General features: G+C 42.4%; 1 protein-coding gene across 1 annotated transcript; it reads left to right on the top strand.

Moving 5' to 3' along the window:
- Nucleotides 1–37,057: 37,057 nt before the first annotated feature.
- LOC124702265 (jasmonate-induced oxygenase 1-like) lies at nt 37,058–39,918 on the top strand. Its single transcript, XM_047234389.1, has 3 exons — nt 37,058–37,575; nt 37,659–37,992; nt 39,318–39,918. The coding sequence occupies exons 1-3, from the start codon at nt 37,064–37,066 to the stop codon at nt 39,579–39,581; spliced, it is 1,110 nt and encodes a 369-aa protein (XP_047090345.1). The 5' UTR covers nt 37,058–37,063; the 3' UTR covers nt 39,582–39,918.
- Nucleotides 39,919–72,089: the final 32,171 nt, after the last annotated feature.

Here is a 72,089-nt window from a genome sequence, read left to right as displayed (position 1 = left end):
AATTTCATCAAAGCCAACAAGAAAAAGAAATATATCATTACTCAGTTGAGTTCAAAACAAAGCTAGGGTCCATAAGGGATTACTCATCACTTGGTAGTAACCAAGTGATGTTGGCAAGAGAGAGGCCAAGCCTGAGCTAGTCAATCCGAGTAGAGATGGATATGCATAAGTAAGCAAGAACACATAGCCTATCCAAGTTAACCAGATAAAACCAACCTTGACAGACCAACTGAATCACCTAGCACCACCTAGCATTTTAAAACCATCGAAACAGTCCTTTTTCTTCAAAGGATACCACAGTGGCATTCATTTACATGATCCCCTACGAGTGGATATCTCTATTTTAGCATACCATAAGCTCACAAGAATCCATCAAGTAAATATGTACAGATACATAGCAACAGCCATGTCAAACACAAGCACATAGGGTGGAATAACAATGTTTGGTCATCATTTAATCATAGACCAAGTGAAGCACTGGTACAAATGGCAAGGACCAGGAATTTGACCAACTCAAGTCACCATGGTTATGCCAACCAATTGAATAGTAGCATCTTCCAAATGGAACTAGGAAGGAAACCATCCCGGATGATTTACCAAGCCAGCAGTTCATGACTCGCAAAGGCCAATTCAACCACCAAACCATCCAAACCACCAAGCCTACACACTTATCATTACCCAACAGGATTCAAAATGAAGCTAGGGTCCCCAACAATAGTTGGCATCCATCTAGCTTAAGTAAATACAGTAATAGAATCATTACGCAAAGTAGTTCATCTCAATTATCTACATTAACAAGATAAAGTTTCACGAGATAAATGAATTAGTCAATCTGCTAGGCAACAGGGATGCTTGGCAAGCATCATGCATCCATTCATATGCTTTTCAAAGCATAAGCAACCACCAGTACATGGTGAGAAGCTATACAAATCAAGCAACAACACAGTATATCAAGCAACATGCATAGATAGAGAAAGTAGTAAGTAATTATCAACCAATTGGTGATCAAATGATCACCAGAGCTTGCAAACACAAGCCATAGGGGAAGCGGAGGAGGAATTAAGAGGGAGAGGAGGGGAGGGAGAGAGAGCACCGATGCCGGGGGTGGAGGACGAGCTTGAAGATGAAGGCAGGGGTGGAGGAGGAGGAGGAGGCGGCGGATCCTCCACCTTGCCGCGACGGCGGCCCCTCCTCGCGGCGGCCCCTCCTCGCCGTAGGGGCAGCTTGTGCTGCGGGTGGCGGGGATGGGAGGACCGCGGCGGCATGCGCCCCTCGCGGAGGAAGGCGGCGGCGACGGCGGCGGCGACGACCATGGAGGATCCAGGCGACCACGGAGGAAGGCGGCGGCGGCGGATCCGGGCGACCACGGAGGAGAGGGGAGATGGGAGAGGGGGTAATCCTCCGGGCGACCACGGAGGAAGGCGGCGGCGGCGGATCCGGGCGACCACGGAGGAGAGGGGAGGGGGGGGGGGGGGGGGGCTCGGGAGGGGAGAGGTGAACGGGGGGGGGGGGGCACGGGCGAGATGATATAAGTCCCTTAATTCTGTGGCGCACCGGAGAAGGTGCGCCACAGAATCAACTACTTCTGTGGCGCACCAAGGCCGGTGCGCCACGAAAGAGTTATTTACGTGGCGCAGCACGACATGTGCGCCACGAAATACCTACAGATAATAAATGGTGGTGGCGAGGATGTGGGCCCCACACAGTTTACGTGGCGCACTACCCGACCGTGCGCCACAAAATTAAGCTATTTCTGTGGCGCACCGTGCCTGGTGCGCCACAAAATAAGTTTCTGTGGCGCATTCAAAACGGTGCGCCACAGAACTAAGCTTCACCTATAAGGGTTTTCCTACTAGTGGGGGGGCGCCGGCCATCTAGTGGTGCGGCCACCTTGTGGTTATTGGGGTGGCCGGCCCCCTCCCCTTGGCCCTCATTATATAGGTGGAACACCCAAGAGTTGGTCTACAAGTCTTCGAATAAGACCCCAAACCAAAACCTTCCATAACACATGAAACCTACCCAAGCTAGGACTCCCACTAGAGGTGGGATTCCCACCCTTCCTTGGGAGGGGGTGGCCGGCCCCCCTTGGGGAGTCCACTTGGGACTCCTTTCCCTTTAGGGTTGGCCGGCCATGGAGGTGGAGTCCCTCCGGGTCTCCGCCTTCCTTAGTGGTTTCTTCCGGACTTTTCTAGAACCTTCTAGAACCTTCCATAGAACCTTCCGGATCATTTTAAATCTTATAAAATGACTTCCTATATATGAATCTTATTCTCCGGACCATTCCGGGACTCCTCGTGATGTCCGGGATCTCTTCCAGGACTCCGAACAAATATTCGAACTCCATTCCATATTCAAGTTCTACCATTTCAACATCCAACTTTAAGTGTGTCACCCTACGGTTCGCGAACTATGCGGACATGGTTGAGTACTCACTCCGACCAATAACTAATAGCGGGATCTGGAGATCCATAATAGCTCCCACATATTCAACGATGACTTTAGTGATCGAATGAACCATTCACATACGATACCAATTCCCTTTGTCACGCGATATTTTACTTGTCCGAGGTTTGATCATCGGTATCACTCTATACCTTGTTCAACCTCGTCTCCCGACAAGTACTCTTTACTCGTACCGTGGTATGTGGTCTCTTATGAACTTATTCATATGCTTGCAAGACATTAGACGACATTCCACCGAGAGGGCCCGAGTATATCTATCCGTCATCGGGATGGACAAATCCCACTCGTTGATCCATATGCCTCAACTCATACTTTCCGGATACTTAATCCCACCTTTATAACCACCCATTTACGCAGGTGGCGTTTGATGTAATCAAAGTACCTTTCCGGTATAAGTGATTTACATGATCTCATGGTCATAAGGACTAGGTAACTATGTATCGAAAGCTTATAGCAAATAACTTAATGACGTGATCTTATGCTACGCTTAATTGGGTGTGTCCATTACATCATTCATACAATGATATAACCTTGTTATTAATAACATCCAATGTTCATGATTATGAAACTAATCATCCATTAATCAACAAGCTAGATAAGAGGCATACTAGGGACTCTTTGTTGTTTACATATCACACATGTATCAATGTTTCGGTTAATACAATTATAGCATGGTATATAAACATTTATCATAAACATAAAGATATATAATAACCACTTTTATTATTGCCTCTTAGGCATATCTCCAACAATGGTGTCATCCATTATTCTTTTGTGTGGAGATTTATGGGTAACACTCATTCAGATGTGTTCCTCATATTTAGACATTTCGATCACATCTTATCTTGAACTTAATTAACTTGAGCATGTTGGACAAGCATAGAATTTTGTAAGTATGGCTTGCAACAAACGAAAGATCCAGCAAGCAATACTAAGCATTATAAGAAAATAATTTTGTAAATATGGCCCCCTTTTTATAATAGAAGCTCCTTTTCGCCTAAAAACTTAAGCCATATTTTTTCCGAAATTTATTGAGGCAGTGGCGGAGGCGAAAGTCCTCTCCTACTCCGGGGGAGGGCAGATCCAGCTGCACCGGTGCCTCCGATGAAGGGGAAATCGACGCCATCGACATCCCCACTCCTCCTTGGCTTGGGAGGAGGCATCTCCATCAACATTTTCAGCACCACCATCTCCATCTACGAGATCGATGTCATCCCCCTCATAGTTTGTGTGTTTAATTGAACCCGGATATTTTTTTCTAGTGCTATTGCATGTTTGTGATCGGTACTTTGTCATTATTTGGTGGGGAGATTATATATTCATATTGTGTTTTAATCATTATGCCTCTGTTCCATATCATGTTTGACATTTGTGAGTAGTTCCCCATGTTCATGGGGGCATAAAATGATCTGGCTATTATTCTATATGATGTGCAATGAGTATTTGGTCAAGTTTTCTATCTTTTATGGCGTTCTATGATGTTTTTATGCAAACATCGACTGCATATTACTTCACCTATATGGGCTCATGGGGCTTCAATTTAATGTAATGCATTAGTGTTGGAAGGGTCGGAATGACAGAAACCGTCTTCCGGTACTATGGGTTGCATTAGAGAGGTTTATGTCAGGGACCAATGATCTTATTGCTATGATGGGACATTTGTGTCTTAACGATTCCTATAATTTCTCATGAAAATAGCTATAGGACCCATTATAAGGGGTGTGTTTACACATAGTAATGGCTGCACCTAACTTAGGCTCCACCCCTAATTGAATAAAGCTTGACAAAATATTTACCGTGTTATTTAAAACTTAGATGCTAGTGAATCCATGCCGTCCTCGGGAAATTTAGTCTCATATAAGCACACACACTTGAGCTTTTCCTCTTGCTACATATAAGATTGGGATTTTCTCTCATCGAGAGCTTTTTATTATTTGGTATTTACTTTCCGCACTTTATTTTTACTGCAAACTATACACCCAAAAACACCAAAACTTTTACTTTATTATTACTTTTTTTATTATCGATTTTGCTAACCAATACCTTCAGCTCGGTGGGTTCGACAACCTTTCTTATTGAAAATTACTACAGGCTTATGCTCCTTTATCTAAAAAGAACGGACTAACAGGGTCAGCTACTTAGCCAACTTTCATAATTAAATACCGTCACTGTATGGATAACTCTTATTGTGAAAAGAGTGATTTACTCTATAATGGATAGGTAGAGCCAAAGAATGTGGACTATACAAGTTCACAATACCTTTTAATGAAAGAAAGAGCTCCGGTGTATAGAGAGGGGATCTCCTGCACTTGGGATCAATCATCTATGCATGGATTCTACCGATAATTTACCACTCTCGTGTAGATTCCATTAAAATGCATTTGTTTCATGCATCAATTGACCAAAGCCTAACGATGTAGTAAAGCATTCCACGATGCAATCTTATTACCAACAATATCTTTTCTCAACCTCACATTTGATAGGGAAGTCCGTGACACCTTGGGCGATTATGTCACCCTTGTGACGAACAATATTTTACATAGTTGAATATTGTTCTCGGAGTGTACCATAACCTAGCCACTTATCCTCCCAAAACATAGTTTGGGAGCCATCCTTAATTACAAATGAACAATATGGAGACAAGTATTTTTTTCATCACTATTAGGCCATCCCAAAAATACGAGTCTCCATATTTCAAATAAACTTGGGACTTTGCAAGTGAGCCTATAGTATTTTCATTTTAGAATGTTTTGTCATACCCTTCTCCGAGAATAAGCTTTTGAAAGCCATTTACCTACAAGAGCTCTATTCTTGACCCCAAGGTCATAAATTCCAGGCCCTCCTTGATCTCTGGGTCTGCAAACGACACCCTATTTACCCAATCAAAATTTATTTTATCATTATTTCCTTGCCAAAAGAATCTTGAACGGAAATAACCTAATAGTAGTAAAACTCCTTTGGTTAGCTGATGGCTGCAAAAATGCACGCGTCTACCAAGTGTTGGGACTTGAATCTTAAAGTTATGTAGTTCCTTCAATCCTCTTTAAACAATCCGTCAAGTAACAGAAATAGTTTTGGGTCCCCAACTCCTCCAATGTATTTGCCAAGCACAACGGGTGTAAGTATTACAAAACTTAATTAAATAAAGTAAGTAAAATGAATAATGTATTTCGTATTTTCTAAATAATAAATTGCCGAAATTAAAAGCGCAAGTAGAGCAAGTCTAAAAGTGTTTCTTATGGTTTAAAATGGACCAAGATCAGGGTCGGTTCTCCATTTTTTGGGGGCTCTAGGGCGAAGTAGATAAAAGGGCCCTCTAAGTCCTAATATATATGTACACATAAATAATTATGTAGTCATATATCTGTCTAATTTCACTTGCAAAAGTTTATAGAGTTAAAATCTAAGCACACTTTATTAGTGTCAGATGCCTATAAATAATTGCACTAAAACAATATCATATTACAATAGAAACAATAAAAAAAGGTAAAAAATAATATAATAAGCATTCCGTACGAGTTTGAGTACCTCAAATAAAACCATATTACAATGACTTCATCGAGAAAATTTTGCTCCATGTCCTCATTTATTTAAAGCATCTCTTTTCGATTCAAAATACAGATTCTCTCGCTTTCTTTTATTCCTTTCCGCAGCACCAGACAATTGTTTTGGCACTGCAGCACCTATAATTGTGAAGTAATTTACGTAATATTAGAACCCTAATTGAGGGATTAAATCATGGATTACATGAGAAACTATGGACTTATAAGGGAAGGACGTGTGTCAGCTAATCGACATGATTGTGTGTAGTCCTAACTCTAGAAGCAACCAAGCAGTCTGTTGATCCGCGATTGTTGATAGAGGAGCACCGCCTGTTTGAACGAGGCATCCACCAGCAAGCTAAACAATTATTGTCAGCAGATCGCCTGTGTTTCTAGGATTTGTGTCTCGACTTTTTTGCGAATAGGACCTAACATTAAAAGAAATAATGAGTAGTACAAATCACGTTAAAAAATAAAAATTATAACGAGATCCTTGAGAAGCCCTTCATCTTCAACCTCCAGACTGTGTCGATGGTGCGCCGCCGCTAGGACGCCTCCCAGGGCCGGCCTGATGTTGTTGGTGCGGAATCTACGTCGTCGAACGCATCTAGAATACCACATCTATACCAGAGACGAAGAAGAATGATGAACTGCCGATAAAAGCTCCTTGACAATTCGAAGATCCTCTCAACGAGAAGAAGCCTTGAAGGCCACACCACTCCTACATGCTTCTTGACGTCGCTGTCGAGATGGGGCTAAAGCCGTGTAGAACTTATTGGAAGAGACGCCACCGCCACCACCTAACTCCACCCCACAAAACAGGAACCCTAAAAGGAGGAAAAAACAGAGCCCTCCCGCCGGCGGGGGCCTAGCTAGATCCACACTGCCTCCATGGCCTAGAGGCCACAGATCGAGGCGAGGCAGAACGGCGACGACACCAATGGGAGGTGACAAAACCTAGTCTCTTGTGCGTGGAAGGAGAGGAGAGGAATGAACGGTTCGGCTGCGTATCCCCTAATAGACCGATCAGACATCATAGGATGTGCCCATGTCTAAAAACTCCCAATCCAACGCTGCATCTATGCGGTATGCACTGCCGCGCACTGCAAAATTCCAGCGTTTGTCCCACCGAACCGCCCCCTGAAATTTACCCACCTACTACCCGCCGGCTGCGACCGCGCCGAGCCGCCACCGCCCCTCACCACCGTCCTATGTGCAAATAAGGTCTCTCCTTGCTGCCCGCGAGCCCCAGAATGTTTATTTCCCCCTTGATTTTCCCCGCATCCACCAAACCCTAGCCGCCATCGTTAGGATGCATCCACACTATGGACCCCTATGCTCCACTGGATTTCATAGGGTGCGAGCGCGGTCATCCGGCAACTTTGCGAACAAAATCACGGATGTCGGGATGGGTGTGCGGATCGGTATGTTCGACACCGCACACGAGGCCGCACATGCATTTGACGTAGCACACGAGGCCATGGAGCAGTGTAATGTGAATCATCCAGAATATGTACAAGTGGAACTGGACTTCTACGCTGCGAATGCCTATAGGAAGGAGGAGATGACATGAAAGAGGAGGAAGAAGCCTGAGAAAGAGGTGTTGCCCATCGGTTCATCGATGATTGACGACAATGACGAAAGGTGGCTGAACCTCTTCCTCACTAGTGATGAGGGTAGTGCCAATGAGGAGTAGTCGATGAACAGGTGATGTTTTATCTTGTTCATGGTTGATCTAGTATTGAAGTGTTGTGTACATGGACTAGAGTCGAATTGTTTGTTTGTGTTGAGGGAATGTAGTCAAAATGTTTTTTTTATCTAGGGCATCAATCTAGTATTGAATTATATGTTTAGTGAGTGTGTTTTGTTTGTTTCCAATTTATTTGTATGTGTTTGATCTAGCTTGATGCACATAGGTAATCTTATTCTAGTGCGTCCGAAAAATGCGCTACCGCCGGTTGCGTGCCTATTTTATATTCGTGTCCAAAAAAAGGTATGCCCTATTATTAGGCATTTGTTGGAGATGCTCTTAAGGACCGCTTGCGTGAATTTGTTTGTCACGGTTTCGTGGAAGTTCTTTCGCTGCTTTATCTGCCTATGCTACTTTTTTTTGACACTTTTCAGCCGAGGATGATATGATATTAGGCTCTCCCCATGGCCTGCCCTAGGCGGTCGGCCATGCTGGCCATGGGTCAGCGCCCACCTGACCGAGATTCATGGTTTCACTTGGTCTCCCTCTCATAAACATGTAAGTGTGAAAATAACACTTAACAACAAGCAACATGTGATAGAAAAAAGCATTCATATGGACATCTCCTAGTATAGTGATGATGCAACACATCTCACTAATACTCCCTCGAAAGAGATCTTCTAGAACCAAGTTTAAGACTAAACAGAATATTTCTTTTAGAATTTTGACATGAAGTGAATTTACTATTGCTATCTTGAGAAAGCAAGGCCCCCTAGAATGTCACATAATGTTTTTCATGCCTATTTTTGTAGATCGTAATGTTATTCACAACGTTGCCATTTTCAGTCCAAATGATTTTTACTGAACCTCTGATGCTGCTGAATGACACATCGCGCATGATCTTTGCCAGATTTTATTTTCTATTTATCCAAAATGATGTATAAAAATTAAACCACTGAAGATGTTGGTCGCGGGTGGCAAAGTGTGCTGACCTCATTAGCTATGGCTAATTGTTTTTAATGGTGTGCCTTATCGTTGTCGTTACCATTTGCACTATGTAGTGACCCATGATGTGCCCCTCCCTGCAGACTCCCCGATCTCATCGGCCTAGGCGATGAGGGAAACCATTATGGTCGATATTGTAGGTGATCAAAACTTGAAACTCTGTCTTCCAAGCACAAAATAATACCACAACTTGAAAAAGTTCTCGAGGGTCAGCCGTGAGGGGAGGGAGATGTCGATCTGGCACGGCCCAATGTATCCCCATCATGCTCTAAAGAATCCTTGTTGTATTCCAAGACGACTGCCACAAATCCTCTCCTAGAGTGATGCTGAGCAGAGTTTTAGCCACAACCTTTGGAAATGTTGTGTCACTAGTATAAAATAGGCCTTCACACATAGCTGAAATAGCTTGTTGCACAAGATAAACCTTCCCATCACTGCGTGAGGGTGTGCGACATGCCTGTACTATGCACATGGTTTTGTAGTCTCGTGTGCAGCGGGGTAAAATATGCAAACAATTACGGTCGCTAAATCATCTGCGAATATGTGGGCCTTCGCAAACGACATCTCTTCATTCATCGTCTGCGTTTGGTATGATCGCAGTCGTCTTTTGTTTTTCGGTTGCCTGTGTTCATCTCTTTCGCTCGTATGCTGGCTGAAACATTACACACATCTTTTTTATTTTAACCGACTAGTCGTACCTGCAGAACAATGATACTAGCAGACGTACGACCACTGTAACACTAATGGAAATAGAATACCAAATCTCAATTATATTCGAGTGCACATCTGATACATCATATGTATACATATATTTGCGACATAGCTTCGTGTGGTAGTTGCACAAACGAGAATGATATACAAAAGAAGAGAATATGTAGCTTTTTCTGGTTACGTCTTTGCACCTGTGATGGTGATGTACCATGCAAGGATAAAAATGGAGAGATTTCTCCTTTCATCCTTGGTCATCATCGTCTTGCACCATGTTGCATCTAGAACCTTCCCTCGTGATACTACTTCTTCCAAAAGGGTAGATGCTACTTGGTACACGGGCACTTGCACTTTGCAAGTATTGCTCGAAGTACCTGAAAATATAGTACAAAATGTTCTTCAGTGTGAGAATGGTATACTATCATATATGCCAATCAAAATAACTAGTGACTTACGTGCAACTGCAGATGACATGGTACAACGAAGAACGGAAGATGTGAGCCTCTTATTTTCTTACAGCCAATATGTTACTCTTTTTGCTGCACATAATTATCATCATGAAAGTGAGAAAAGCTATCATATATTTTCTTTATATAATCTGCACTTAAATGCTTAGTGAACATACTGGACAACACAGAGGTGAAATACAATAAGGTAGCAACGACACAATGACGCATACCTTCCCATTCCTTGTTCTTACGTAGTGTTACCAAAATAAGATATCTATTATACAAGTATAGAATGAAATACATTATGATAGATGGTAATACACAGTCGGCCTAGTGCATATGTAGATCTAACAGAACCATAGATGTCTAGTTAACAAATCAACCGTAGATGTGAAGGACATAAAAAAATATCACATTCGGGATAGTGCATTGATAGATCTAAAGTACGTAACCAGATTCAGGACAGTGCATACATAGATCTGAAGTACACATCTTAATAGCAAACTAATTAACATATCAACCGTTCATTTCAAGGAATTAAAAAATACCACATTCCGAATAGTGCATAGACAGATCTAAAGTACATGATCACCCTAATAGCAAACTAGTTAAAAAATAAACCATCCATTTGAAGGACTTTAAAAAGATGAAGGATTTAACAACCTTTGGGAGGGAGTAGCCGCAGTGCCAATGCACCTCACAGCTTCCACCGTGCATGTTGGGCGCGGAGGCAGGGCATCTCCACCCGCATCGATGAACAGGAGGTGACGATGCAGATGCGGCGCGTTGATGAACATCACACCATAGATGCAACATCTCCCCGATGTTTTATCCGTCCAGGTGTACCTTTTGGTATATTGCTCGTAAGCACACAAGAGGAGGTGTCATGTGGGAAGTGATGTCATCTAGAGATGACTGGTTCCCTTTTATAAGGTATAGTTCCATGAAATAGGCACTGACGTGCCACTGAAGAACGCACACGGCGCGTGAGAGGGAAAATGTGTGGTATTTCCAAATGATTTGCGTGTCATAAAACATATGTGATATTGTAACACATGATTCAGTTATTATTAACCGTGAGCAATGTGATACCCTATTTATATATCTGCTTTCGCACAAATATCACCAATCACCATAATTTCATAAACAAAGTGCCTAGATAGCATGAACTAGAAAAACCAAATTTATTGCTAATTACATTTTCCAACGATTAGCAAATATAAGCACATAATACTTGTAGTTATTTCAAAACACCCCAATTTACAAATTAAGTTCAACACTAACGACCAGTAAGCATCGTAACACAATAACACATGTACATCTCAAATAAGGGTTATAAATAGGGGAGCAACATTATTTCCAACGATGAACTCGAATATGCAGATTGTTTCCTCCGTTCAAAGGCCTTCATAGCATCATCCCAGCCAGTGGTTAAGATGCTCATATCCCTAGTCGTGTTAACATTTTGCCAAATGTATTTCTCGGTCTCAATGAAGTGAGGGCACCATGTGTGATGTGCCCATTGACAATCAGTCTTCTTAAATGTGAAAGCCCAGGAGATACCTCTTTGTGTAGTTGTCCGAGAAGTACTGAAATAGACATAAAATCTTGAATATTTAGTTAATTACTAGTTGCTATGTCTGAATTGTCAATAGGAAATTCCAAGTTCTATTAACCATAACTTGCTATAATTACTTACAATCATGTTTTTTCCAACAATGAATTTGACTTTTTCATCCCGTAAACATACAAAGGAATGTAAGAAACACGTTCATGAACACGCCTCCTAAACCCATTAAATTGTGACATAGTCATCTCGAGATAATTGGAATATACGATATGACACTCAAATGATTTTTTTTGCTTTAGTATAATGGCCTACATATAATGTGCAGAAGCATGATTTTTTCACTAATTACAAGATAACTGTACACGCAAGTCCATAGAATGATTAATCGAGCATCAAGGATAAACTTTGATTCGTTTTTGTAGTCGCACTCTGTGCTGAACCATCGGCATCCCTACCACTGATAGTGTCAATGATAACAGTGGACGCCATTCCTACATAATTGTTCACTTTTGATAACGTAGTAGGGAAAAAGCTACCGCCAGTGCACCAGATTTTTCTATCGCTAGCACACGCTAGTGCTAACACACCAACGGTAATAGGTTACCGCTGGAGCACCATCCTTCCGCGCCAGAGGTAACCAGCTACTGCTGGTGTGCCTTTGGAGTGCACAGTGCGCCAGCGGTACCAGTTCGTCAGGGTACCAGTTTGCCAGCGGTACTCAAATAGATAGCCAACTATATTTGTTCTGGATTTTTATGTGATGTTTCTACGTATTTGTATAGGTACAAAATGCAGATTTATATGGTATAGAAAGAGAGATGTGGCCATACATGCACGAATTTATGGTATCAATACAGAAGTGTATATAGATAGAGAATTAGCCAAATTATTGGTTCATCTCATGTTAGAACCAAAGTAGACCACAAGATAAAGTTATTACACGAATATATAGCCAGCAACCTACGTATGTAGTTGCGTACTACACGTCCGTCTTCGCCGGTGCCTCCTTTGCCTTTGGCTCCGCCAGTGGGTAAAGGACAATGATCCCATCAGCATCTCTTGTGTCGTGGTGTTTGTAGTAGAAATAGGTGTGTCCGAATACACCATCCATGTAGCAATGACACTTTGTCCTGGGCTCCTCCTGTAGCGTTCCATCATCTCTAGCAAACAAGGCCCATAGAAATAGGTTCGGTTGTCTCATTGGTGACTTGAACAACAAAGGTCCTCTCCGGTATGGACAGTTAGTACTACTTGAGGGTGACTTCAAATCATCCCAATCGATTAATGTTTCTATGTATATGCTCCATGAAGTCGCATATTGTGCTACAGAGGATAGCCTAGAGATAATTATACGAAATAAACAACAATTAGTTCAAAGACACAAGTGAACACAACTATATATGAACAAGTTAGAGGCATAACATGTTGGAGTAAAACATACCGTCATGGTTTCAAGGTCATCCGTGAACACTATGACAAACTTTTTATCCATGCACCTAACTTGGCCACAATCTGCGCATCAATCAATCCATTTACGGCATAGTCGATTATGGTAACAATTAGATCAAAATTCATGTTAATTTTCATTTGGAAGAAAAGGTCAAGTAAATATGAAAAAAGAACCCAAAATAAATATGAATTAGCGCAAAATAAAAAACATGGCTCATAATTTCATTGGACACAAAAACCTTAGGGACAGGACCATCGAGCCAAGTAGCATGCACAAGCAAAATAAAGAACATGGCTCATAATTTCATTTGATACAAAAACCTTAGGGACAGAGCCATCGAGCCAAGTAGAATGCACATGATTTATATTTGTGCATAACACAAGGTTCACTAGCACAGCCCAAGGTCACGTCCCAAAAATTTAATCATCCTACATTGCAATGAAAAGAACCAAAATGAAGAATTAGCACAAAATCAAGAACATGTGCCTCATACTTACATTGGACAAATAAATCTCAGGGATGGGGTGAGGGAGCCAAGTAGGATGCACAAGGTTTTTCTTTGTGCATATCACAAGGCTAGCTCACACCACCCCAAGATCACCTATAGTGCCCCAAAATTTTAATTATTGACAATTGCAACGAAAAAGAACATAAAATGAATATGAATTAGTGCAAAATCAAGAATCCGCCTCATAATTTCATTGTACACATAAACCATAGGAGCAGTACCTCTAAACCAAGTAAGATTCACAAGATTTTTATTTTTCCATTTCAAAAGGCTCACTAGCACTGTGGTCACCTGTAGTGCCCCAAAATTATAATCATCGGCCATTGCAACGGAAATGAACCAAAATAAACATCAAGTAGGGCCTCATACTTACAAACCGCATGAACAGTGCAAGTGGGCCAAGCATGATGCACAAATCAAGAACGACATGCCTCATAGTTAAGGGGGACACACAAGTCTTAGGGATGGAGCAAGCGAGCTAAGTAAGATGCATAAGATTTCTATTGTGCATATCACATGGGTCTCATGCACCATCCCAGGATCATCGGCAATTGCATTATAATCATCAGCCATTGCAAAAAAAAAGAACAAAATTAAAATAAACCAAATCAAATGCATAACAATGTGAAGCCTCATATAATTTAATGGGACACAAGTACCTCTGGGATGGCACTAACGATTCAAGTAGGATGCACAAGCTTTGTATTTGTGGATATCGCAAGGCTCACTAGTACCACCCTAGGATCACCTATAGTGCCCCAAAATTCTAATCATCGGCTATTGCAATAAAAAGAACCAAAATGAACATCAAGTGTGACCTCATACTTACATTGGACACTGGTAACTTAGGGATGGGGTTAGTGGGCCAAGTAGGACGCACAAGATTTATATATTTGCATATCACAATACTCACTAGCCCCACCATCAGATCACCTGTAGTGCCCTAAAATTCTAATCACAGGCCATTGCAGAAAAAAACAAACAAAATGAACATCAAGTAATATTGTATTTCAATGTTCACCTTTACAAACTAAAATCCAATACTTCTTGAATAGTTTAGTACTGCATCTAGCTTGCATCTACATGGCAGCTAGAAGCACTCGAGTAACTGAACAATTATACCGTTCCACATCGCAACTCTTATCTAATATCCAGCTGGTTTTTAGCAGAGCTATATATACTGGTCGTACACTAGACTAGCCAGACAACAGTTCTCAAATCTGATAACACCAACACCACATCGAACTTTCTCCATGTAGATTCCTAAATCTAAGAGCAATCGGTTCGATCTAATAATGCAGACCTACAAACATATCAAGCAACTAAAGCGTCTGAGTCAGCACTAACATACCACGAATTCTATGACTCTAAAGATAAAGCAAGGCTAAAGAGAGGCAACGGGGAAGAAACCAATTACCTGCGCGAGCCGACAAAAGACATACAGAGTGGTAAACTGGTAACCGGTCAGTGGTGGCGGTGCAGGGCCGGAGGGAGAGAGGCGTGTGGCCGGAGCGGTAGCCAGTTGACATCGGCGGGTGGGGCCAGTGATGACCCACAAGTATAGGGGATCACAACAGTCTTCGAGGGAAGTAAAATCCAATTTATTGATACGACACAAGGGGAGCCAAAGAATATTTGTAAGCCTTAACCGCGGAGTTGTCAATTCAGCTGCACATGGAAACAGACTTGCTCGCAAGAGTTTATCAGTAGTAACAGTTTTATAGCAGTAGCAGTAGTGAAATATCAGCAACAGTGTAACAAAGACAGCAGTAGTGATTATAGTAAACATCAGGATTAAAATACTGTAGGCACAGGGATGGATGAAGCGGTATCCAAGTACTAATCAATTCATAGGCATGTCTTCCATATTTAGTCGTACGTGCTCGCAGTGAGAAACTTGCACAACATCTTTTGTCCTACCAGCCGGTGGCAGCCGGGCCTCTAGGGAATCTACTGGAAATTAAGGTACTTCTTTTAATAGAGCACCGGAGTAAAGCATTAACACTCTGTGAACACATGTGATCCTCATATAACCGCCTTCCCCTTCGGTTGTCCCAATTTCTGTCACTTTGCGGCCTCGGGTTCCGGACAGCAATACATGTATACAACTTGCAGGTAAGATCATAAAACAATGCATATCATCATGAAACAATAACATGTTCAGATCTGAAATCATGGCACTAGGGCCCTAGTGACAAGCATTAAGCATAACAAGTTGCAACAATATCATAAAAGTACCAACTACGGATACTAGGCACTATGCCCTAACAATCTTATGCTATTACATGACCAATCTCATCCAATCCATACCATCCCCTTCAGCCTACAACGGGGGAATTACTCACACATGGATGGGGGAAACATGGCTGGTTGATGGAGAGGCGTCGGTGGTGGTGATGGCGATGATCTCCTCCAATTCCCCGTCCCGGCGAAGTGCCAGAACGGAGTTTCTGGTCCCGAGACGGAGTTCCGCGATGCCGGCGGTGTTCTGGATGTCTTCTGGCGATTTCGTCTAACCCCTCGTGCATTTTTAGGTCGAAGACGTTAAGTAGTCCAAAGGGGGGCATCGGAGGCTGGCCGAGGGGGCCACACCATAAGGCGGCGCGCCCCCTCCCAGGCCGCGCCGGCCTATGGTGTGGAGGCCATGAGCCTCCCCCTAGCCTGCCCTTCTGGCTCCGTTAATCTTCGGTGAAAATAGGCCCATTGAAATTAATCCCGGGGATTTTCCTGAAAGTTGAGTTTCTGCACAAAAACAAGACACCAGGGCAATTCTGCTGAAAACAGCGTTAGTCCGTGTTAGTTGTATCCAAAATACACAAATTAGAGGCAAAACAATAGCATTCGGGAAAGTAGATACGTTTTGGACGTATCAACTCCCCCCAAGCTTAGCTTATTGCTTGTCCTCAAGCAATTCAGTTAACAACTGAGTGCGATAAAAGAACTTTCACGAACACATTTGTTCATATGATGTAAATATTCTCATGACATGGACAAGTACATAAGCAATTCATAACAAGATACATGCAAATAAAATCATCTAATAGCTATGTCAATCATAGAAAAGGTACCAACAAATTAATAATAAGCATCATGAATCATGTCTATCAGCAGGATTGCAATGTTCATAGAAGGATATGATAAAGTGGTATCTCGCTTGCCCGTATTTGTACAACAAAACATAAATGCTCGGACACCTTTGAGGTTCATGGGAAGACTGGAAGTAGAGATTATCAAAGATAAAAGCATCAAAGTTATACCACAGTTAATCACATTTTGGGACAAGCATATTATACTAAGAATGACGGTTGTTCTCTCAAGAAAGTGCTCAAAGAAAGGATGCTGACTCAATGTAAAAGTAAAAGATTGATCCTTCGCAGAGGGAAGCAGGGATTAACATGTGCTAGAGCTTTTCATTTGTAAAACAGGAGTAAAATTATTTTGAGAGGTGTTTGTTGTTGTCAACGAATGATAGTGGGTACTCTAACTACCTCGTCAACCATACTTTCAAGAGAGGTCCCCATGAAGGACGTTATCTCTACCAGCAAGGTAAATCATCCCTCTTCTCTTTTGTTTACACATATATTTTAGTTTCATTATGGATGACACTCCCCCCAACCTTTGCTTACACAAGCGGAGCCAGGAACTAAACTGAGGGGGGTCGAAACTAAGCTCTAATTTATTTATTTTTTGACTGAAAAGAGCAACGAAAGAGGTCCAAATAGATTCAATTTACATATTTCATCAAGTACAACAAATTATAACCATCTAAACAAGTACGGCCTCTCGACAAATATGCCCATCTCATTTTGTCTCTGATTTCAGGGGTACCAAATGACTCAATTAGTATCCGAATTCCGGAGTCGGCAACCACATTTGCTAGATCAAAAAATTTAGGAACATTTGCCTACAACATTGAAAAGGGAAACTAAAAATTACCCCTAATTTCTACCTTGTAATGATGCAAGCAAGTATCAAAACTCAAGAAAAGAGGAAAATCAACCTGTATGCGTGCCCTCTTGCGTGATTCCTCATCGCCGTCGGCGTCCATCGAAGAAGCTAGCAGCGGAAGGGGTAACGCGGCGGGGTGGGGCGGGGAAAGGCGGCGGCGGGCCAGGGAAACACGGTGGGGCAGCGGGGAAAAGCGGCGGGGCGATGGGCGAGCCGCCGGAGCGGGACGGGGAAAGGCGGCGGTGGGCCGGGGAAACACGGTGGGTCGGCGGGGAAAAGCGGCGGGACGGGGAAAGGCGGCGTTGGGCTGGGGAAACAAGGTGGGGCGACGGGGAAAAGCGGCGGGGCGGCGGGCGAGCCGCCGGAGCGGGGCGTGGCGGCGGCGGCAGGAATAGGTCTTGCTCTGCGGGGCGGCAGGGGTGTGCTCGCTCATTCGCTCCGTCCGTCGCTCGCTCCGTCGCTCGATAGTCGATACCGGTTGGGCTTGACTGGGCCTGGGGTCTTTTTTTTTTGTCAAAAACTGAGGGGGGTCGAACGACCACGCTCGACCCGGTGGTGGCTCCGCCCATGCTTCCATCAATCACATACCATGGAAGAGTGTCTATTTGCAATTTAAGTTGCTTACTGATAAATCAGGGCAAAACATGTGAAGAGAATTATTAATGAAAGTTGATTAATTGGGGCTGGGAACCCCGTTGCCAGCTCTTTTTGCAAAATTAATTGATAAGCGGATGTGCCACTAGTCCACTATGAAAGTCTGTCAGGAGTAAATGACAAGATTTAAAGATAAACACCACATATTTCCTCATGAGCTATAAAACATCGAAACAAATTGAGAAGTATTTTGAAGGTTTAAAGGTAGCACATGAGAATTTACTTGGAATGGTTTGAAATGCCACGCATAGGTATTTATGGTGGACACTTTGGAATAACTTGGTTTTCAGGGGTTTGGAAGCACGAGCAGCGTTCCCGCTTAGTACAAGTGAAGGCTAGCAATAGACTGGGAAGCGACAATCAAGAGAGCAATAACCGTCATAATCATGCTTGCGACAAAATAAATTAACGGAAGTATAAAAGTGATACAAGAACTCTGAGGTAAAGTAAATCATCGAGGCTTAATTGACTTTTGTTCAGTCATATGCATGCGTGAGCATGTGCCAAGTTGATTCAAGTGAATTATTCAGAGGAGGATACCACAATGTCATACCTATCTATGAATAAAGCAATGCAAGCAAATATTTATGATATGCTACTCATATTAATAAATTGGAGCTAAGCATGAGAGATCATGAACTACTAGACTTTCTTAAATGACATACACCTCACATGAACCAACTAAGCATGCTCACATGGATGAGTATATGTACAAAAATGAAAACAAATAGAGTTCATACCAGCCTCTCACCACAGTCGAATTGTCGTAGATCGTCATTATTGCCTTTCACTTGTGTAGCTTGAATAATATGAAATGAAAGCCAAGCTCCAGCCACCGAAGACCACTGAACTCCATAATGAACTTTACAAAACCAAAGAAGAACAGCAAATATTTTTGGTGTTTTCGAATTGGAAACAAGAACAAAAGGAAACAAGCAAACAAAGCAAAATCTTTTTGGATTTTCTTATAGCAAACCAACGATAGCAAACAAAGCAAAATAAAAGCAAGAAACCAAAATAAACAAATGGTAAAGAGAAACAACAGAATATTTTTGGTCTTTTTGTGTTTTAGGAAAGAAACAAAGCAAAAACAAGAAAATAAAAGCTAAAAGAATCACATAAACACAAAGCAGCAGAAATTCGTCAAACTTGACAGCAGTACAGTAATCGATTTTTAAGAAATTCTTCCGCTGCCCAGCTCGAAAACTGTTCAACTAATGAAAGTTAGATAACAATCTGGGGAACATGCACAAAAATTGGCTTCGCAAAATAACATTCTGGCTGTTTTTGAGAATTTTTTTGGTATCAGTCCAGAATCTGTTTTCAATCAGCACTTCCCCAAATATCATCTTCCTCTTATTACAAAACCACTTTAAGAAGCTAAACAAGTATGTACAAGTATCCAGCAATTGTAATATGCAATGAATGAGTGATGCCGGTATACCTCCCCCCAAGCTTAGGCTTTTGGCCTAAGTGGAGATCAATCTAAAACATCTTGCAAAACAAGTAGTGCTACAGCAAGTAAAACAAGTGGAGGAAGAAAGAAATGTTGTTTAGCTCTTCTATGCATATAAAATGTACTTGTTAACAAGGTTGATCAAGTCTTGCCACCAAATAAATCTTACATGACATAAGAAGAAATAAACCTCAAATCAATCATGTTACCTTATATTGAATTGATATGGATCCAATCATAATACTTTGATATCCTTGCTTAGGCTCATATATAGGACAATCAATAGCTCCCACTTTGATAGTTCTCACATTAGAAATTGTATTAACTCCACATACTTTATCAATCCTCTTGGGAAAATAAACGGTATGTGATACGTCCCAAACGTATCTATAATTTCTTATGTTCCATGCTACTTTTATGATGATACTCACATGTTTTATACACATTATATGTCATATTTATGCGTTTTCCGGAACTAACCTATTGACAAGATGCCGAAGGGCCGCTGTCGTTTTCTGCTGTTTTTGGTTTCGAAATCCTAGTAAGGAAATATTCTCGGAATCGGACGAAATCAACGCCCAAGCATCTTAGAATCACACGAAGCTTCTAGAACACCCGAGAGCCGCCGGAGGAGGGCCCCGTGGGCCCCGGATGATAGGCTGGCGCGGCCGTGGGTGGGCCGCGCCCCCTACCGTGTCGTCGCCTCGTCGGCCCTTCGACTCCGCCTCTTCGCCTATTTAAAGGTCCCCGACCTAAAACCTCGATACGGAAAAGCCACGCGTACGAGAAACCTTCCAGCAGCCGCCGCCATCGCGAAGCCAAGATCTGGGGGACAAGAGTCTCTGTTCCGGCACGCCGCCGGGACGGGGAAGTGCCCCCGGAAGGCTCCTCCATCGACATCACCGCCATCTTCATCAACGCTGCTGTCTCCCATGAGGAGGGAGTAGTTCTCCATCGAGGCTAAGGGCTGTACGGGTAGCTATGTGGTTAATCTCTCTCCTATGTACTTCAATACAATGATCTCATGAGCTGCCTTACATGATTGAGATTCATATGAGTTTTGTATCACTATTAGTCTATGTGCTACTCTTGTGATGTTATTAAAGTAGTCTATTCCTCCTCCATGGTGTAAAGGTGACAGTGTGTGCATCATGTAGTACTTGGCGTAGGTTATGATCATAATCTCTTGTAGGTTATGGAGTTAATTATTACTATGATAGTATTGATGTGATTTATTCCCCCTTCATAGTGTGATGGTGACAGTGTGCATGCTATGTTAGTACTCGGTTTAAATTGCAAAGATCTATTATGCTCTAAAGGTTACTTAAATATGAATGTCGAATGTTGTGGAGCTTGTTAACTCCGGCATTGAGGTGCTCTTGTAGCCCTACTCAACGAAAGGTGTTCATTATCAAACAAGAGTATATGTAGCACAAAGGAAGAGAACTTATTTATTTATGTGATCAATGTTGAGAGTGTCCACTAGTGAAATTATGATCCCTAGGCCTTGTTTCCAAATACTGCAATCATCGCTTGTTTATTGTTTTACTGCATCTTTACTTCCTGCAATATTACTACCATCAACCGCACGCCAGCAAGCACTTTTCTCGGCGCCGTTACTACTCGCTCATATTCATTCATACTACTTGTATTTCACTATCTCTTCGCCGAACTAGTGCACCTATACATCCGACAAGTGTATTAGGTGTGTTGGGGACACAAGAGACTTCTTGTATCGTGATTGCAGTGGTTGCTTGAGAGGGATATCTTCGACCTCTTCCTCCCTAAGTTCGATAAACCTTGGGTGATCCACTTAAGGGAAACTTGCTGCTGTTCTACAAACCTCTGCTCTTGGAGGCCCAACACTGTCTACAAGAATAGAAGCACTCGTAGACATCAAGCACTTTTCTGGCGCTGTTGCCGGGGAGGAAAGGTAAAAGGCGCTCATACTCCGGTCCCAGGTAACTAAGTACTTTTCTGTTGCCGTTGTGTGTGTGCTCGAAGCTATTTCATTTAGATCCCGCAATTGCATCTTTTTGTTTCTTGTTAAACACTAGTAAGGCATAATGGAAAACATCTGTGAGCTTTTTGTACTATTTCCCGAGTCAAGACATGAATGGTTTAATGCGAAAATTAAAAAACCTATGGAACCTTATTTGCATGCTAGTAGTAATATTAGTATGAACGCTTTGAACACCATTGTTGATAATGATATATAAAATTCTAAGCTTGGGGAGGTCGGTTTTGATGAAAATGATCTCTTTAGCCCTCCGGGTATTGAGGAGAAAGTTTATGTTGATTATGATATGCCTCCCATATATGATGATTATAATGATAGTGGTCTTTTGTTGCCACCTACTATGGAGGATAAAGTTTGTTATGATTATAATATGCCTCCTATATTTGATGATGAGAATAATAATGATAGCTACTTTGTTGAATTTGCTCCCACTACAACTAATAAAACTGATTATGCTTATGTGGAGAGTAATGATACTTTTATGCATGTGAATAAGAATGCTTTATGTGATACTTATATTGTTGAGTTTGCTCATGATGCTACTGAAAGTTATTATGAGAGAGGAAAATATGGTTGTAGAAGTTTTCATGTTACTAAAACACCTCTCTATATGCTGAAAATCTTGAAATTGTGCTTGTGTTGCCTTTCTATGCTTGTTGCATCATGCTTCATGAATTTGTTTATTTGCAAGATTCCTATGCATAGGAAGCATGTTAGGCTTAAATTTGCTTTGAACTTACCTTTTGATGCTCTCTTTTGCTTCAACTCTTATGTCTTGCGAGTGCATCATTAAAACTGCTGAGCCCATCTTAATGGCTATAAAGAAAGCACTTCTTGGGAGATAACCCATGTCTTTATTTTACTACAGCAATTTTGTTTTATATTTGAGTCTTGGAAGTTGTTACTACTGTAGCAACCTCTCCTTATCTTTATTTTATTGCATTGTTGTTCCAAGTAAAGTCTTTGATAGTAAAGTCAATACTAGATTTGGATTACTGCGCAGAAACAGATTTCTTGCTGTCACGAATTTGGGTATGATTCTCTGTAGGTAACTCAGAAAAATCTGCCAATTTACGTGCATGATCCTCAGATATGTACGCAACTTTCATTCAATTTGAGCATTTTCATCTGAGCAAGTCTGGTGCCTCTTTAAAATTCGTCTTTACGGACTGTTCTGTTTTGACAGATTCTGCCTTTTATTTCGCATTGCCTCTTTCGCTGTGTTGGATGGATTTCTTTGTTCCATTACCTTCCAGTAGCTTTGAGCAATGTCCAGAAGTGTTAAGAATGATTGTGTCACCTCTGAATATGTGAATTTTTTATTATGCACTAACCCTCTAATGAGTTTGTTTTAAGTTTGGTGTGGAGGAAGTTTTCAAGGGTCAAGAGAGGAGGATGATATACTATGATCAAGAAGAGTGAAGAGTCTAAGCTTGGGGATGCCCCCGTGGTTCATCCCTGGATATTTCAAGAAGACTCAAGCATCTAAGCTTGGGGATGCCCAAGGCATCCCCTTCTTCATCGACAACTTATCGAGTCATTTCTCTTGAAACTATATTTTTATTCAGTCACATTTTATGTACTTTACTTGGAGCGTCCGTGTGCTTTTATTTTCGTTTTGTTATTTTCATTCTCTGAATAAATGCTTGTGTGGGAGAGAGACACGCTCCGCTGGTTCATATGAACACATGTGTTCTTAGCTCATAATGTTCATGGTGAAGGTTGAAACTGCTTCGTTAATTGTTATATGGTTGGAAACAGAAAATGCTGCATGTGGTAAATGGTATAATGTTTTGAATAATTTGATACTTGGCAATTTTTGTGCTCATATAGATCATGTTTAAGCTCTTGCATCATGTACCTTGTACCCATTAATGAATAACTACATAGAGCTTGTTAAAATTTGGTTTGCATGATTGATCTCTAGAGTCTAGATATTTTCTCGGTTGAGGTGTTTGAACAACAAGGAGACAATGTAAAGTCTTATAATAGTTACAATATGTTCATATGTGAGCTTTGCTGCACCTTTTATACTTGAGTTTGCTTCAAACAACCTTGCTAGCCTAGCCTTGTATTGAGAGGAATTCTTCTCGTGCATCCAAATCCTTGAGCCAATAACCATGCCATTTGTGTCCACCATACCTACCTACTACATGGTATTTTTCCGCCATTCCAAAGTAAATTACTTGAGTGCTACCTTTAAAATTTATATTCTTTACCTTTGCAATATATAGCTCATGGGACAAATAGCCTTAAAAACTATTGTGGTGAAGAATATGTACTTATGTGTCTTATTTCTTAATAAGTTGCTTGTTGAGCGGTAACCATGTTTTCTGGGGACGCCATCAACTCTTTTACCTTTGTTGAATATCATGTGAGTTGCTATGCATGTTCGTCTTGTCTGAAGTAAGGGCGGTTTTCGCAATGAAATGGTTTGAGTATGCATATTGTTAGAGAAGAACATTGGGCCGCTAACTAAAGCCATGATTCATGGTGGAAGTTTCAGTTTGGACAACTAATCCTCAATCTCTTATGAGAATATTAATTGTTGTTAAATGCTTATGCATTAAAGAGGAGTCCATTATCTCGTTGTCTATGTTGTCCCGGTATGGATGTCTAAGTTGAGAATAATCAAAAGCGAGAAATCCAATGCGAGCTTTCTCCTTAGACCTTTGTACAGGCGGCATAGAGGTACCCCTTTGTGACACTTGGTTGAAACATATGCTATGCAATGATAATCGGTGTTAATCCAAGCTAATTAGGACAAGGTGCGAGCACTATTAGTATACTATGCATGAGGCTTGCAACTTATAAGATGTTTTATACATAACACATATGCTTTATTACTACCGTTGACGAAATTGTTTCTTGTTTTCAAAATGAAAAGCTCTAGCACAAATATAGTGATCAATGCTTCCTCTCGCGAAGGGCCTATCTTTTACTTTATTGTTGAGTCAGTTTGCCTATTCTTTCTATCTTAGAAGCAAACACTTGTATCAACTGTGTGCATTGATTCTTACATGTTTACCTATTGCACTTGTTATATTGCTTTGTGTTGACAATTATCCATAAGATATATATATGTTGAAGTTGAAAGCAACTGCTGAAACTTATATCTCCTTTGTGTTGCTTCAATGCCTTTTACTTTGAATATATTGCTTTATGAGTAACTCTTATGCAAGTCTTATTGATGCTTGTCTTGAAAGTATTATTCATGAAAAGTCTTTGCTGTATGATTCATTTGTTTACTCATTATCTTCATCATTGCTTCGAATCGCTGCATTCATCTCATATGCTTTACAATAGTATGATCAAGATTATGATAGCATGTCACTTCGTAAATTATCTTTGTTATCGTTTACCTACTCGAGGGCGAGTAGGAACTAAGCTTGGGGATGCTTGATACGTCCCAAACGTATCTATAATTTCTTATGTTCCATGCTACTTTTATGATGATACTCACATTTTTATACACATTATATGCCATATTTATGCGTTTTCCGGAACTAACCTATTGACGAGATGCCGAAGGGCCAGTTGCTGTTTTCTGCTGTTTTTGGTTTCAGAAATCCTAGTAAGGAAATATTCTCGGAATCGGACGAAATCAACGCCCATCATCTTAGAATCACACGAAGCTTCCAGAACACCCGAGAGCCGCCAGAGGAGGGCCCCATGGGCCCCAGATGATAGGCTGGCGCGGCCAGGGGGTGGGCCGCGCCCCCCTACTGTGTCGTCGCCTCGTCAGCCCTCCGACTCTGCCTCTTCGCCTATTTAAAGGTCCCTGACCTAAAACATCGAGACGGAAAAGCCACGGTACGAGAAACCTTCCAGAGCCGCCGCCATCGCGAAGCCAAGATCTGGGGGACAGGAGTCTCTGTTCCGGCACGCCGCCGGGACGGGGAAGTGCCCCCGGAAGGCTCCTCCATCGACATCACCGCCATCTCCATCAACGCTGCTGTCTCCCATGAGGAGGGAGTAGTTCTCCATCGAGGCTAAGGGCTGTACCGGTAGCTATGTGGTTAATCTCTCTCCTATGTACTTCAATACAATGATCTCATGAGCTGCCTTACATGATTGAGATTCATATGAGTTTTGTATCACTATTAGTCTATGTGCTACTCTTGTGATGTTATTAAAGTAGTCTATTCCTCCTCCATGGTGTAAAGGTGACAATGTGTGCATCATGAAGTTCTTGGCGTAGGTTATGATCATAATCTCTTGTAGGTTATGGAGTTAATTATTAGTATGATAGTATTGATGTGATTTATTCTCCTTTCATAGTGTGATGGTGACAGTGTTCATGCTATGTTAGTACTCGGTTTAAATTGCAAAGATCTATTATGCTCTAAAGGTTACTTAAATATGAATGTCGAATGTTGTGGAGCTTGTTAACTCCGGCATTGAGGTGCTCTTGTAGCCCTACACAACGAAAGGTGTTCATTATCAAACAAGAGTATATGTAGCACAAAGGAAGAGAACTTATTTATTTATGTGATCAATGTTGAGAGTGTCCACTAGTGAAAGTATGATCCCTAGGCCTTGTTTCCAAATACTGCAATCATTGCTTGTTTACTGTTTTACTGCATCTTTACTTCCTGCAATATTATTACCATCAACTGCACGCCAGCAAGCACTTTTCTGGCGCCGTTACTACTGCTCATATTCATTCATACTACTTGTATTTCACTATCTCTTCGCCGAACTAGTGCACCTATACATCTGACAAGTGTATTAGGTGTGTTGGGGACACAAGAGACTTCTTGTATCGTGATTGCAGGGTTGCTTGAGATGGATATCTTTGACCTCTTCCTCCCTGAGTTCGATAAACCTTGGGTGATCCACTTAAGGGAAACTTGCTGCTGTTCTACAAACCTTTGCTCTTGGAGGCCCAACACTGTCTACAAGAATAGAAGCACCCGTAGACATCAGTATGCTCCTTGTCATCAACATTGAAAGTAACTTTTCCTTTATTGCAATCAATAACAGCCCCTGCGTTGTTAATAAAAGGTCTCCCAAGAATAATAGACATATTATCATCTTCAGGCATTTCCAACACAACAAAATCAGTTGATATTAAGCAATTATTAGTAACTTGAACAGGAACATCCTCACATATACCAACAGGAATAGCAGTAGATTTATCAGCCATTTGCAAAGATATATCAGTTGGTATCAACTTATCTAAATAAAGTCTCTTATAAAGAGAAAAAGGCATAACACTAACACCTGCTCCCAAATCACATAGAGAAGTTCTAACATAATTATTCTTGATGGAACAAGGAATAGTCGGTATACCTGGGTCGCCAAGCTTCTTTGAAACTTTGCCATTGAAAGAGTAATTAGCAGGCATAGTGGAAATCTCCTCATTAGGAATTTTCCTTTTGTTAGAGACAATATCTTTCATATACTTTGAATAAGGAGGCAATTTAATAGCATCAGTCAAAGGGATTTGCAGGAACAAAGGTTTCATCCAATCACAAAATTTGTTATAGTGTTCTTCTTCCTTTGATTTTAGTTTCTTAGCAGGAAAATGCATTTGCTTTTGAACCCAAGGTTCCCTTTCATTACCATGTTTCTTAGCAATAAAATCTTCTTTAGTATACTTTTTATTTTTAGCATGCTTTTCAGGTTCTTCTTCAACCTCTTCTTTATCAGAAGCATCATTCTTATCATTATCTTTATCATGTTCATTACCACTTTTAGTTTCAGCATCAGAAAATAGAAATACTATTAGGATCATTAACAGTCTCAGAGGATTCTACAACAGTTTTATGTTTCTTTTTCTTTTTCTTAGATGGAGCACTAGTTTTAGTTCGTTGAGAATCTTGTTCAACTCTTTTGGGATGCCCTTCAGGATATAAAGGATCCTGGGTAGAAACACCGCCTCTAGTTGTTACTTCATAAGCATGTTTTTCTTAGATCTATTTTTTAACAAGTCATTTTGCACTTTAGTGAGTTGATCAATTTGAGTTTGAACCATATGAAAATGTTTAACAAGCATCTTAACATCATTGGAGGTTCTCTCCACAATACCATGCAATTCACTAATAGCTCGAGAATTTTCCATTAAATGATTCTCTACTCTCATATTAAAATTATTTTGCTTAACAATATAATTATCAAACTCATATAAGCATTGATCAGGAGGTTTTGAATACGGAATATCTTCCCTAGTAAAGCGTTGAAGAGAGTGTACCTCAATCATGGATGAAGGGGGAGTTATTTTGCATAAATCTTCTATGGGAGGTAAATTCTTCACATCTTCGGATTTAATACCCTTCTCTTTAAGAGATTTCTTGGCTTCCCTCATATCTTCATCATTTAATTTAATCATACCCCTCTTCTTCAATATTGGTGTCGGGGTTGGTTCAGGTGTAGCCCAATCATCATGATTCCGGCCTATTCTAGCAAATAATTCTTCAGCGTCGTCTGGAGTTCTTTTCCTGAAAACACAACCAGCACAACTATCCAGGTATGACGTAGACTCAATGGTTAGTCCACTATAAAATATATCAAGTAAATCATGCGTTTCCAGATCATGTCCAGGCCGAGCTCTGATAAGAGAGCAAAATCTCGCCCAAGCCTCAGGCAATTTCTCTCCATCTTCCTGGTAAAAATTATAAATTCTCTGCAAAGCAATATGTTGAGCACTAGCAGGAAAGTATTTCCGAAAGAAAACATCAAGAAAATCACTTGGACTATCAATAGAATCAGGTGGCAAACTATTATACCAAGTTTTAGCATCATCCTTTAATGAGAAAGGAAAAAATTTAGCAACGAAATAAGTACGCTTCTTAACATCATCAGAAAACAAGCTACTCAGAGTAGACAGCTCAATCATGTGTTCTACAACACTTTCTTTTTCAGTACCACAAAAAGGTGTTTTCTCAACAATAGATATATGAGATAAATCAAGAGAAAAATTATAATCCTTATCCTTAATGTTTATAGGAGATGTGGCAAATTTAGGATCAGGAGACAGTTTATATCTAAAAGTATGTTGTGCAAGAAGCTTTTTAATATTACTTGTACCAGTAGTAGCATTGCATTTATCAATGAAATCATCATCAAGTTCTACATAATCTTCATCAAGATCATCACTAGAGTATTCAACAGACTCAGGTGAATTAACAGGTGTAGCAGCATTTTCATTAGAAATTTCAGTATTTTCAATTTGTCTAGACCTAGCAATTGTAGCATCTAGAAAAGATCCTAATGAACCATCATTATCAAGCACAGTAGAAGCATCATCAAAATTATAAGAGGAATTTTCAGATTCAGCAGAAGTACCAGCATTTGAAGCTTGTGGTGGTGAAACAAGTTTACTTATCACAAATGGTGAATCAAGAGCAGCAGAGGTACTCAGAGTTGTACCTTTTCTTGTAGTGGATGGTAATATGGCGACTTTAGTATCGCGAGGTTTACCCATGATGGAGAATTTGCAGCGAACAATATCAATCCAAGTGAACTTGCAAATAAAGCTATGCTCCCCGGCAACGGCGCCAGAAAATAGTTTTGATGACCCACAAGTATAGGAGATCGCAACAGTCTTCGAGGGAAGTAAAACCCAATTTATTGATTCGACACAAGGGGAGCCAAAGAATATTTGTAAGCCTTAACAGCGGAGTTGTCAATTCAGCTGCACCTGGAAACAGTACTTGCTCGCAAGAGTTTATCAGTAGTAACAGTTTTATAGCAGTAGCCGTAGTGAAATATCAGCAGCAGTGTAACAAAGACAGCAGTAGTGATTATAGTAAACAACAGGATTAAAATACTGTAGGCACAGGGATGGATGAACGGGCGTTGCATGGATGAGAGAAACTCATGTAACAATCAAGGTAGGGCATTTGCAGATAATAATAAAGCGGTATCCAAGTACTAATCAATTCATAGGCATGTGTTCCATATTTAGTCGTACGTGCTCGCAGTGAGAAACTTGCACAACATCATTTGTCCTACCAGCCGGTGGCAGCCGGGCCTCTAGGGAATCTACTGGAAATTAAGGTACTCCTTTTAATAGAGCACCGGAGCAAAGCATTAACACTCTGTGAACACATGTGATCCTCATATAACCGCCTTCCCCTTTGGTTGTCCCAATATCTGTCACTTTGGGGCCTCGGGTTCCGGACAGCAATACGTGTATACAACTTGCAGGTAAGATCATAAAACAATGCATATCATCATGAAACAATAACATGTTCAGATCTGAAATCATGGCACTCGGGCCCTAGTGACAAGCATTAAGCATAACAAGTTGCAACAATATCATAAAAGTACCAACTACGGATACTAGGCACTATGTCCTAACTATCTTATGCTATTACATGACCAATCTCATCCAATCCCTACCATCCCCTTCAGCCTACAGCGGGGGAATTACTCACACATGGATGGGGGAAACATGGCTGGTTGATGGAGAGGCGTCGGTGGTGATGATGGCGATGATCTCCTCCAATTCCTCGTCCCGACGGAGTGCCAGAACGGAGTTTCTGGTCCCGAGATGGAGTTTCGCGATGGCGGCGGTGTTCTGGATGTCTTCTGGCGATTTCGTCTAACCCCCGTGCGTTTTTAGGTCGAAGACGTTAAGTAGTCCAAAGGGGGGCGTCGGAGGCTGGCCGAGGGGGCCACACCATAAGGCGGCGCGCCCCCCTCCCAGGCCGCGCCGGCCTATGGTGTGGAGGCCCTGAGCCTCCCCCTGGCCTGCCCTTCTGGCTCCGTTAATCTTCGGTGAAAATAGGCCCATTGGAATTAATCCCGGGGATTTTCCTGAAAGTTGAGTTTCTGCACAAAAACAAGACACCAGGGCAATTCTGCTGAAAACAGCGTTAGTCCGTGTTAGTTGTATCCAAAATACACAAATTAGAGGCAAAACAATAGTAAAAGTGTTCGGGAAAGTAGATACGTTTTGGACGTATCAGCCAGTCGAAGGAGGGGCAGGGTAAGGTGCGCTAGCGGCGGGTTGTGGGGAGAAGGGAGCAGTGGTGGGGATAAGGTTCCAGTACGCCGACGGTAAGAATATACTGCTCGCATACCGAAGAAGGGGCACGCCAACGGTATGTCGTGGTACAAGTTGTAATCTGGCCTGCACTTACCGCTAGCATATCATATTTCTGGTACGCCAACAGTATCCTGGTACTACTGGCACATAAATTTTTTGTACCATGGCGATACGTAGCCCAGGCGTACAAACATTTTGGTGCGCTGGCGGTAGAAATGATAGCATAATGGTTTTCCTACTAGTATACATCTCGACAAAATAAAAACCCTTTTAAATAAGAGCAAGAGTGAAAATAATAAAACCCTAATGAATGAGCTAAGATTTCTATGGGATCTATCTAAAATCCGTACAACAACTGCAGATCCGAGGGATATCTAGCTTCATCTACACTTGGAGATCAACAATCCCCTCAAATCCGGTAAGTATTGGAAGCTATTATGTTCAAAAGTAGATTTAATACTAGAAGAAAATGGAGCAATATTAACTAACCTTGTGCACTGCAGATAAGCTGTCGAGGAGGCAGCTTATTTAGTTCGTCGCCTGTCGACCAGTTCATAAATTAAGTTCAACACTGATGACCAGGACGCATCATAAGATATTAACCCATGTTCATCTCACATAGGGGTTATAACTAGGCAAACGATATTTTCAACGATAAACTTAAATTTGCAGATTGTTTCCTCACTGTATCGCTAGTCTTGTCTACCTTCAACCAGACATATTTCTCGGTCTCAATGAAGTGAGGGAACCATGCGTCCTTGATAATCCATCTTCTTCAATATAAAAGTCTAGGAGGCACCTTCTTGTAGACCTGACTGAGAAATGCTGAAATAGAAATAAAAATATGAATATGTAGGTAATTACTAGTTACTATATCTACATTATCAATAGGAAATTCCAAGTACCCTTGACCATGGCTTGCTATAATTTGTTACCATCTTGATTTTTCCAACCAAGACATTTGACTTTTTCATCTGACAAACATACAAAGGAATGTAAGGAACACCTTCATGCATACTCCTCCTAAGCAGATTGAATTGTGACCTAGTCATCTCTAAATAATTGGCATATAAGATGTGACAATCAGAGAATTTTTTATTTTAATATAAGGTCCTACATATAATATACCGAAGCATGAAGAATTTGTGGTAATTACAAGAAAACTGTACACACAAGTCCACAAAAATGATTAATCAAACCTTGAGGATAAACTTCGATTCATTTTGGCTGTCGCACTCTACGCTAAACATGGTGCTAGCAAGACATCGGCATCGCTACCACTCATGTCAATGATCGACAACCGTGAGTGACATAGCTACCTTATCAAAAGTGACCAATGAAAATCCTACATCTAAACAAAATGAAAACCCTACTAAATAAGAGCAAGAATGAAAACAAGAAAACCCTACTAAATTGGCTAAAGTTGGATGGGGGATTAATATCTACAACTACTACGGGTCCGAGGGAGATATAGCTTCATCTACACTTGAATATAAATAATTCCATCGAATCCGATAAATATTGGAGGCTATTTCGTGCGAAAGAGTATCCAATACTAGCAAAAAAAATGGAGCAATAGTAACTAACTTTGTACGATGTAGATATGCATTTGAGGAGGCAGCTTCTTCAGTCCATCGCCCATCAACCATTTTACAACTTAAGTTTAGCATTGACGACCAATACACATCATAACACATTGACCCATATACATCTCACAGAGGTGTTATAACTTTGCAGCCGATACTATTTTCAATGATGAACTCGAATATGCAGATTGTTTCCTCCTGCAGTTCAATGGCCTTCGCAACATCAACCTTGCCAGTGGTTAAAATGCCCATATCCCTAGTCTTGTATACCTTCAGCCAAACATATTTCTCAGTCTGGATGAAGTGAGGGGAACATTTGTCCATTAGCAATCTATCTTCTTCAATGTGAAAGTCCAGGAGGTACTTCCTTGTGTAGTTGACTGAGAAGTATCGAAACAGAAATAAAATCATGAATATGTAGTTAATTACTAGTTTCCATATCTACATTGTCAATAGGAGATTCCAAGTACATTAACCACGAGTTGCTACAATTACTTAGCATCGTGATTTTGGCAACGATGGCATTTGACCTTTTCATCCGGCAAACATACAAAGCTGACTGAATTGTGACCTAGTTATATCTAGGTAACTCGCATACACGATGTGACACTCAATCAAATTTTATGTTTTAATATAATGGCCTACATATAATATACATAAGCATGAAGATTTTTTTCTAATTACAAGATAACAGTACACACAAGTCCACAAAATGATTAATCGGTTGTCGCACTCTATGTTGAACAGGACGCTCGTTGTCGGCATCGCTAGCACTTGTAATGTCAATGACAACCATGGGTGCCATTCCTACCTGATCAAAAGTGGACAATGAAAATCCTACATCGAAACAAAATGAAAACCCTACTGAACAAGAGCAGGAGCGAAAACAAGAAAATCCTAATAAATCGGCTAAGCATTAATGGCGAGATTAATATCCATCTAAAATCGGTAAAATTACTGCCACCGAGGGAGATCTGGCTTCATCCGTACATGGATATAGATAATCCCCTTGGATCCGTTAAATACTGGTGGCTATTTCATGCGAAAGAAGATCTAATACTAGCAAAAAGGGAGCAAGAATAACTAAACTTGTGCGTTACAAATATGCAGTTGAGGAGGCCGCTTCTTCAGTTCATCGCCCGTCGATTAATAATTATTTATTCCCCAAAATTACTTAAGTGATGAAAATTATAACACCCTTTACCCCCAATATGTTTGAAAATTATTTCTGAACCATTTTGGACAAAAAAATATGTGGGAAAGCCCTACACACGACCAAAGTGCAAAAAGCGTTTGAGATAGCTATCAGGAAAAATGACACCAGAAGTAAATCGTAGGTAATTACATAAAAACGATTTACATCTAATTACTGTATGCGAACTTGCAGATATATGGTGACGGTTCTTCCTTTTGGAACCGTTTGGGAAAAGTCACACATGGCCCTCATCTATTTTTTCATGTGATATGTAAGCCTTTCTGCCGGCTAAGCCAAGGAAGACGGTCAGCTTTCTAGAGGGTTAGCTTTGTCCGCGCAACACACGGAATAGGTCCCTTGTGTGCCCTGCGGGATTTAAAAGGTCCGATTTATACTAGCGTGTATTTGAAAACTATAATGACCAGATTTTTTTCATTTCACACCAATGGAATTTTTTTTTGAGAACATAGTACAACGCAGACGCTCACAAATACGCACGTACACTCACCCTATGAACGCACACCCTACCCCTATGAGCACCTCCGAGGGACCGAGCCGGCATATCTTGAGGTTGACGAAGTCACCATTGGCGCCTCGCTGTTGACGGGCATGTCTACCACTGAAAGCAAAGTGCCGATAAATCCTAAAATTAATCGAGGTAAATGCAAACACCCATGCCAAGTCTAGGAATTAAACATGGGTGGGTTGGTTCCACCACAAGGAACCTAACCACCAGAGCCAAGCTCAGTTTGCCAAGCCGATGGGATATTGAACTTGTATTTCCCCTTATATTTTACCAGAGTTACATTCATGATTATTACACTATATAAAGATGATAGATTTAATGGATACATGGAGGAGACACATCATGCATGACGTTTACAACTAAATAGAAGCCATTTCTTAATTAATCTAGATAAATGTGTGACAAATCAAATGCTGTCCGTCCAAATAAACAAAGGAGACAACAGTGAGGTAGCATACTGATCCATATATAAAGGTTTCGATTTTGACATGAAGTACAACATTTACAACATTTTGCTAGATCCAAATAAACCTGAGCGGCGTTTTGGCTCCCGGGAGCATTTGCTCCCGGTTTTTTCGAAAAATTAAAACAAATCGAAAACTTGTCAAAAAATTCCGGAAAAAATCATGCATGTACCTGACCATGGCACGCACCACCGTGTAAAATTTCGTTGCAAAATGTCATTGTATGCGCCCTGGACAAAAATGACAAATTTCTGACATGAAATGAGATCCAAAAATATGAATCTCAGATCTGGATATTTGTCATTTTTTCCCAGGACGCATACGATGACATTTCGCAGCGACATTTCACAAGGTGGTGCGTGCCATGGTCAGGTACGTGCATGATTTTTTTCAGAATTTTTTGAAAAGTTTTGAAAAACAAAATTTGCTCCCCAAAAATCCGGGAGCAAATGCTCCCGGGAGCCAAGATGAATTTCCGTTATTATTAGACCACGTGGAGGAGAAAGAGAAGTCTAACCAAACAGCAAGGGTACTGTTCATCTAATTAAAAAAGGTTATTCTAGAGAGGACAAAAAAGTCAGCAATGCCTTCATGTGCCCGCCTAAATTAACCTCGTTACATATTGTTATGTCGTCAGTGTCAGCAAACGAATGCATATTATCAACACAAGATGGCTTTATATAACATGCAGAAATGTAGCCACTCTCTTCGTAGAAAAAAAACCCGCAAGTGTTGCCCATCTTTCAACGCACTACGGCACTAGCTACATATGAATATACCGTATTCAGTCTGTTCTAAAAATAATCGAAGTTTTAGATTTGTCCTCGGTGATACTTCTCTATATTGATAAATTTTATAAGAAAATGTGGCAATATCTACAACGTCAAATCTATAACATGGAAGTATGTTGTATGATGAATCTATAACATGGAAGCAATGTTCATTAGTTTGGAATTTAGGATACCGATGCTCCCTGTTCATTAGGTTTACACACTGATGCTCAACCTAACCATGTGATATTTCCTCTTTTTTTCTTAGTCACCTTTCTAAATACTAGAGTTCATTGTTGTTTAAAGATGAATTTGTCAGAATTAACCTTCCTCTCGGAGAATATACACCTGCAAGGCTCCACCGAGGCTCAACTTTACCTAAGATTGATTTGTAATATGAGATGCATACCTTCTTGGCCTCTGTTGGGGAAGCCTGTATTTGTGACTAGAAAGTTCCCCTCCCCCCGCCCACCCACACATACCCCACCCTACACGCACAGTTCCACATGAAGAGGTAAGCCACTCTTTAAGAGGATGTCGTATCATGGGCTTTGAAAGTCTCCAGAGTTTATTCAACAAGATCAATCTACCTTAGCTTGGCGCAAGGGTGGTTGTTGCATATTTCAAGGATGTGTGGTGAACTAGGGTTCCTCACAAGATCAAAATATTCCTTTGGCAGCTTATTCGAGGAATACTTTCGTCTAGTGAACAGGTGGCAAAGCTTCAATGCCCTTCAGATGGTATTTATGCTTTGTGTGGGGAACTTGAACATTGTAACCATATTTCCTTCTCGTGATCCTTTGCTCGCTTCATGTGGGCATGAGCTAGGGAGCTCCTGTAGTGCGAAACCCAGCGGGTGCCGGGGACTTCTTTGCCATAGCCCAGGGCCTGTCGGGCCGGCCCCTTCCATAGATTAGATTGTACCTTTGCAGCCCAATGCTAGACCCTTTGGAACATTCGTAACAAATTGACTATTGAAGGAAAGTTGATTATTAACCCATCTGACGCTAGTTTTAAAATGCCGATCTATATGCAGTATTGGAGGGTGCTGGTCAGACCGAAGGATTGATCACCTATGGACGAGATGATGGGTGAGGTGAGGAGACTTCATGCACATACTAGGTCTTGAGCTACTACTTCATTTTGTGTCGTGTGTAGACGCATTTTGTACTAGTCTTACTTTGTATCGTGATTCTTTCACTGTGTTTTGAGTTCTATGCGATCCGGGACGGATCGAACCTTCAGGGAGTGTGTGCTTGTGGTGTTTGTTTGTTTGTTGTAACAAGACTATGCATGGGTTCGATGTTGTTCGTGGCTTTTGAGGCAAAAAAAAAATCTATGTTGCTTCGTTCAAATGTGCCCCTATATAACGACAACCTCACATCTATGAAAGCTAATCTTCATGCTCTTGCATGGACTCAAAACAGAACAGAAGGATCTTAAATTTATGACACTGAGATAATCAATCTAAATCATCATCATGACAATGGTTCTTTTGATCGTACAACATGTTATGCATACTTTGATAAAAAAAAACATGAGCTTACATAGTTACATTATCTTAATAGTTCAATACTAAAACAACACGCATTTTTATTAACTCCGATGTGGCCAGGACAATTATATCTAGTACGGAAGGAGTAACGCTCAAACTTCAATACTCAAATGCTCATGATACCGCACAAGAATGCAAGAACGTGCTTTGTTTTGCTCATGATTGTTAAGTAGTACGGACTATTCACTAACCTAGCTAGAAGAAGTACTAATTTTGAGAGGGGTGTAGAGTCCACATACGCACTAGCTAGCATAAAGTATGTATGTCCACAAGAACTCTAGCCACACAAAAGGTGTATATTAATTAATGTTAATCCCTTCCTGGTCGTAATATTTGCAGCACGTGTTTGTTTTATCCTATCCGTTGCTTTCAAACCTTAGCAAAGCACTAGATGATTTTTATATTCAACACCTCAATTATGACAGTGTCTCTCCCCTTATCCTCTGCTGCTTTTATAAATGGTTAGTGCAGGAGCGTCTTAACACTACCGGCAAGCTATAGCACCGATGAGTAGCTGCTTCAACGGCGGCGCCGGCTGGCCGGAGCCCGTGGTGCGCGTGCAGGCCGTTTCGGACACCTGCGGCGAGACGATCCCTGAGCGGTACGTGAAGCCACCGAACGAGCGGCCGTCGACGACGACGCCCCAACCGGCAGCCTCCTCACATGGCAGCAGCGGGCCAAACATCCCGGTGGTTGACATGTCAATGCCGGACTCCGAGGAGACCGCCCGCGCCGTGGAGGCGGCGTGCCGGGAGTGGGGTTTCTTCCAGGCAGTGAACCACGGCGTGCGGCCAGAGCTGCTGCGCCGGGCGCGCTCGTCGTGGCGCGGCTTCTTCCGGCAGCCGGCCGAGGTGCGCGAGCGGTACGCCAACTCGCCGGCGACGTACGAGGGCTACGGCAGCCGCCTCGGCACCGCCAAGGGCGGCCACCTCGACTGGGGCGACTACTACTTCCTCCACCTCCTCCCGCCGTCGATCAAGAGCCACGACAAGTGGCCGGACCTTCCTTCCACCCTTCGGTACGATCGAACATCCATGACGCGCTTGGTAGCCAATTTAGAGTTAATTCATTAGCTGATCGATGTGTATGCATGCATGGCAGTGAGGCGACGGAGGAATACAGCGAGGATGTGGTGAAGCTGTGCCGGAAGGTATCGAGTTTGATGTCCAGGGGGCTGGGGCTCGACGGCGGGAGGCTGCATGAAGCGTTCGGCGGCGAGGGCGGCGAGGGGGCGTGCCTGAGGGTCAACTTCTACCCGAGGTGCCCGCAGCCAGAGCTGACGCTGGGCGTGGCGGCGCACTCGGACCCCGGCGGCATGACGATGCTGCTCGTCGACGACCACGTGCGGGGGCTGCAGGTGAGGAAGGATGGCCAGTGGATCACCGTCGACCCGGTCCGTGACGCCTTCATCGTCAACATCGGTGACCAGATCCAGGTAAGAAAAACAAGAGAGAATACGCACGTGCAGCTAGCAGCGTACCAATTGGAACGTTCCGTGTGCGTACGTATGCGGTAGCTAGGCTTAGTATAATCATCCGTGATCGACAAACTGACAACGATGAGAACGTAATACGAGTCTATGTATATATGACCATCATTGCAAACACCATAGAAGTACAGAACGTGCTCCATTGCAATCGTGGTGCACTATCTGCGCAAGGAACGGAAGCAGAGCCCGGGGGTAGGGGTCCGGAAAGATGTTCTCAGGTGTCGACAAGTGTCCATGGACATCCATTGGAAAATGGGACAAGTAACTGTTTCTCCAACCAAAAGCATCGGCGTATCCTCTTGACTGTGTCCGATCACAAAGACGAATCCACGTGAAAGATATGTTTTCCTTACATGAATTAAAGTGCTTCAAATTCATAATAGGGAATTTATAAAAATCGTGAAAAAAAACTTTCACAAAACCATGTTGTTTGAAAATCCAGGCAGGTTTTTTTTCTTTCTTTGGAGTACATAGACATGCATGATTCCTTTCCTGGGGTGCAAATATTAAAAATGAATGAATTTTATTGCATTATTCTATAAAACATACGGTGAAACCAAGAATATCAATATATAGGCAAAGGCAAAGATTCAATTTATATGTTAATTAGTTTCTGTGTAGCAACTTTTAATCCATCTGGAGTGCATATCTTTTTTTTTTTTTTGTAAAAAGTTAAAGATGAACGTGGAATAATCCGGGTCACAGAGGGTACATTTTGATGTTGTTTTCATTGCGCACATGGGCTTCTCTGGTCAATTTGGCTTGGCTATCTCTTCTATAGAAAGCTACTCTCTTTGTACCATATTTTTTGTCGTGGTTTCAGTTTTATAAAAATTATGGAAATGGGGGAGTAACTAGCTAGCTGTGTTGGGCCCTTTTGATAGGCAATGGCATCTGAGGCACCATATGAAGTGGCACATTTCTTCTCTTTCATGGATATACCTCTATAGGCATATTAGAAAAAAGGTTCAGGTGCAAGTGACAACCTACTCTGTCCGCAAAGATTCCATGCTCCTACTAGGCGCACTATCCAGCTAGAGTCGTGTCTAATCGCCCTACACCTTTGATGCTGCCACAGTGCGAGAGCTATCAAACCCATCAAGTTATGCCTAGCTCGCACCTGAGCTCGATCCTGGGCCAATCGCTGGTACAGCATGCGATGCCGCCGGTTCCCTGTCAACGTGGGACTACCAGCGTCCTCTCGATCGATCAGAAGATGATTATGTAAAGATCGATCAGTAATGATACTGATAGTATACGGTTGTCTGCAGGTGCTGAGCAACGCGGCGTACAAGAGCGTGGAGCACCGGGTGACGGTGAGCGCGGCGGAGGAGCGGCTGTCGCTGGCCTTCTTCTACAACCCGCGGAGCGATGTTCCGGTGGGGCCCATGCCGGAGCTCGTGGGGCCGGAATCGCCGGCGATGTATCCGGAGATGACCTTCGACGAGTACCGCGTGCACATCCGGCAGCGCGGCCTCAGCGGCAAGGCGCACCTGCAGTCGCTGCAGAGCTTCCGCAGCGCCGCCTCCAGCTGACACTCGCCCCGGCCGCGGCTGGCTTCCTCCGGGGGCCCTGTGCATCCCCCTATTCCATACACGTAGATGATCGATGACCGGTACACGTAACGTACATATACATAAATATACACAGTAGACGTCGGACGCTTCCTCTAATAAATATACATGGAATTGTCACGTACGTGCGTCATTCATGTTAACTTGATCACTTTGTTTATACACACAGTACGTACGACGTATAAATTAATGAATCTACCACAAATACGCAATTGATCATTCATTGTGTTGTCTTCTATTGTTAACTATGTTATTATCTTTTAAGAATAATAATATGCATGGGTGCGTTTAATTCTCAGTTGGCTGAAAATTACCTTAGTCATGCTACTACATCATCCTCCCATTTTGTACTACTTAAACATATTTTGTACTGTTTAAACATATTTCTCAGTTGCCACTTATTGCGAAAAAAATCACAGTCGCAAGTTGCAACTCACCAGCATGTAAATCCAACGATTGTGGACCTAACTAAGGATTATTCTTAATCCACTAAAAGTTGACAGTGTGTACATATGTTATTGGATGTTGTATTTTTATCTCCATCCCTTAGCCACATGGCTAGCTTGATCTCAACTCTCAAGAGTCAATCTCAATTATGGGCCGGTTTATTAAGTCGTGTATCTTTCAGTCCTTCCGCGTCAGTGCCTTCCTTTCCCCCCTACTCCCTCCGTCCTCAAATAAGTGGCCATCTAGCCTCAAACTTTGTCCATGAAAGAGTGTACTTCTATGTTCCCAATGTACTTTAAATTAGCAAAAGTTATTTCTCTCTCATCGCATAGAAATCAAACCCAATAATATTCAACACATGTTATCTTAATTTTGTACATGCACTTAGCCTATTGGAGATGAAATAATTAAAGAGGAGAGAGATGTTGGTTGCATCTTCCCAATGCAATTTTTCTCTCTTTATACTAATTTACCTTGAAAATCCCGCACATCCACTTATTTATGGACGGAGGGAGTACATGGTGCAGAAGTTAACGACACACTCACAATACCGACAACTGACTTGTGTTTACCGAGTTTAAAACTGGCCAACTGGATATTGTGTTCAAGCACAAGCTGTTCGCGATAAATTCCAAGGGCCCCAAGAAAAAATCCTATTCCCGCAACAATTGCAGGGTAGCATGCACTTCTCTCAAAATCCCACTTCTAGCTTATTTTGTTGTTTCCCATGCAAGTAACAGTTTTAAAAGGTTTTGCTATGTCTCGGGAGCCGTGTCTTAGTCGGCTAAAATTTGTAGTCATCTAATGAAAAGTGCAACCCAATGTAAAAAGAAGTTAAGTCGTTTTCAATTACGCTTGCATCTGCCAGAAAAATGCAACGGTATTGAGTTGCACTTTTCTTTAAGCTGCGTTTTCACTTTGCTAGTGACTGAGACTTTAAAAAATCTTGCTCGATAGACAAAACCTTTAAAATTTACACTAGAAATGGTAAAATAAACATGGGATCCCACTGGACACCCTTGCTAACGTACGGGCACGGCGGTCATAGTACTGCGTGGTACACAGTGGAATTGAACAAGTGGGTACGCGGTGCGGATCGATGCCTCCTCGCCGGCCGCCCACCGGAAAACTAACAAACCAGCGAGGAAAGTTTCGATTCCTGGTGGGTTCATGTGGGGCGTGCTGTGTGTAGTTGACACCACGGATGGAGATCAACGGCTGGTGCGACATGGCGGTCAGTGTCTGTTCCTCTTCCTGGAGAGTACGCCGATACGCCGGCCACGGCGGGCCACCTGGTAGATTTGCTGTAGCCGGAAGGGGAGCGGAGGAGCACAGAGAAAGGCTCTCCTGCAGGCCCACCCTGCGCACTGCCACTCGTACAGTCGGCCGTGCAACCTCCGGAATCTTCCAACGCCGGCTTTCCGTCGTTCCATGATCATGATTGGGTTGGGTTTTCTTGAGTCTCTGCGGATCACGGGATTATCTTGCCTCGAATAATACAGGCCAAACCAGACCGGCAACCTTTTGCCCTAGTATATCTCCGCCGTCGCCATCCACCGGTGGGTCAGGTGTCGGGAGGGCCATGTATATCTCGCCCCGCGCGCGGGTCGCCGGTGGTGACTGACGGCGATGTTTTGATGCAGGTGCAATGCGTGCGTGCTTGAGGCCTTGGTCTCGATGGGTGACACCCACCCAAGATCATGTGTTGCAACTTGCGACCACGGGTGCGGGTTTGTGCCTTTTTAGGATGAATCCGGGTACTTATTTGATCGCTTGGGCTGGTGTGATGTATTTTCAGAAGGCTTTATTCAGTGGCGAAGGATGAAAAAAGTTTAAGGCTGGACCAACTCTAAAGCATAAAAAATAATTGATACAAAAGTTTAATACTGTATCGATACATTTATATTTTAAATGACCGTAAGCATAATCACTTAGTACAATAATAATAGATACTTACTTAAATAGAAGTAGAATCTATAAACGTACCGATATTGAAGCTTTAATGTCGTCTAGAAGTCCAAGCAATGGCAAAGTTCTACCTTCTTTTTAATTTTTAATTTCACCAAGATAAAGACTTCTGAATATCCCTCACTCGATGTAGTATACCATTAAATCATTAAGCTAACCATTGAACATTCTGTCGAGCAACTCAGTTATGACAATCTTCATAGCTGAGAAGGCCCTTTCAACGGTTGCTTTCACCATTTATAAAAGCGTTGTGCGCCAACTCAATGAGGCGGTAAACTGTAGGAAACATGGTGTGATTTTTAAGTTCAATCATATTTTTAGCTTGGCTTGCAATATCAAGATAATCTCTGAAATCTTCAGCCCTTTTCATATGAACAAGAAATGGCTCAAAGGTATCTTGTATTTGCTCACGCTGATAATTAGAGAAATCCTATGTAAGGAGAGAAAGCTTATTCACACTGAACCTAGCAAAAGTGTCTCTCTTTTTTTGAAGGTGAAACTGTGGGAGAGAATCCCACTGCAATTTTTATTTTATTATCAAATAGTGTTACATATTTATAGATACTTACAAAAGAAGGTAAGAAGAAACTAAAAAAAGGAAACTAAAGCTTATACATTTTGCTGCATCCAAAGATTAAACAGATGTGCATGCTTTCTTCTGATTCTATGACTCACAAGTCTCCCCTTCTTTGAATATGGCCTTCCAGCTGTTCAAATGTTTTTTTTTAACAAAGAAAGGCCTAGAAGGCCCAGGAGCTTTCATTCCATCACACGTGGTGGGTACAAATTTACAGGGAAGTCCTCAGGCATCTCTTGCACCGGAAAACCTAAATTTGAAGAAAGGCCCTCCCAAATTATAGAAAACACCCTGAGACAGAAATTGAAAAAGCAATCGGGTCCCTGGGCGCCACCACCACCATTCGCCGACGACCTCGAGACGCTGCCGTCGAGATACGATGTTGATATGCTCGATAGCATACTTCCGGCGATGCTGCTGATCCGCCGGCCGCTTCTCCTCCTCCGGGGACGAACCACTTGGCGGTGGAGAGGCGACGAGCTCCGGCGAACAGAGCGAAGAAGAGCCTCCGACTTGGAGGTTGCAGATGGGCCGCCATGCCGGCCTAAGATCGTGCCATCGACGAGGAGCGGCGCGTGTCCCGCACAGAAGAGCTTCACCGAAGAAGCTCCATAGCACCCTGTAGGCAGGCGCTGATGAGCAGAGGTCCAACTCGTCCAACCTCCACCTCTCCTCTCACCACCACGGCGAGGCAGAGAGGATGAACAGAGAGACGCGCTGGAGGAGCAGCTCCACCAGCAGAGAGGGTAAGATCCCTCCCCAAGAGACAAAAGCAGCCAACTTTTCTCCAGCTCCTCCTCGCCACCATGGCTATTCCTGACAATCCAGATGGCCCAAGTAGCAGGTATTATTATTTCCATGTAAAAAGAAACCTGAAGTTTTCTTTAATATCTGTAAATCCAAACTTGTATCCTATACGGGTGCGGTTTTGTGCCTTTTTAGGATGAATCCGGGTACTTATTTGGTTGCTTTGGCTTGTGCGATGTATTTTAAAAGGCTTTTTTCAGTAGTGAAGAATGAAAAAAAAAATTAAGATCAGATGAACTTTAATGTATAAAAAAGATTGATACAAAATTTTAAAATTGTAGCAATACATAAATATTTTATATGATCTTAAGCATAATCAGTTAGTACAATGATAATAGAAACATACTTAAATAGAAGTAGAACCTACAAACGTTAAGCTTTAATATCATCTAGAAGTTCTAGACAACGGCATCGAACATATTGTCGAGCAACTCTGTCATGATTACTTCCATACCTGAGAAGGGGCCTTTCAACGGTTGTTGTCACCACTCATCAAGCATTGCCAACTCAATGAGCAGGCGAAAAATTGTATGACACTGTTATCATCAGAATTTAACCAAGTCCGAAGATGGGCCGTGATCGAGGAAGGGCTTAAAGGACATGCGAACGAAGTGTCTCTGACACGGCCTTGTGCGGGGATTTGGGCTAGATTGCTCGTGTATCTGTATATTATGGTAGATTTAGAATTAAGAGATAGACTTTAGTCGTACGCAGCTAGGATTATTCCTAAGGTAGAAAGTCCACGGACTATAAATATGTATCTAGGGTTATTGAGAAAGGAGGACGATCACGTTCACAACAAATCAATCTAGGCGCATCGCCACCCCTTGTTTCGAGGGTTTCTCCCGGGTAAGCAACATGCTGCCTAGATCGCATCTTGCGATCTAGGCAGTATCAGTTTATTCGTCGTTGGTGTTGCTCGTGCTGAAGCCTTTTTGATGGCGAGCAACACCCTTATCTTAGATGTTTTGGGGCTGACGTCGATGCTTTCATGATATACTTGCTTAGCTACGCTACCCCTCGATATCTAGCTGCCCTTACACCTATCTTAGGTGTAAGGGCAGCATCTTGCTTGTTCTCTATTTAGTAGATCTGATCCTTTATAGTTGTTCCTTGTTCTTCAAGGATTGGTTTGATATCCGCATGGTTAGGCCTTACAAACGGGTTGAACGATCCGGTAGCGCGTAAGGTATGGTTTGCTAAACCCTAGAGGGATTGTTCCGGGGATCAACTTCATGTTGGTTTTTAGGCCTCTTTAGGGCTAGTTTTCCATCACCTTACGTGTCTGCTAGGCTCAACTACGCGTAGGATGTTCCGGTTATGCGGTGAAAGCCCTAGACTATCGTAGATTGGTTTAACTTGATATTGATTAAGCATGATCCCCATGTCATTGTAAATCCAACATAAACCATGGGGCAATCGGCTCTTTGAGCCGATCCACGAGGCAACCTAAGAGCCGATCGGGGCTCGTATTTAATGTTTACGTGTTTGCCATGCAGGAAACTAATCGAAGCAATCCATCACCTTCCCGACCAGGTATAGGTCAGGTGGCACGCCCTCGCAAACACCGGGACGTGCGCCGGAGGCATTGCGGGCCGTCGCCCGAGGGACCCGGGATCCACCCGCGGTCCCGGGAGCCTCCCGGCTCTACGGTGTTGCCCGTCGCTGCTCGCCGGTGGGTTTTGGTACGCAACACATTCCGGCACGCCGGTGGGACACTCTACAACAACAACTACGTCGACATCCGCAGCAACCATGTCAAAAGCCGCCGATGAGGTGGTGGGCGAACCAGTCACGTACGTCGATCTGCCTGAGGAGCACAAGAAGAAATATGATGAGATGAAAGCCATCTTGGAAGCCGATCTCATCGGCTCCTTCATGAAGACCCGTTCACATGGCATCAGGTGGAAAGGGTTCTCCCCCGAAGGCGCTCTTGATGAAGTAGACCTGTCTACCTCTTCAGAGGAACGCACCAGAGCTCTGCGCCAGGAAATTAATTACATGGTGGCTCATTCTCTACACAGTCATTCTGAGAGCTTGGTGAACGCCTTCAAGCGCGTTGCGGTTCGTGTGGTGCAGGAAATCATGAAGCATCAGTACTCTCCGTCAGGACCTACCCTAGGGACTCACCAGGGAGAAATACCGCTCCAGATCAGACCGCCGCTGCCATTCGGGCTTGCAGCGCCTGAGCTACCGGGTTCACCGGCGTACATCGTCTACAAGGTTGGAGGCAATCCTAGCGATTGCCAGTTCCTATATGAGCCGCCTAAAGAGATACCACATGGATACGTGTGCACATACGTGTCGGACTGCAATGCTTTGGCGCGCACGAACTAAATTGCACCAACAGGGATTTCTGGAGCAGACGCTGATAAACAGACATGGCTAGCTAAATATGCCACCGGAACGGGTCATGAGAGCTCGGTCCCTACAGCTAATACCATGGAACAAATCAGCACCATCTTGAGAGACCAGTTCGGCATCTTGCCGAAGAGGAAAACAATCGGCTATTTCAAGCCGTACCCCGACGAGTATGACTTGATCCCGCTGCCACCCAAATATCGGCTCCCTGAATTCTCAAAATTCAATGGAGCAGAAGGGTCTAGCTCAATAGAGCACGTGAGCCGATATTTGGCACAGCTGGGCATGATTTCAGCATCGGATCCATTACGTGTAAGGTTTTTGCACAATCTCTCACGGGATCAGCCTTCGGGTGGTACACCTCGTTGCCACCAAACTCGGTCCGGACGTGGAAGCAGCTGGAAGAAGCGGTTTCATGTGCAATATCACTCAGAAGCTACCGAAGCTGGCATTGCCGATCTGACGCAGGTACGGCAGAAGCGGGGAGAAACGGTGTCAGAATATATTCAGCGTTTCAGGACTGTCAGGAACCGATGTTATTCGGTCCGTTTAACTGAAAAGGAAGCAGTCGATCTGGCAGCATTGGGCCTCGCCACGCCGATCAAGGATCTGGCTTTCCAAGTAGAGTACAGTTCACTGTCGCACATGGTACAGAAACTCACATCGTATGAGCAGCGGCACCCTGAATTGTACCAGGACAAGTTCAAGCGTCCGGTAGGCCTGGTCGAGACAGAAGAAGCTGAAGATTCTGCAGAAGACCTGGAAGTGGCCGTGGCTGAATGGGCTCGGGGGGCAAATCACGTATCCTGCAAATGGGTGAAACCACAAGGGCCTGCAAAAGGGTTTGACTTCGATGTGAGCAAAGCTGAGCAGATATTTGATCTATTGCTTAAGGAAAAACAGCTGAAGTTACCCGAGGGCCATAAAATCCCCACGGCGCAAGAAAAGAACGGGAGGCCGTACTGCAAATGGCATCACTCGTTCACCCATACCACCAATGACTGCAAGGGGTTTCGTCAGCAGATCCAAACGGCGATAGAACAAGGCCGATTACTCTTTGGGAAGTTCGCCATGAAAGTGGACACACATCTGTTTCCTGGCGTCAACATGGTGGAAGCCAATCACTCCGCGAGGCGTCGACTAGATTTCTCGTTCGATGTTAACATGGCAGGGCCTATACGCCCCCATGGCAAGGATAAAGAAGAAAGCAGTCACTCCCGCGGCAAGGAAAAAGAGGAGGCCGACCCACGCGACCGGCCCCGATATGATGATAGACGGTACCTCACCGAGGAACAAGTGAGAAGCATGCGATATCAACGACCACTCTCCACACATCTCCTTAACAAATATGAGTATCAGTATGACCGACGTCGGCAGTACGACAGAGATGACGAGAGACATCATCGGTGTGACGTAGACAATGGAAGACGTCGTCGGTATGATAGAGACGACGAAGGATATGAGCACCGCGCTAAGGGGAGGCCAAGGGAGCAGGAAGACATGGATAGACACTGGGACTGTCCCTTCTTTAAACACTGCTGGGATTCAGGAATGAGCCGATTGCGCACGATCGACAACTGCCCGGAGTGTAGACGGCAGAAGAGGGACGCTGGAGAAGTTTCAGTTTTCAAACGTCTAGGGCCTCTCCCACCACAGAACAAACGAGCTGAGTCATCTCAAGATGAAGACTTTGAGGAGTCAGAAGAGGAAGAAGAGGACAGGTATCACCGGCCAAGGTGGTGTCCTGATGGACTCAGCCACTCCCAAAAGCGTAGAGTTCAGCGGCTACGTAGCTTGGAGCAAGCCCAGGCGCAATACCTGCACACGTTGAGGAAAGCGCGGCCCGACCTGGCCGTGAAGATTCAACAAACTTTGGACGAGGAGAGTCGTCCACAGAAGAAAGTGTGGCGCCCCAAGCAAGTAAAAGCCGATGCGAGTGCATCGACTGGCACAAACATGGTGTTCATACTTCCGTCGGAGTTCAGTGCTCCAGGAACTGAAGAAGTGCCGATAGCGCAGTTTGACTGCGGTCGACGGCCAGTCATCTTTGAAAAGCCACGAGAGAAGGGCTACAAACATATGAAGGCCCTGCACCGAAAGGTTATATCAATGGGCAGCCTGTCGGCGAGGATGTTGGTTGACACGGGAGCGGCGAGTCAATATAATGCCATATTCCATGCTACGGCGTTTGGGACGCTCCAGTGCAGATTTGATCAAGACCAACGTCACACTAAACGACTTCAACGGCCAAGCATCAGGGACGCAAGGCGTTCTGAACGTGGATCTAACCGTAGGCCGGAAAACCATCCCAACAACGTTCTTCATCGTCGACAGCAAAAGCACCTACGCTGTCCTGCTAGGGAGGGATTGGATTCACGCCAATTGCTGCATTCCATCTACAATGCACCAATGCCTGATACAATGGGATGGAGATGACGTGGAAGTCGTGCATGCAGATGACTCGATCGAGGTCTCAATAGCCGGCATGAACATTTGGGACTCGGAAGACCAAGAGCCGCTATCTGGAGTCAGTTTGGACGGCTGTGATCGCATCGAGGTGGCAAAAAACGGGGTGAGGCTGGTCTTATCCACCGGCCTGGTAGAGTAGCAAGAGCAACATCCATCGACATACGTGGCAAGGCCGATCCCTGCGATCGGCCCCAAAAAATAAAAAGCGAGGATCTCACCTCAAGCATGTCACGTAGTCATGGTAGGAAGACTCCCTCATGTAGGGGAGCACAAACAAGTTGTAAGCCTTCATTGAGCAATTCAATCAACAAGGAGGCCGATTCCAGCAATCGGCCAAAATTATCGTCGCCATACGTTCTGCCTGTGTTCAGCATCGATCTAACAGGCGACGGAAATCTAGGGTATGGGTTTACGTCGGCTGATGAGCTAGAAGAGATTGACATTGGTCCTGGGGATAAGCCACGACCAACATTTATCAGCAAAAAGTTAGATCCGCATCTGAGGGGCCTGATGATAACTTTGTTGAAAGAATACCCAGATTGTTTTGCCTGGGATTATATAGAGATGCCCGGGTTAGACAGGAGCATCATTGAGCATCGGCTCCCTCTTAAGAAAGGATTTCGGCCGTTCCATCAGCGAGCACGACAGATGAAGGCCGAAATTCTAGAAGAAGTCAAGAAAGAGATCGAGAAGATGTTGAGCGCCGGGTTCATCAGGACATTCATGTACGCTGAGTGGATATCTAGTATCGTACCTGTAGAGAAGAAGGACGGCCGATGGCGCGTCGCCATAGATTTTCGCGATCTCAACAGAGCCACTCCGAAGGATGAGTACCCTATGCCGGTAGCCGAGACGTTGATCAATGCAGCTGCTGGTCATAAGGTTTTAAGCTTCATGGATGGCAATGCCGGCTACAACCAAATTTTCATGGCTCCAGAAGATATACACAAGACTGCATTCAGAGTGCCAGGTTCGGTGGGCTTGTTTGAGTATGTAGTCATGACATTTGGGCTGAAGAATGCCGGCGCAGCATACCAACGAGCCATGAATTACATCTTTCATGATCTGATCGGCAAGTTGGTGGAGATCTACATTGATGATGTGGTGGTCAAGTCTGTCTCAGTGGAGGGACACCTGGAGGATTTGCGACGCATCCTGGACCGAACTAGAAAGTTCGGACTAAGAATGAATCCAAATAAGTGTGCTTTTGGTGTGACGGCCGGTCAATTCCTGGGCTTCCTAGTACATGAACGTGGAATTGAGATCGGCCTGAAAAGTCAAGAGGCGATACGAACAATGAAGCCACCTACCACAAAAAAGGAACTCCAAAGTCTCATCGGCAAAATCAACTTCGTCAGAAGGTTCATCTCTAATCTGTCAGGGCGAATTAAGCCGTTCATGGGATTGGTAAAAATCCGACCTGATGAGGAGTTTCACTGGGGGGCAGAGCAACAGCGAGCGTTTTATGAGATTAAAGAATATCTAACGAAGCCACCCGTGTTGGTTCCGCCCCAGCAAGACAGGCCATTCTATATTTACCTGTCAGTAGCTGACACTTCCATCGCCTCAGTGGTAGTGCAAATCTATGATGGTATGGAAAGAGTCGCTTTCTACCTCAGCAGAAGGATGTTGGATGCAGAGACTAGGTACCCTGAGATCGAGAAGTTGTGCCTCTGCCTATTTTTTACCTGCACCAAGCTTCGTCACATCTTTCTGACAGCAGAAATCGTCATCATCTGCAAATCAGACGTCATCAAACATATGCTGTCGTCTCCTGTGTTGAAAGGACGACTCGGTAAGTGGATGTTTGCATTATCGGAATTGGATCTCCGGTATCAACCTGCGAAAGCAGTCAAAGGACAGGCGTTGGCCGATCTGATCGTTGAACGAATCAACACTGATATAGCAGCACTGTCTATACGTGCATGGGCCATGTTTTTCGATGGATCAGTTTGCGATGATGGTTGCGGCATCGGCATTCTACTCGTGTCGCCCCGGGGGGCAACCTACTCCTTTTCCATCAAGCTATCTACCCCTTGCACCAATAATGTTGCTGAGTATGAAGCGGTACGTAAGGGGATGGAGTTGCTTCTTGAAGCCGGGGCAGAAGCAGTGGAACTTTTTGGAGACTCAAAGCTGGTGATTTCCCAGCTCACGGACGAATATAAATGTGAGAGCGAGTCACTCTTCCCATTATGGATGCAATGCCGTGAGCTGATGGCACAATTTAGGTACATAAACTTCAGCTGGGTCCCGAGGTCGCAGAATATCGAGGCGAACGATCTCGCACAGATGGCGTCAGGCTACAAGGACATAGTAGATGGAGCCGATGTCCAGGTACAGTTCATGGAACCAGATGACTGGAGAGCCGATATCTTCAATTACTTGAAAGATTCGGCTCGGGGGGCACCTAAACGGATAAGGTACAAGGCCATGAAGTATGTCCTTATTGGAGATGACATGTTCTACAGGACTTCGGAAGGATTACTTCTCAGATGTTTGGGGCCAGCCGAGTCAAATCGGCTCTTACATGAGGTACACGAAGGCGCCTGTGGAACCCATCAATCGGCTCACAAGATGAAATGGTTGATCAGGCGATCGGGGTTTTATTGGCCCACCATGTTGGAGGACTGTTTTAATTACTATAAAGGGTGTCAAGCATGTCAGAAATTTGGGAAGATTCAGATGGCACATGCATCAGCAATGAACCCCATCATCAAGCCTTGGCCATTCCGAGGTTGGGCTATGGATATGATCGGAAAAATCAATCCTCCATCGAGCAAAGGCCATGTGTGGATTCTGGCAATCACAAATTATTTTACTAAATGGGTGGAGGCCGTTCCTATGAAGTCAGTAGCATCGGCCGATGTTATCAATTTTGTAAAGGAGCATGTCATTCACAGATTTGGGATCCCCCAGACCATCACGACCGATGGAGGTTCGATTTTCGTTTCTCGCGAGTTTAGAGAGTTCTGCGAAGACATGGGAATTAAGTTGATCCGATCGTCCCCATACTATGCTCAAGCAAATGGGCAAGCTGAAGCATCCAACCATAGCCTTATTAAGCTGATCAAGAGGAAAGTTGACGAGCACCCTAGACGTTGGCACGAGGTATTGTCAGAAGCTCTGTGGGCTTATCGCATGTCATGTCATGGAGCGATAAAAACCTCGCCATACCATCTGGTCTATGGACAAGAAGCCGCGTTACCCTGGAAGCCGCGTTACGCTGGGTCGAGACGTGTCACGTTTCAGAATGACTTAACAACGGAAGAATACGCGGCTCTGATGAGTGATAGCGTCGAGGATCTGACGGAACTTAGACTTTGGTCGCTTGAGAAAATTAAAGAGAACAAAGCCAAGGTAGCTCGTGCATATAATAAGAAGGTGAAGCCGAAGGAGTTCCACGTTGGTGATTTGGTATGGGAGCTGTATTGCCGTTGGGGACTAAGGACAAGGTGTATGGTAAATGGTCTCCAAATTGGCACGGGCCGTACAGAGTCGACCAAGTCCTAAAGGGCAATGCATACATGCTCGAGGAGCTGAGTGGTGCGAAGTTCCCAGTGGCTGTCAATGGTCAGCATCTCAAGAAATATTTCCCGAGTATGTGGGATGATGGACAGTGAAATATGGGGGCCGATGCATGAAATCGGCCAGTAAAAAAAAATTATATGCAAAGCACAGCCGATGCACTGTCATCGACTTTAGAACTAAAAGCCGATGCGTAGCCATCGACTAAAGAGGAACAACTGTCACAAGCAAGTATCAGGTCACCGTTCGGATTTTGGAACTGGCCTTGCTGGCGTTTTTGGTACAGACCGATGTGTGCCATCGGCTCTTTGAGCATTGATTTCTTTTGATAATCGGAAGAATTAAGCATGGAATCCTTCTTCATTGATTAAAAGGGGATTTTTTACAAAGAGGAGCTGATTGCTCAGGAAAGGAAGAACAAAAGGAGAGCAGATTGCTACTACTAGTCCTATGCTAGTAGTCCCTAATCTAAGGGCTGTCGCTGCCCTCGTCGTCGCCGTCGTAGCCGCCGTCGGTGCTGCTGCTGGCGAGCTCCTCGTCGCTGCTGTCGTAGCCCTCGGCAGGGGCTTCTTCCTCCTCGTCGTCGTCGTCTTCATCGTCATCCGACCCGGCGCGGAAGCGCTTCGCCGGCGGCTCGTCGGAGGAGGTGTCGTCCTCCTCTTCCTCCTCTTCGTCGGAGGAGGTGTCGTCCTCCTCGTCCTCCTCTTCCTCCTCTTCGTCGGAGGAGGTGAAGTCACCCCAGGAGAAGAGGTCATCTTCACTCTCCGCCTCCAGTTCCCGTCGACGAGGAACCGGAGGTCGTCCTCCCCGTCGGTCAGGGGCAAATCACCATCTGACCCGATGAAGGCCAGGGGTGGGCCATCTGGCACGAAGTCGAAGTCCCACTCCCGCTCATCCCAATGCTCGGGAGCGCGCCTATTGTACGCCTCCATCTGGTTGTACTCTGGCATCGGCTCACTCGAGGAAGAGGACTCGAAGGAGAGAGCCGATGAAGCAGAGGAGGAGGAGGAGTCCATGGTAGAGGAGGGGTTTTCGATGGCTAGTACTGAGCAGGGGGATGAAGAAGCAAGTTGCTCGACACGGTTAAATAAAAGGGGATATAGTGGAGATTTAATGCTGTGGCGGTTTCCGAGGACATGGTGCCAAAACTATCAAATCATGCAGAGGAGTTGAGAAGGCAAGGCATCATGATGAAGGATACTGTGACGTTTCTGCTCTGCCACGACGTGACCCTACGAAGAAAAAAACAGAGTGGTTTTGAAATTATCATTGCCAAAACCAGGGGGGCATGTGTTATCACCAGAATTTAACCAAGTCCGAAGATGGGCCGTGATCGAGGAAGGGCTTAAAGGACATGCGAACGAAGTATCTCTGACACGGCCTTGTGCGGGGATTTGGGCTAGATTGCCCGTGTATCTGTATATTATGGTAGATTTAGAATTAAGAGATAGACTTTAGTCGTACGCAGCTAGGATTATTCCTAAGATTGAAAGTCCACGGACTATAAATATGTATCTAGGGTTATTGAGAAAGGAGGACGATCACGTTCACAACAAATCAATCTAGGCGCATCGCCACCCCTTGTTTCGAGGGTTTCTCCCGGGTAAGCAACATGCTGCCTAGATCGTGCAATCTAGGCAGTATCAGTTTATTCGTCGTTGGTGTTGCTCGTGCTGGAGCCTTTTTGATGGCGAGCAACACCCTTATCTTAGATGTTTTGGGGCTGACGTCGATGCTTTCATGATATACTTGCTTAGCTACGCTACCCCTCGATATCTAGCTGCCCTTACACCTATCTTAGGTGTAAGGGCAGCATCTTGCTTGTTCTCTATTTAGTAGATCTGATCCTTTATAGTTGTTCCTTGTTCTTCAAGGACTGGTTTGATATCCGCATGGTTAGGCCTTACAAATGGGTTGAACGATCCGGTAGCGCGTAAGGTATGGTTTGCTAAACCCTAGAGGGATTGTTCCGGGGATCAACTTCATGTTGGTTTTTAGGCCTCTTTAGGGCTAGTTTTCCATCACCTTACGTGTCTGCTAGGCTCAACTACGCGTAGGATGTTCCTGTTATGCGGTGAAAGCCCTAGACTATCGTAGATTGGTTTAACTTGATATTGATTAAGCATGATCCCCATGTCATTGTAAATCCAACATAAACCATGGGGCAATCGGCTCTTTGAGCCGATCCACGGGGCAACCTAAGAGCCGATCGGGGCTCGTATTTAATGTTTACGTGTTTGCCATGCAGGAAACTAATCGAAGCAATCCATCACCTTCCTGACCAGGTATAGGTCAGGTGGCACGCCCTCGCAAACACCAGGACGTGCGCTAGAGGCATTGCAGGCCGTCGCCCGAGGGACCAGGATCCACCCGCAGTCCTGGGAGCCTCCCGGCTCTACGGTGTTGCCCGTCGCTGCTCGCCGGTGGGTTTTGGTAGGCAACAGACACATGGTGTGCCTTTTAAGTTCAACCATATTATCTAGGCTTGCAATGTCAAGATAATCTCTGAAATCTTCAGTTCTCTTCGTATGAACAAGAAATAGCTCAAGGGCATATTGTATTTGCTCATGATCATAATAAGAGAAATACTCATCATAAATCTCCGTAAAGAGAGAAAGCTTATTCACATTGAACATATCAAAGGAGTTTCTTGGATCAAGACAATAAAAAATTCTAAAGAACCTCTAAAGATGGCTCATTAAAACAATGATCAAAATCAGTGACAATAGAGTCTATAGCAATGTAGAAGGTGTGAACACGATAAAAATGATAATGGTGACATGGTATCTCCCCCCTTTTTTTGTTTTACCCCATTTAATTACCAGGATATCCATACTTGGAATTGTGATATCATTTTTAGTGCAAAATGATTTGACATCTTCCAAGAGTGACTCCCAACCATGATTCCTGCAATTGGACAAACGTACGTGCTCTCACATATGCAACTAAATTAAATAAATTCCCTGAAATATTAGAAGTTTAGGTCAACAAAATATACAAATGGAAAGTAGAACTGTAAAATATTATTCATCACATACCTCAACAATATTTTAATCCTTCTTATGCAATAGAAAAGAGAAATCATTGTCATACGAAATAGTTTTAACATCATCTTCATGATGAACACACAAAGCTAAATGTCTCCAATTTATGAACATAACCTCCTGCCACGCTCCATCCTCAACAATGCCCAAAACTTCTATCACTACATCCCACATTGAGTCAATACAAGATAAGGTTCTGTAGTGAGAACTCATTTTCATCCCCAAAACTTCAATAGTAAAATCTATTGTCAAGCGACCAGTCGTGTCGATGTTGTGCCCATCGCCCGTCGGTCGGCAACCCCCCTGATAAGGTTTGCGCTTCCCCAGTGATTGTTAATTCCCTCCCTACCAGTGGTCCGCCTAGCTCTGGCTCTGTTCCATCAGGACCCTGAAACCTAGAGGACGGATGATGATCGCTACATGCGTGTGTGGTTCTTTGAAACTGCCGGTTCGATCGGTCGATTGGTCTCTGCAGGGCGTATACGAGCGAGTTCAATTGATCGGTTTCCACCCTAGTCACTCGGCGGTAGGCCGAGGAGGCCATCTAGGACTCATGGCCCAATGATGACCCACAAGTATAGGGGATCGCAACAGTCTTCGAGGGAAGTAAAACCCAATTTATTGATTCGACACAAGGGGAGCCAAAGAATATTTGTAAGCCTTAACAGCGGAGTTGTCAATTCAGCTGCACTCGGAAACGAGACTTGCTCGCAAGGGTTTATCGGTAGTAACAGTTTTATAGCGAGTAGCAGTAGTGAAATATCAGCGAGCAGTGTAACAAAGACAACAATAGTGATTATAGTAAACGGCAGGATTAAAATATTGTAGGCACGGGGATGGATGAACGGGCGTTGCATGGATGAGAGAAACTCATGTAACAATCAAGGTAGGGCATTTGCGAGATAGTAATAAAACGGTATCCAAGTACTAATCAATCAATAGGCATGTGTTCCATATTTAGTCGTACGTGCTCGCAATGAGAAACTTGCACAACATCTTTTGTCCTACCAGCCGGTGGCAGCCGGGCCTCTAGGGAATCTCCTGGAAATTAAGGTACTCCTTTTAATAGAGCACCGGAGCAAAGCATTAACACTCCGTGAACACATGTGATCCTCATATCACCGCCTTCCCCTTCGGTTGTCCCAATTTCTGTCACTTTGGGGCCTCGGGTTCCGGACAACAATACGTGTATACAACTTGCAGGTAAGATCATAAAACAATGCATATCATCATGAAACAATAACATGTTCAGATCTCAGATCATGGCACTCGGGCAATAGTGACAAGCATTAAGCATAACAAGTTGCAACAATATCATAAAAGTACCAATTACGGACACTAGGCACTATGCCCTAACAATCTTATGCTATTACATGACCAATCTCATCCAATCCCTACCATCCCCTTCAGCCTACAGCGGGGGAATTACTCACACATGGATGTGGGAAACATGGTTGGTCGATGGAGAGGCGTCGGTGGTGATGATGGCGATGATCTCCTCCAATTCCCCGTCCGGCGGAGTGCCAGAACGGAGTTTCTGGTCCCGAGACGGAGTTTCGCGATGGCGGCGGTGTTCTGGATGTCTTCTGGCGATTTCGTCTAACCCCCTGTGCGTTTTTAGGTCGAAGACGTTAAGTAGTCCAGAAGGGGGCGTCGGAGGCTGGCCGAGGCGGCCACACCATAAGGCGGCGCGCCCCCCTCCTAGGCCGCGCCGGCCTATGGCCTGGAGGCCGTGGGCCTCCCCCTGGCCTGCCCTTCTGGCTCCGTGAATCTTCTGGGAAAATAGGCCCTTCGACATTAATTCCGGGGATTTTCCTGAAAGTTGAGTTTCTGCATAAAAACGAGACACCAGGGCAATTCTGCTGAAAACAGCGTTAGTCCGTGTTAGTTGTATCCAAAATACACAAATTAGAGGCAAAACAATAGCAAAAGTGTTCGGGAAAGTAGATACGTTTTGGACGTATCAACTCCCCCCAAGTTTAGCTTATTGCTTGTCCTCAAGCAATTCAGTTAACAACTGAGTGCGATAAAAGAACTTTCACGAACACATTTGTTCATATGATGTAAATATTCTCATGACATGGATAAGTACTTAAACAATTCATAATAAGATACATGCAAATAAAATCATCTAATAGCTATGTCAATCATGGAAAAGGTACCAACAAATTAATAATAAGCATCATGAATCATGTCTATCAGCAAGATTGTAATGTTCATAGAAGGATATGATAAAGTGGTATCTCGCTTGCCCGTATTTGTACAACAAAACATAAATGCCCGGACACCTTTGAGGTTCATGGAACGACTGGAAGTAGAGACTATCAAAGATAAAAGCATCAAAGTTATACCACAATTAATCACATTTTGGGACAAGCATATTATACTAAGAATGAAAGTTGTGCTCTCAAGAAGGTGCTCAAAGAAAGGATGATGACTCAATGTAAAAGTAAAAGATTGACCCTTCGCAGAGGGAAGCAGGGATTAACATGTGCTAGAGCTTTTCATTTGTAAAACGGGAGTAAAATTATTTTGAGAGGTGTTTGTTGTTGTCAACGAATGATAGTGGGTACTCTAACTACCTCGTCAACTAGACTTTCAAGAGCGGCTCCCATGAAGGACGTTATCTCTACCAGCAAGGTAAATCATCCCTCTTCTCTTTTGTTTACACATATATTTTAGTTTCATTATGGATGGCACTCCCTGATACGTCTCCGACGTATCGATAATTTCTTATGTTCCATGCCACATTATTGATGATATCTACATGTTTTATGCACACTTTATGTCATATTCGTGCATTTTCTGGAACTAACCTATTAACAAGATGCCGAAGAGCCGATTCGTTGTTTCTGCTGTTTTTGGTTTCGAAATCCTAGTAACGAAATATTCTCGGAATTGGACGAAATCAACGCCCGGGGTCCTATTTTGCCACGAAGCTTCCGGAAGACCGAAGAGGAGTCGAAGTGGGGCCACGAGGCTCCGCCACCATAGGGGCGCGGCCCGGGCCCCGGCCGCGCCGACCTGTGGTGTGGGGCCCTCGTGTGGCCCCCCGCGTTGCCCTTCCGCCTACTTAAAGCCTCCGTCGCGAAACCCCCAGTACCGAGAGCCACGATACGGAAAACCTTCCAGATACGCCACCGCCGCCAATCCCATCTCGGGGGATTCTGGAGATCTCCTCCGGTACCCTGCCGGAGAGGGGATTCATCTCCCGGAGGACTCTTCACCGCCATGGTCGCCTCCGGAGTGATGAGTGAGTAGTTCACCCCTGGACTATGGGTCCATAGCGGTAGCTAGATGGTTGTCTTCTCCTCATTGTGCTTCATTGTTGGATCTTGTGAGCTGCCTAACATGATCAAGATCATCTATCTCGTAATACTATATGTTGTGTTTGTCGGGATCCGATGGATAGAGAATACTATGTTATGTTAATTATCAAGTTATTACCTATGTGTTGTTTATGATCTTGCATGCTCTCCGTTATTAGTAGAGGCTCGGCCAAGTTTTTGCTCTTAACTCCAAGAGGGAGTATTTATGCTCGATAGTGGGTTCATGCCTCCATTGATACCGGGACGGTGACAGAAAGTTCTAAGGTTGTGGATGTGCTGTTGCCACTAGGGATAAAACATTGATGCTATGTCTAAGGATGTAGTTGTTGATTACATTACGCACCATACTTAATGCAATTGTCTGTTGTTTTGCAACTTAATACTGGAGGGTGTTCGGATGATAACCTGAAGGTGGACTTTTTAGGCATAGATGCAGCTGGATGGCGGTCTATGTACTTTGTCGTAATGCCCAATTAAATCTCACTATACTTATCATGACATGTATGTGCATTGTTATGCCCTCTCTATTTGTCAATTGCCCAACTGTAATTTGTTCACCCAACATGCTTTTATCTTATGGGAGAGACACCTCTAGTGAACTGTGGACCCCGGTCCATTCTTTTATACTCGAAATACAAATCTGCTGCAATACTTGTTCTTTACTCGTTTTCTTGCAAACAATCATCTTCCACACAATACGGTTAATCCTTTGTTACAGCAAGCCGGTGAGATTGACAACCTCACTCGTTTCGTTGGGGCAAAGTACTTTGGTTGTGTTGTGCAGGTTCCACGTTGGCGCCGGAATCTCCGGTGTTGCGCCGCACTACATCCCGCCGCCATCAACCTTCAACGTGCTTCTTGGCTCCTCCTGGTTCGATAAACCTTGGTTTCTTTCTGAGGGAAAACTTGCTGCTGTGCGCATCATACCTTCCTCTTGGGGTTCCCAACGAACGTGTGAGTTACAAGCCATCACTCCCCCCAACCTTTGCTTACACAATCCATGGCTAACCGAATCCTCGGGTGCCTTCCATCAATCACATACCATGGAGGAGTGTCTATTTGCAATTTAAGTTGCTTATCGATAAATCGAGGCAAAACATGTGAAGAGAATTATTAATGAAAGTTGATTAATTGGGGCTGGGAACCCCGTTGCCAGCTCTTTTTGCAAAATTATTGGATAAGCGGATGTGCCACTAGTCCATTATGAAATTCTGTCAGGAGTAAATGACAAGATTGAAAGATAAACACCACATACTTCCTCATGAGCTATAAAACATTGACACAAATTGAGAAGTATTTTGAAGGTTTAAAGGTAGCACATGAGAATTTACTTGGAATGGTTTGAAATGCCATGCATAGGTATTTATGTTGACACTCTGGAATAACTTGGTTTTCAGGGGTTTGAAAGCACGAGCAGCATTCCCGCTCAGTACAAGTGAAGGCTAGCAATAGACTGGGAAGCGACAATCAAGAGAGCAATAACTGTCATAATCATGCTTGCGACAAAATAAATTAACAGAGGCATAAAAGTGATACAAGAACTCTGAGGCAAAGTAAATCATCGAGGCTTAATTGACTTTTGTTCACTCATATGCATGCGTGAGCATGTGCCAAGTTGATTAAAGTGAGTTATTCAGAGGAGGATACCATAATGTCATATCTATCTATGAATAAAACAATGCAAGCAAATATTTATGACATGCTACTCATATTAATAAATTGGAGCTAAACATGAGAGATCATGAACTACTAGACTTTCTTAAATGACATATACCTCACATGAACCAACTAAGCATGCTCACATGGATGAGTATATGTACAAAAATGAAAACAAATAGAGTTCATACTAGCCTCTCACCACAGTCGAATTGTCGTAGATCGTCATTATTGCCTTTCACTTGTGTAGCTTGAATAATATGAAATGAAAGCCAAGCTCCAACCACCGAAGACCGCTGAACTCCATAGTGAACTTTACAAAACCAAAGAAGAACAACAAATATTTTTGATGTTTTTGAATTGGAAACAAGTAAACAAAGCAAAATCTTTTTGGATTTTCTTATAGCAAACCAACGATAGCAAATAAAACAAAATAGGAGCAAGAAACCAAAATAAACAAATAGTAAAGAGAAACAACAGAAATATTTTTGGTCTTTTTGTGTTTTAGGAAAGAAACAAAGCAAAAACAAGAAAATGAAAACTAAAAGAATCACATAAACACAAAGCAGCAGAAATTCGTCAAACTTGACAGCAGTACAGTAATCGATTTTTAAGAAATTCTTCCGCTACCCAGCTCGAAAAGTGTTCAACTAATGAAAGTTAGATAACAACCTGGGGAACATGCACAAAAATTGGCTTCGCAAATTAACGTTCTGGCTGTTTTTGAGAATGTTTTTGGTATCAGTCCAGAATCTGTTTTCAATCAGCACTTCCCCATATATCATCTCCCTCTTATTAGAAAACCACTTTAAGAAGCTAAACAAGTATGTACAAGTATCCAGCAATTGTAATATGCAATGAATGAGTGATGCCGGTATACCTCCCCCCAAGCTTAGGCTTTTGACCTAAGTGGAGATCAATCCCACGGTGCCCATGAGGTGGCACTTGGTTCAAAATTCTAAACAGCTAAAGCATCTTGCAAAACAAGTAGTGCTACAACAAGTAAAGCAAGTGGAGGAAGAAAGAAATGTTGTTTAGCTCTTCTATGCATATAAAATGTACTTGTTAACAAGGTTGATCAAGTCTCGCCACCAGATAAATTTTACATGACATAAGAAGAAATAAACCTCAAATCAATCATGTTACTTTGTATTGAATTGATATGGATCCAATCATAATACTTTGATATCCTTGCTTAGGCTCATATATAGGACAATCAATAGTTCCCACTTTGATAGTTCTCACATTAGAAATTGTATTAACTCCACATACTTTATCTATCCTCTTGGGAAAATAAACGGTATGCTCCTTGTCATCAACATTGAAAGTAACTTTTCCTTTATTGCAATCAATAACAGCCCCTGCGGTGTTAAGAAAAGGTCTCCCAAGAATAATAGACATATTATCATCTTCAGGCATTTCCAACACAACAAAATCAGTTAATATTAAGCAATTAGTAGTAACTTGAACAGGAACATCCTCACATATACCAACAGGAATAGCAGTAGATTTATCAGCCATTTGCAAAGATATATCAGTTGGTATCAACTTATCTAAATAAAGTCTCTTGTAAAGAGAAAAAGGCATAACACTAACACCTGCTCCCAAATCACATAGAGTAGTTCTAACATAATTATTCTTGATGGAACAAGGAATAGTCGGTATACCTGGATCGCCAAGCTTCTTTGGAACTTTGCCATTGAAAGAGTAATTAGCAAGCATAGTGGAAATCTCCTCATTGGGAATTTTCCTTTTGTTAGAGACAATATCTTTCATATACTTTGAATAAGGAGGCAATTTAATAGCATCGATCAAAGGGATTTGCAAGAATAAAGGTTTCATCCAATCACAAAATTTATTATAGTGTTCTTCTTCCTTTGATTTTAGTTTCTTAGCAAGAAAAGGCATTTGCTTTTAAACCCAAGGTTCTCTTTCATTACCATGTTTCTTAGCAATAAAATCTTCTTTAGTATACTTTTTATTTTTAGGATGCTTTTCAGGTTCATCTTCAGCTTCTTCTTTATCAGAAGCATCATTCTTATCATTATCTTTATCATGTTCATTACCACTTTCAGTTTCAGCATCAGAAATAGAAATACTATTAGGATCATTAATAGGCTCAGAGGATTCTACAACAGTTTTATGTTTCTTTTTCTTTTTTTAGATGGAACACTAGTTTCAATTTGTTGAGAATCTTGTTCAACTCTTTTGGGATGCCCCTCGGGATATAGAGGATCCTGGGTAGAAACACCGCCTCTAGTTGTTACTTTATAAGCATGTTTTTCTTTAGAACTATTTTTTAACAAGTCATTTTGCACTTTAGTGAGTTGATCAATTTGAGTTTGAACCATATGAAAATGTTTAACAAGCATCTTAACATCATTGGAGGTTCTCTCCACAATACCATGCAATTCACTAATAGCTCGAGAATTTTCCATTAAATGATTCTGTACTCTCATATTAAAATTATTTTGCTTAACAATATGTAATATCCCAGGTAATGGGGTTACAAAAATAGAGGAAACAGATGTGTGCATTGCATTCATGCATAGAAAATCCGGGGAATTTTCGCGCTTTAAAGTAAAACAGTCACAGTAACTGAAGTTTCACTTGACCTTGGTGGAATTGAAGTAGCTCATCAAGTCAAGCGCTACAAACCTCAATGTGACTTTGCTAAAACCTTGTTTTGGGAAGAGATGATTTGATCTAAGGGGTTAGATCAAATGGAACTAATTATCAACACAACAACACCTTACTCAATGATCAATTGTTTGGTCTTATAAAAGATTATAATATGGTAATCCTTCTCATAACATATGAACATCCATTTAATTGGAAATCAAGTAACAATAAATGGAGAAACCATTCTTCACTTATCTTCTCCATGTCTTAAAACTAATCCATGATCCTATCATGAAATCTCATGGTATTCATTCCACTTCAACATTGGAGTTATAACAAGAAGATCCACTCCAGAAATAGATATTCTTCTCCATTCCAAGTTATTACACATCAAACTTAGAGAGGTGAGAGTTCTATTATAATTATTAGAGAAGCAATAACAAACCTGGAGAAAAACCTTGGATATACATCCAAGTATTCAAATCATCATCTCTAAAAGAAACCCTAGGATATTATCCAAGACAATTCCTAGAGAGATAAACCATTTACATTTAATATAGACATTGATGATCACATCAATCTCCATAGAGCCTAATCTAAAGTTAGTATTAAAGTCCTTTCCAAAATGAGAGAGACCATTCATACTAAACCTAGCTTTATCTATTTAAGAATAAAGGACAACCCTTGAACTCTAGTATTAGGAGTACACCATAACCTAGAATAATTCATTCTTATATAAGAAAATTCAAGCTATAGTGTTACACTCAAGTTGGTTGAGGCAACACCTGGATTTGAGGGAGAGAACTACTTTTATAACCAGATGATCATATCATCATTGTTGTGTAGAACCCTAACATAATATCTCAGACATTCTCCTGGGATATAAAATAATGAGTCAATCATAGAAGTTTTATCCTAGAAAGTAATATTAGAAGTACTACACCCTAGTTGATCAAGACCATGCTTGATCATGGAAGTGAGAAACCTAATTAATGAGAGATACCTTAGGAAGTCAAACCTTGATCATTATAAATTGAGTAATGATCATCAACCCTAAGAACTTGAGATAAGGATATTAAGAACAAGTGGATCATGTCTAATCCATGACCATGCTTTGGAGAAATAGGAGTATAATCCAAATGCTAACACTTATATGATCAGTAGATACTATTCATAACATGAAATCATGGGGAGATAACTAGTAATCAATCCTAGGCTATTATCCCAACCTTTACTTGAGAACCACTTGGTGATCATAAGTAGAATCCTACCATATCCATACTTCAGAAATTAAACCACCTAAGAAAACCTTAGGGTAAACTCTATACTTTATATGGTGAGAAACCATATATCTATATGACCAAAGTTAACTATAAAAAGAACTATAACCACTGTAGTTACTTTAATGAGTAATTGAGGATAATAATAGAAGCCCATTGGAATCAGATAAAACTAATTCCCAAGTTCTTAGAAATTGAAGGAGCACATAAACTATTAAGCAAGTAACCATTTCATCATGGTTATGGAAGATTAACCCTAGCACATGCAATATGGTGCCATCTCATCTCACAATCTAGAATTAAACCTCAACCCTAGTTTGTGTATCACTATGGTGATCATAATACTAACCAGGCCATAGATGAGATTCAAACCAATTGCCATTAAGTGAATCTCATTAGAACCTTAGAAATTTCTCACAAACTATATCTTAGGTTTCAATTATGAACCTAAGATTAACCTTGTGCTATATTTTATAATTAACACCCATAAGTGATGATCAACCACTTAGCATGATAACCAAGACCAAACCCTGATTAGAGTAACATCTACTCTAGGTACTTCAAGGTGTTAATAAATCTAATCCTAGTACCACCTTTGAACTATGGTTATAATCAAATCTACAAAACCTTAACAAGCAAGTGCTCACATAAAATTATGCACAAGTGAGAAAAATATCATTGGAAAACAATTTGAATACTTTCAAAATGATATTCAAATTCATGTCCATAGGAATATGTAAATCCAGATAACCATAGTAAATAAGGAACCAATATTTTAGTACATATTAAAATCATTAATACACAACAATAATCTTTAAGTGCCTGGAATGAACATTACTGGAATTCAATCAATCAAAATTACAAAATATGGTTGAATTCAAAACAGTAATTAAATCAATGAAATAGAAAACAGAAAATAAATAAACAGAAAATAAGAGAGAAAAGAGGCTTACCTGCCAGGCCACCGCAGCCCAGCACCACCGCCCACCAGAAACCCACCTTCTCAGCCCAGCACGGCCCAACCAGCCCACCATACCCCTTCGGCAGAAAAATAAAACAGAGGAACTCGTCCTCATCCTCTTCACGTCTGGAGGCCAGCGAGACGCCGTGGCCAGCTTCTCCCTCGCGCTGGCGCCTTCTCCTCGACCGAAGCCATGACGAGGCACGCGCCCAGGCGCCGTATAAAAGCTCTGGACGAACCCTAGTCGCCCTCTTCTCCCTCGATGTCAAATTTCGTCCCCAAACCGAAACCCTGGCCACCCCAATCCCCATTACCGCCGGCGAACGAAGCCACCCCGAGTCAAGCCGAGCACACCAGTGTGACCGTCGTCATCGGCAAGCCCACCGTGCAAGAGGAATTGAGCCAGGGAGCTCTCAATCGCCGACGAACCGTCGTTCCCTTTCGCCAGGTCACCGCCGGCAAATCGTCGATCACCGTCGATTACGACCATCTCCGGCCACACCATCAAGCCCTACGTGCTCCTCGGTGAGCCTCCGCATCTCGCAGCCTCGCATAGCTCGCTCGAATTCATCCCGTAGCATGTCTAGCATCGTAGCACCGTGAGCTCTGCCGCTCCGTCTCGCCGCCGGCCAAACTCCGGCGACCATTTGGAGGCGGCGCCACCACTGCTAGGTTCGTCTCGTCGTCCTCTTTCTAACGCACCCACTCACAGCCCCGCGGGAACCCTCCAACGCCGGCGCCATCGAGGACTGGCCGCCGGTGAGGCACAGGGTTGCCACGTCGGCATAACGTGGCAGTCAACGTGGCCCTGCCCCACCTGTCTGTGGCTGTGGGTAACTCTGTCCGGGTAGGTTTAGTAAATTTCTGTTTTAAATTTAAATTGAATAATTATCGCAACTTCAAATAATTATAGAAAAATCATATTAACTCAAAAAAATAAAAGTAAGACATCAAAATTCTTATAAAAGTAAATCCTATTTAATAAAAATATAATATGAAAATTTTATTTTTAATAAAAATTTAATTGTTTAATACTTGTTATTTAAAGCCTTTAATTTTAATTCTAAATTCAGTTAAAATTCAATAATTAGGAAAAAGGTATAAAATAAATAAAAACCAGAAAGTAAATAAGGAAAACATTAAAATTAATTTTCCTTTACTATTGATTTATTAAATTATTATCAGAAGGATTTAAACCCTAATTAATAATTATCTTAATTATTCAAAATAATAAAATGCCAAATCCTATATTAATTTTATTTCAAAGTTATTAATAACTTTCAACCTTAAAGTGAGGTTATTAATTCAAGAACTTTAGGGTATTTAGAAAACCCTAATTTCATAAGTAATAGAACCAGGAACTCATCATTTCATGTGATCCCTAAAACCCTAAAATCATTTTGGAACTCTAGTTCCATTTATTCATATGAACCCTAATTTGCTTCTAACCTAAACCCTAGGTTAGAACATGTGATCATGGTACTTTATTTCAAATCATAAAGCAATCATTAGCAACTAAAAGACATACCTATGTCCACATAAAATGTAGAACCCTATCACTAGCAATTTAGTATTCCCTATATGCATATCTCTAAACCTAGTTGATCAAGTAGGATCAATCAAATTTAAACCCTAGCTTCTACTTGTCAAGACCATCATCTTTAATTCATCCATGCTTAGCATCACACCATTGTGATGAACCCCAATTAGCAACCATGCTTATTATCTTGCATTATCTAACCATACTCCACTAAACCCTATTAATGTAAGATAATTATTTATCATTCCACTTAGGAGTCAACTATTTCTTACCTAGTAAATCCAATAGCAAAACCTAGACAACCTTAAACCTAATTGATATGCTTCTTATTATTTAAGAAGTATGTTCTTCAAAAGTTATTCTTTTGAAGAAAATAAAGAATCATCATCAATCCTGCCTAATAGGACCTATAGCCAACAACCAGCTATCCCCGACAAGATATACCAACCTTGATAGCAACCATGTAAAAATACTTGCTTAGGATACCTAGGCTTATCTTAACCTTACAAGCCCTAGGTGTCGATGAATCCAACGTTGTTGTGATCCATCTACTACTTACTCCGAAGCAGTGGAAACCAAAGTCAACCATAGAACCCCACCAACCTACTTATCATACTTGTTCTTTATTCAAGAACATGTTCTTCAAAAGTTATTCTTTTGAAGTATATGATAATTAATCATTAACCATGCCATACAGTACTAAACTGACCACTGTTCTTTACTTGTTAATATTATGCCAATTATCATTCTTTGTGTGCTCAATTGATTATTATGCTCTATTAACTACCCGTTAATAATACCAAGTAATCACACCCGAATAAGAACCTTGTGTGTGAATCACTCTAAAAGTGCAACACACCTCGAACCAATCATTACAACTCACTGATCCCAAATCATCGGGGTTAGGTCACGCTTAGAGCGATTGCATCTCATACTTATGCATTATTGCATCCTTGGCAATCTTTTAAACATCGTCCTTACCGGACGATGATGCTATTTCAGAATTTGGAGTTATTGCGTATCGAAGACCTTGTCTGCATAATCTTGCAGTCAAGAAAGGCAAGTTCATCACTTGCTCATGTCATTTGAGTATTTTTATCAAATTACTTGCAAAGTATTATGGTTATCACTATTGCACAAAAATCAAAACCACTACTTTCATAACTATGAATATGACTATGTGGTGGGCAATGGAACCATGGATTGTGTTGATATGGTGGAGGTTCCATTGCACGGGCTTATATCCATCTAGGATTAAACAACAAATGTCGCCAGTGATTCTTGTGCCGTAATATCCGTGTTAACCATAAGATCCGGAGTGGGACGGAGTAGTCAAAAGTGTTTCCACCTCTCGTTCATCAACGGATGCGCTTTACCGTAGACACTTGTATCCGTCAGGGCAAGCGGTGGGCTGGGGAAGCCTTAAGTCCCCACGGCATAGTCCGTAGACACTTGTCGCTCGAAGTGCAAGCGGTGGGCTGGGGAAGCCTAAAGTCCCCACGGTATTGCGGTCTATGATGGGTTGCAGCTACCGGCGAAGGAGTTTGGTTCGATCCCAAAGCTGTTGTCGTGGTCGGGGTCCATCCTTAAGTGGTATAAGAGGACCGACGAGGACCCGGGGTCGGGGTATGCAACAAAGGGTGGGTGTTCGAGGTAGCGGAGGAACATGATTGGCTAGACCTTATACCGGGCCTCACACCAAAGGAAGTGTGGACGAGAACTAGACTCGGTTGGCACCAAGGTTAAGATCTCTTATGGGTAAAGCAACACACCTCTGCGCAGCGTAAAGAACCGTGACCTGTCACTCCCCGTTCCGGGATATGGAACTCGCGAACGCGGCCGGAAAGGAGCTCCATGAAGTTCTAGTAAACCGGTGAAGGCCGACGGACATAGCTCTTCCGAATAAAAGCAACCTCTTGAAGAAATGATTATGAAAACCTGCATTGGAATTAGACTTTCCGGTCTAATGTCGTAGCTAGTGCATTAAACACCTCTTTCCTATAATGAACTTGTTGAGTACGCTCGTACTCATCCCACTCTTAAATCCCCGCTTAGATATGGAGGCCATGAAGGAGGATCTCCAAGTACAACTCGAAGACCGAGGAGTCAACAACTACTTCAAGAGACGAAACCCGCTCGGAAGAGTCATATACCACATCCACCATGGAGAAAACCTAGATTAAGCAGTAGAAGGGAACTAACTTCCTAAACCTAGCTCCTATTTAGCTAGAATCTATTCATAGCCTCAGTAGCTAGTTAAATACTCTACAAATAGAGTTCGTGTTATGACTAGTCTACGAGTCGTTCTTCTGGAGTTATTTGCAGCTTTACCTCATTGTAAAGTAGGAGGTCTGTGATGATCTTATGTAACCGAGTCAATGTTGTAATTCTATAGACATGCCTTGGACCCGCATATGTTTCGTTGTACCACTACGAGCGATATAATACTAATGGAACGGTGTTTCATTGGTGTTATATCGGACTTGCATACTACACCATGCAGTGGTATGCTGAGTCACCACAGTTGGTATCAGAGCAAATGCTTTGACCTTAGGATTAAAACCCTTTAAAGGAGACCTATAGGATTGGTAGTGTCTATAGGAAGTTGTTTTAGATAAACCAAATACTTCCTATGACTTGAGATGGATATTCACTTGAGAATAATCCTGACACACTTGAGTCAACATTTCTTATGTAGCTTACCAAGATAAAGTAAAGTTAGTTAGCTAATCCCAAGTAGGAAGTATACCATGAAGTCCTTATACAATAGATGAGTAGACCCCAGTTGGTATACAATTCATGGTAGTCCAAAGAGAGGATACAACCATAAGGAAGCTATCCTATTGGAAGATGTGTACCAACACATGTTATAGTTAAATAAGAATTACTCAGACATGCGCTAGAAGTAATATCAAGTGATGAAGATAATTAAGATATCCTAATAGAAGATGTAGACCCAGACAAGTAATCGGGTAAGTAAAATTTATCTAAACTTGTGAAACAACTGATAGTAAGAGAAAAATGTAAGTCATATAAGGTAGTATAGACCATGATGAGTCAATCATGGGAGGTAAGGAAGAGTGATATGAATAAAATATGCTTACTTACATAGTAGAGTTGTTAATCATATATGATTCACTTGAGAATCAGTATGTGATGGACTTGAATCTCATAATTAGTTAGGAGGAGAATACTAAGAATCCAGTGTTCAATAATAGTGCAAGATTTATGTTCCCAAAACTATGGGAAGTGTGCCAAAAATCTCATGACCATAGTTTTATAGTAGAAACACTGGAAAGTATAGGAACTATATTCTAATAAATATGTGTTCAGAGTAGACATGATAGAACCTAGCCATAATATGTGAGATAGTCTTCAACAAAATGGAAGCTAAGTTAGAACTTCCAAAGAAAATTAGGTTGACCTTATCTATCCCATACCACTTTGTTTCAAGTTTATCTCATTGCAAATGTGCAATTAAGGTAAATACTGAGACAAATAGTAGAATTCCATATATTTGTGCTAAGTATCACGATATAAACTTATATTATGTGGTGTTATATACTACACATCTCAGCCTGATGTTTAGAGATGTCTTACTCAACTAGTATATTCAGGCTTATGATGATGTGTATTATAAGCACAAAGCTGAATCTTCTTGGATTTTATTGGATTTTCATTGTTTGACTAGATCCATACATGAAGTTTGACTTTGATATGCAAATGCATGTTGCAATATCAAGTCCTTACTTGATGCTATAGATCTAGAGGGTAATGGTATTCGTGTGAGGAAGTGACGAATTCTGGAAGATTCTGAAGACAAGATGAAGGTTCATCAGATAAAGGAAACAAAGTTGTGGGAAGCAACCACAATATTCAGAAGGTAGTACCAATCTAAACTCATGCTTTACCTCAACAGAGGAGTACTTTTGTACGAAAGAAGCATGCAGGTGAGAAATATAATGATTATGGTGAAGTCGAAGCAGTATCCATAGTCAACATAGAAGAGGGAATGCATGGGAAATCACTTAGGATACTATAATCATAGTGTCAGCTAGTGGCTTTCTTGCAAAATAAACCCTGAATGAAGGAAGGTGATATATGAAATCATAGCAGATATAAGAAGACCATAGTTGATATCAGAAAACCACAATTGGTATAGGATCAATACTGCGTGATAGAGTAGAAGATGTCTCATGCAGTTGATCAAAATCTATAATAGAGTATATTTTTAGATATCAAATAGCCACACTTAGTATAATAACCACAGCTGGTATCAGTTGGTATTACGAATAGTCCACTATTTAATTATTTGTAACAAAAGTTTGTGAACAAATAAAAATCTCGTCAGCCAAATAGCTAGATCCATAAACATTAGTCAAAGGATTCACATTGGATGTCCACAATTGAGTGGATACACCACAAAGTTTCTTCGCAAAACCTTAGAGGAATATAAATTATAAACAAGACCCAGACCAATATTCTAATCATAAGCTCAATATTTGGAAGAAAAGGAGTCGAAGAACATAAGAAAACTCTAAGGGGTAGAGTAAAGATTGAGTTGGATATACAATGACTCAATACTTTAAGCTAGATAGAAACAGAAGGTCTGAACTGAGAGGAAGTTCGATCTTATTTTCATAAGATTATCGAACACTACTTTCAGATGGATGTCAGGCTAGAAGCCGAGGTTCATACCTCGAGGAAGTAAGAAGTGGACTAGAACTTGAGAAAGTGAGTAATATTTACTCAGAAGTACGAAAGCTCAAGTAAGTCAAACATGAATGAAGTTGGATGAAGAAAATACTATACATCAAATACAACTCAAGAAGGCCAAAGACTGAAGTAGATTGACCATACCAAAATTTAAGCCTATTTGAATGATTCCTTTCATGGAACCTAAATAAACCAAAAATAGTTATAGGTATCAGCTATAAACCATGATTGGATGGACTAAATGAGTCTAATCCATTCTTAGAGGAATAAACCATCATGATCATTTCCATGTAAAGTACCCTACTTAGTACCATTATTGCAGTATTGGTACTAAGGGAAAACAAAGACCTATTTTATCAAATAGGAGATTGTTATCTAATTAGTCCTCAATTAAGACTGTCAGGACAAGAAGAAATCCCAATCATTGAATATTCAATGAGAAAGGAAACAAGCTTATAATACTGGAGGAAATCATGGAAGTAAAGGAAGTAATAGTTGTTTGATGTCAAACCCTAATGGATTCCAGGAAGAATCTGGAAAAGGGATATATTCAATTATATCCTGTGAGATCACCAAGGAGTTTGAGAAAAGATGTAGTCTGCACAAGACAGATCCACCCTCCGAAACGTGAGAGATATCAAACTTCGAGGACGAAGTTTAGTTTAAGGGGTAGAGACTCGTAATATCCTGGTAATGGGGTTACAAAAATAGAGGAAACAGATGTGTGCATTGCATTCATGCATAGAAAATCGGGGAATTTTCGCGCTTTAAAGTAAAACAGTCACGATGAATCGAAGTTTCACTTGACCTTGGTGGAATTGAAGTAGCTCATCAAGTCAAGCGCTACAAACCTCAATGTGACTTTGCTAAAACCTTGTTTTGGGAAGAGATGATTTGATCTAAGGGGTTAGATCAAATGGAACTAATTATCAACACAACAACACCTTACTCAATGATCAATTGTTTGGTCTTATAAAAGATTATAATATGGTAATCCTTCTCATAACATATGAACATCCATTTAATTGGAAATCAAGTAACAATAAATGGAGAAACCATTCTTCACTTATCTTCTCCATGTCTTAAAACTAATCCATGATCCTATCATGAAATCTCATGGTATTCATTCCACTTCAACATTGGAGTTATAACAAGAAGATCCAC

Source organism: Lolium rigidum, chromosome 3 (assembly GCF_022539505.1).
Source record: "Lolium rigidum isolate FL_2022 chromosome 3, APGP_CSIRO_Lrig_0.1, whole genome shotgun sequence".
Lineage (NCBI taxonomy): Eukaryota > Viridiplantae > Streptophyta > Magnoliopsida > Poales > Poaceae > Lolium > Lolium rigidum.
Note: the sequence above shows the minus strand (reverse complement) of the source record. Positions and strands in the feature narration are given on the sequence as shown.

Excerpts from the sequence above, each read along its gene's own strand:
- LOC124702265 (XM_047234389.1), top strand. The coding sequence starts at position 37,064 with ATGAGTAGCTGCTTCAACGGCGGCGCCGGCTGGCCGGAGCCCGTGGTG. Across the intron at positions 37,576-37,658 it reads GACCTTCCTTCCACCCTTCG|TGAGGCGACGGAGGAATACA; the intron begins GTACGATCGAAC and ends CATGCATGGCAG. Across the intron at positions 37,993-39,317 it reads ACATCGGTGACCAGATCCAG|GTGCTGAGCAACGCGGCGTA; the intron begins GTAAGAAAAACA and ends GGTTGTCTGCAG.